Source organism: Polypterus senegalus, chromosome 10 (genome assembly GCF_016835505.1).
Source record: "Polypterus senegalus isolate Bchr_013 chromosome 10, ASM1683550v1, whole genome shotgun sequence".
Classification (NCBI taxonomy): domain Eukaryota; kingdom Metazoa; phylum Chordata; class Cladistia; order Polypteriformes; family Polypteridae; genus Polypterus; species Polypterus senegalus.
Genome location: NC_053163.1, coordinates 10,859,978 through 10,932,066, shown reverse-complemented (window position 1 = coordinate 10,932,066; position 72,089 = coordinate 10,859,978). Strand labels below are relative to the sequence as shown.

The 72,089-nt window shown below is 38.0% G+C and overlaps 2 protein-coding genes and 1 long non-coding RNA gene across 3 annotated transcripts; all 3 read left to right on the top strand.

Annotated features, from left to right (window-relative positions):
- Positions 1–13,253: 13,253 nt before the first annotated feature.
- Positions 13,254–27,016, top strand: LOC120536372. The gene is made up of 5 exons (XM_039764697.1): positions 13,254–13,521; positions 20,333–20,626; positions 22,911–23,192; positions 23,546–23,581; positions 26,450–27,016. The coding sequence occupies exons 1-5, from the start codon at positions 13,254–13,256 to the stop codon at positions 26,548–26,550; spliced, it is 981 nt and encodes a 326-aa protein (XP_039620631.1). The 3' UTR covers positions 26,551–27,016.
- Positions 27,017–44,958: 17,942 nt separating this feature from the next.
- On the top strand, positions 44,959–48,122 carry LOC120536399. The gene is made up of 3 exons (XR_005635108.1): positions 44,959–45,148; positions 45,232–45,258; positions 48,043–48,122. It is a non-coding gene; the product is annotated as an uncharacterized LOC120536399 (long non-coding RNA).
- Positions 48,123–61,877: 13,755 nt separating this feature from the next.
- Positions 61,878–65,443, top strand: LOC120536252 (Fc receptor-like A). The gene is made up of 3 exons (XM_039764573.1): positions 61,878–62,027; positions 63,425–63,712; positions 65,315–65,443. The coding sequence occupies exons 1-3, from the start codon at positions 61,904–61,906 to the stop codon at positions 65,413–65,415; spliced, it is 513 nt and encodes a 170-aa protein (XP_039620507.1). The 5' UTR covers positions 61,878–61,903; the 3' UTR covers positions 65,416–65,443.
- The last annotated feature ends 6,646 nt before the right edge of the window (positions 65,444–72,089 follow it).

The following is a 72,089-nucleotide window of genomic DNA, read 5'->3' as shown; positions in this document are numbered from 1 at the left end:
TAATAATAATGCATGCATTTGTTTTCTTTAATAACATTTGTAGGTGTCTTGTAAAAGAACAAAAACCTGTTTTGTAGTACAAGGAAACCAACTTGGAATGGTACATGAGTCCATCCCATAATAGTTGTATTAGTGACAAACTTACCATTATAATAATACCAGACAGAAGTATATGGTAGGATTGCCCAAATAAATCTTCATCAGTAGGTTATAAGCAGGCGCTAATCTCTGTATCTAGAGATTCATATCCACTAGACTTGATCAATTGAACTAAATTATATTTTCATTTTGGGACTTTTCCCAAAGACCATTCAGTGATCCCAGCCATCCCAACAAAGGCTTCTTCTCTGTGCTGCAGTCAAGCAAATGGTACCAAAACCTAAAGATCACTTCAGAGAGACGGAGTAGGAGCTTCAGTCACAGACCATCCACCGCTTGAATGAGGACATTGTCTAAAAGCACACGATACCCTGTTGTTGATTCTCTAATAACGAGTGATTTAAGATGTTATGTTTTTGTCATATGCTTTGTAATTCATAATATTACTTTCATTTAATTTAGTGATTTCTTTGATATTTGTAAAGCTATGTTATTGTTTATTATTTATTGTCCTTTATCTATTTTTCTTTGTACTTTTTTTAATGCACGGTTCACTACTTATTGCACTATATCCATAACTTTAAGTGACGAATAAAATTTGATTTGATCAGTAGAGACTTCAAAATAACTTTATAAATTAGGACTCTATTTTATTCATTACTTGTATATCTGTATTACATAAGTGCGTATATGGTTAAACTACTCTTTTTAGTATCTCATTTATTCATTCTTATTCTTATCTATTTCTATTTGCTTTTTTTTTCTGAGATCTTTTTATTGACAAGTTGTAAAACGTTTTGAGCTGAATTCTTTGTGTGAAAATGTGCTGTAGAATTAACTTATTTCTGTTTCTTTTATTCTTCAAGCATTTGTTCCAGGATTCTGCAACAATTACATTTTCCAGGATGCGTCGTTTGATATTATTACTAAATTTTATGTTTTTGCTTTTCTTTCAGAGACGTATTTTCTACCTAATGTCTTCCGACTGATTTTATCTGCAATGGTGGGTTTAGTACTTCTCTTTTTTTTGTGTGATGCCTTTGGCAACAAAAGATAAGAAGATAAAGGAGCAGAAATTGAATTGTTAAACTTCTTGATTAGTTTCAGCAATTCTACGATTACTCCTTTATTGTTACATCTTGTAATATATTTGCATGAATATTTGAAGCATCAGGATGAAAAGGACTTGAACATTACTGTAGTGTTGAACAAATAAAAAAATGTCTAAATGACACATTTTAATTCTTAGTGCAGATCAGGTACATTTCAATTTTTTACTTTATTTTTTCCCGAAAGCAAATTTTAAATGAAGTATATGAGTAATGGCCAAGAGAGGACTCTGTGGGGTACGTGTGCTCAGGAGTAAAGCAGAACGCTGAACATTGAAACAGGCGAAGGCTACAGGTTATGAAGAGCAGTTACGAGACCCGGGTTCACTTCCTGGGTCCTTCCTACGTGGAGAGCGTTTTGAGTAGTGAGAAAAGCGCTATTTTTAATGTAAAGAATCATTATTATTATTAAAAGTGAGGAAAGTGACAGTAAAGACCTTTTGGAATGGGACAACCCCAGATTTTAATGTCTTTTTGAAGTCTTTTAATGTTAATCTAATGTGATATTCCAGAAGTGTCATCTTGAGGCTGCCTAGTTTGACTGTAAACCGTTTGTTTGTAAGTAAAATCTCAATTTTTGTATTACTGCATAACTTTGAAAGGGTCCCTTAACATGTAGTGAAGCCTTAGGATGCTTTTGCTTGTAAAAAGTGCCTTAAGATAGTCATCTGTGGAAATATTCTGTATTAAATTACATTTTAATATGTGACCCACTGACATGTTTGCAAAATAAAAGCTTTCCAATATTACATTCATGTACGGGTTATTGAGCCAAATCAGCTCCTCAGAGAGTTAAAGTTGGATATGAATGTATTGCATGAAACGTGATTGCAATTTTCTAGGAAAATGCAGAAACTGCTTTTCAGTCTGAAACATGAAGAAAAAACAATAATAAAAAAACATGGTAAAACATAAGAGAACAACAAATATAAAATACAATGAAGTTAAAAGTTTTTTTTTTTTAATATTAATAAAAACATAAGGCATTAAATTAAACATTAGGAATGCAAAAGGAGTGTCTATCTAAATATCTCTTTGTGATGGTTTGGGTCAGCGCCACAATCACTTGTCACTTCCTGTAGCCTCCTAAACTGTCGATAGTCATGAGCCGGGCGAATGAAGACGCACACATTCAGCAAGGGGTTTGTTCAAAAAGGCCCAGTGGTTTTATTTAAAATCCAAACAAATAAAGGTGTTCAATAATGCAATACTCCAATCATTAATAGTCGATAAATAAATAATCCATCAAATCAAGTGCAGTCTTATTCTTCCTCTTCGTTCGGCTGCTCCTGTTAGGGGTCGCCACAGCAGATCATCTTTTTCCATATCTTCTTGTCCTTGTCATCTTGTTCTCTCACACCCAACACCTACATGTCCTCTCTCATCACTTCCATAAACCTTCTCTTAGGTCTTCCTCCTCTTCTCTTTCCTGGCAGCTCTATCATGTGACAGGTGTCTGGTCACACTTAACTGTAATCTAACTTTAGACACCGTTAAAATATTCGACTACACCACCCAGTTTTATTAAGAGACTGGGAACTCTTGAAATTTAACGATAGTAACACACAGGTTCTTTAAATTGGACGGTGAGTAAACACACAATGAAAGACACAACAGTAAATCAGGAAAAGCAACAGTAACTTATATTACACAAGACAATATAAAGTTCATTAAAAAGATAAACGAACATAAAAAAAATCTAACGATATCAGGAACAAAATTCCCTTTTTTAAATGGAAAGCACACAATCCACACTCTAAAAATCCGTTAAAAACATGAAGTAGAGGACACAACCTTCAGTGGTGCAGAGTCCAGTTTGCACACTGTGTTACCCCAACAATTAATCGTCCAACTGTCCACGGATGCACTCTGTTCACCAGACACTCGTTTCCCAACAGAAGTTTTGTCAAATCGATGAATCCCCTTCAGCGTCTCTTCGGCGTTCTTGTTGTCCACTCGGGGATACTTGTGTTGCTGTGACCTCGGCACGCCTCACTTCTCGTCCGCCAGCTTTGCTTGGTCCTTTCATGTGGCTTCCCTCTATTGCCGATCACACAACCGTCTTCTTGTGGAGCTGTCTCTTCCTCCCTGGGGGTAAGTGCTGCCATCCTCGTGCTTCACGTTGTACCAGCCACGTACCCTAGACTGCCTGCGAGTCCCTGTGTTCTGTGTGAGTGTTCTCAGTGGACCGTCTCTCACCCCTACCTTCTCCTGCCCAGTTTAAATGTCCTTTAGTCCCTGCCTACATCAACAGGATAATGGATTAAATAATGGCATATCCAAATTTCCTGGGGTTAACAAATAGTGTAAAAACAAGTTAACAAAATGTATTGTTACCAACTATCAATGAGTACACATATGCTGAATAGAAACCGATATTGTTAATATCGGTTGATATTAACTTGAATTGAATTGATATCCAACTTCATATTGAGATCTGATGTATCTAATGTGTTTCTTTAAAGTGTTCCTTTAATTTTTGTGAGCAGTGTATATAAAAAAATGACGTACACCTAAAATATAAAACATAAACTGGTGTCTACTTTGTATACATTGTTGTGTAAGGCAGGTTATCACCCTAATCTCTATGAAGAACAATTGTGTAATGTTTTTAAATGTTAAAAGCCTGAGCCTCATTTTAGGCCTGTTCAGGCCTGGCTGCCTGGGGTTAGGCCTGCTTTTGGATCCCAGGGCCAGGGTCGTAGTGTTCTCGTTTAGGGCATTTCAAGGCTTACAAACTTTTTACAGTGTTTTGTGTTGAACTTTATAACACAGTGATTTTTAAATAGTAAAAATTTTTCAATTCTGAGAGTTAACACCAAATTATGATCAGGAATGCTTCATTGGACTTCCCTCAAACCCCAAAACGTACCTTGATTGTCGGCGTGTTTTATTGCTAAATAATTATTCCATTTTCAATCTGCACCCAAGTAATTAACATCCACTTTTTGGCATATGCATATTTTCACACTCAAATCCAAGGTTTATAAAAGAGACTTCTGCTCTGGAATTTTGTACTTGTAGCGTTGTGTTGATTCTCAAAATCTTTCAGATTTTGGAGCGTTTTGGATTTGGGATTAAAGATACTCAACCTGTAAAGAGTGTAACTATAGCTGAAGTCAAATATTTAATAGCTGAGTTGCCACAGATGTCTGGTATCAGTGATGTTAGTACTTCTTTTTATAAAGAGAAGCATTGCACATTTGATTTATTGTCATTATTTATTTGGTAATGTTTTTATATGTTTTTGATTTAGAGATCATACTGGCAATGGACATAATTGACGTTGCAGAAATATTTTATTTTACCACTGCCAGTCTATGAGACACTTTATTTTCTTGAATATAATTGTTTTGCCTGCTCTTTCATTACTTCTGCAGTGTGTGCTCAGAATAGAGCTGTGAATGTTGCGTCAAGTGTGTCGGCAAGTCTCCAGGATAAATGAGCTGATTAAAATGGAAATTGTACTAGAAGTGTGATGTAATCTGTTGTTTTATGTAGAGATGGAGACTTTGATACAGAGTTGGACATAATATCCAACTTACCTGATGTGAGAGCACACTTCATATTTTATTTGTCCCTTCACCATAAACATCCAAAAAACTTCAACCTTCCATGTCCAAATACGTAAAAAATGAAGGGCTCTGAATACTTTCTGAATCCACTGTTTATTGACAAAATGATGCAACAAAATGAATGAATGTTAATATTAATAATTACTGTCTATTCAAGACAGCATATTTTAAGATTTTTTAAATATTCACCACTTATGGCTTTCAATTTTGGCTAGAAATGTATAAACTGGACACTGCTCGCACTGAATGTTACATCGATACTGAGGCTCAGATCCCCAGCTCTGACCACAGATGTGTTGTCTTCTTGGTGAAATCTGCCAACTTGTGTTAACTTTAAAGTACCCCGCGGTGGTGTTTGTGTGTGTGTGTCTGTGCCATCTAGTAGATTAGATCTCTGTAACGGGATTATCAATAATCAAAATGGCTGGATGTTGTGCTTTGAATGGTTTAACAGGCGTCAGAAATCAAGTTCCACTTTTGATGAGCAGTTTGTTCTACATTTTGTAGAGTGGATTGGTGCAACATGCTAAACGCAGGGTAAAGACCCTTTTTGCGCACACATTTAATGAGCGATTGCTACGTCTCAGCAGATAAGTGTGGTGTGTCTAAATAAAACAGACGTGTAGAGCTCACTGCTGCAGGCTTGATGTTTGTTGTGTTCTTGTAAAGATCAAACCAGAGAGCTTTTAAAGTTGAGGTTAGCTGCTCAGCTCTCGTGTACATTGCACGTTCCACCCATAGTGCTCACAGCAGCAAAAGCAAAGCCAGAGCATTTTTCTCTGGCCAGTGTATTTTCAGTAATGATATCAATACGGCTCCCTCCTTAAAGGCCACTAGATGGCAGAGCAACTTAAGACAACAGAAAGAGGACACTGGAGGAAAATCAAATCTGTGATCAAGGACTTTTTGGGTGGAGGTGTTTTAAATTTGTGGCACACAGGTGGCTCAGTTGTTTAGCAGTCAGCAGCTACAGGGACACAGATGTGAATGTGTGTCTGGAAATGCTACTCGGTGGTTACTGTTTCCTTAGGCCGATTGTTGACCCTCCTCAGTGTGACCATGTCAATGACTGTGCCCTGCACTGAACCAGAATCCTGTCTGCCCAGGGTAGACATGGTAGGCTCTGGCTCCTTGTAGGGAAAATCACTACAATTTGTTCAGGGAAAGCCTATCCATCCATCCATTATCCAATCCCACTATATCCTAACACATGGTCACAGGGGTCAGCTGGAGCCAATCCCAGCCAACACAGGGTGCAAGGCAGGAAACAAACCCTGGGCAGGGTGCCAGCCCACCATAGGGCTCTCTAGGGATTCTTTAATACCAACTTATTTAAGGTGTTATTTTTTAATTATGTTTTCTTGTCATATGCTTTGTAATTCATAACATCACTTTCATTTAATATAGTGATTTCTTTGATATTTGTAAAGTTGTGTTATTCTTTATTATCTGTTATTTTTCTTTGTAGTTTCTTTAATGCACGGTTCACTATATATTGCACTATATGCATAATTTTAGTCAGTCAGTCAGTCATTCTCCAACCCACTATACACTAACACAGGGTCACAGGGTCTGCTGGAGCCAATCCCGGCCAGCACAGGGCACAAGGCAGAAAACAAACCCCGGGTAGGACGCCAGCCCACACCAAACAATTTAGGATCGCCAATGCACCTAACCTGCATTTCTTTAGACTATGGGAGGCAACCCACGCAGGCATGGGGAGAACATGCAAACTCCACGCAGGAAAGACCTGGGAAGTGAACCCAAGTCTCCTTACTGCGAGGCAGCAGCACTACCACTGTGCCACCGTGCCACCCTGGGAAAGCATATAACTGATCCAAACCATTACAGATTCTAATTTAAAAAAAAAAAATGTCTAACACACTGATTTTCCAGGAACAAGGTCACAGGCAAACATAGCAAGTCTGCTACAAAAAACGATTCCGGCAATTTTGCCAATCAAAATTATTCATAACTTGCAAAACACCTGCATTTTTTGTTAAAATATAGTTAAATACATATTTAGTAAAGAGTAGTATATACACAGAAATTGTGTTAATGAGGAACAAAACTTTTTGAGTAGTTTGAATTTTTCTACCGGTTAAGTTACACACTCTTTTTGGTAGCATTTTGACTTGTTTTTCAGGTTTCTGTAACTAAGTTTGTATTACTTAAGGAATTGTCCATCTTTTTTTTAAATTGAGTTTCTCATATTTTATTTGTTTCAGGGAATTAATTACTTTATGTCAAATTTCAACTGACTCTTTATATTGGCAATTGCGTTTTTAGTAATCATTTTCATTTTATCCATTGATTTATTTTTCCAAAATAAATCTTTTACACGTTTTATAAATAATAAATGGAGATTACTGTGGATTTGTCTAAATAGCAATGTATCTGAAGATCGTCAGTTATAAGGCATACAAAACTAAAAAAAGGGTGGCATGCAGTCCAAAGTAGAGAAGAGAAAAGTGGTCAAAGTCACAAGGAAAAGATGATGGGAGTTGAATTTGATGAGATGATTCTTGATGCTAACGTGTATTAAGCTTCATGTTTTGATATTCTCTACTTGATTTGTGAAGGATTTTTTAAAATCTGTTTTCCTACTGTTTTCTATTTTTACTTAAACATTTTTGAGTCTGTCTTTTGGTACACACCAGAGTTGCCACTGAGCCGTGCACTGCGACTCATCTCGATGATATCCAGGGTGCCCTGCGAGATGAAACGCCTCCTTCTGGGAACACCGGTAACACCAACACAACCCTCAGCAACCTTCAGTGCTATCCGGGGTGAACTTCTCCAGGCTGGTGGTAAGGCTGTCCTCCTGGCATTGCAAGCAATCTTTGCTTCCATTTGGGAGACTGGCATCATCCCAGCTGACTGGAAAATGGGACTTGTCGCCCCGATTTGGAAAGGGAAGGGTGATTGCCTGGGCTGCAGCAACAACAGGGGGATAACACTGCTCTCGGTGTCGGGTAAGGTTCTTGCTAGGGTCCTCCTCAATAGGATCCATGATCACTTGCTCACCTACCAGTGACTGGAACTGTCTGGTTTTTTGCCTAAGAAGTCTACCATCGACCGCATCCTGGCACTGAGGGTCCTCAGGGAGTTCAAACGTGAGTATTGGCAGAGTTTCATTGCAGCCTTTGTTGATTTTCGTAAAGCGTTCGACTCGGTTGATCGAGCTGCCCTGTGGGACATTCTGAGGATTCGCGGGATCCCCTGAAGGTTGCTGGATATCATGGCTGGCCTGTATGCTGTTACTGTGAGTGCTGTGCAGAGTGGAGGCAGGACCTCTGTGTTTTTCCCACTTGATTCTGGGGTTCTTCAGGGGTCTGTTCTGCTCCTACTCTGTTCAATGCTTGCATGGACTGGATGTTGGGCAGGGTTGTGGGGTCCAGCAGGTGTTGGGCATCTGTTGGTGAAGAAAGATTCACGGATCTTGACTTTATTGACGATGCTGTGATCTTCACATAGTCAATGGAGGCTCTGATCGGGGCACTCAAGAGACTGAGTGAGGAGTCTGAGTGTCTGGGCTTGTCAATGTCCAGATAAAAACAAATATCCAGGCCTTTAATGACCTCTTGGGCACGGCCATCAGCAGTGTGTCTGTTTGTGGAGAGAGTGTTGACCTCGTCGAGAGGTTTACTTACCTTGGCAGTGACATTCATGTCCCTGGTGACTCTTCCTATGAAGTCAGTAGATGGATTAAGAGAGCATGGAGGGTCATGAGGTCGCTGGAAAGGGATGTGTGGCAGTCCTGATATCTGAAATGATGAAGGTCCAAGTCTTTAGAGTCCTGGTGCTTCCAGTCTTGCTATATGGTTGCGAGACATGGACGCTGTCCAGTGACCTGAGATGAAGACTGGACTCCTTTGGTACTGTGTCTCTCTGGAAAATCCTTGGGTACCATTGGTTTGATTTTGTGTTGCTCACGGAGTCCTGAATGAGGCACATGACCTGCATTGTGATAGGGTGTCAGTTACAGCACTACGGCCATGTGACGCGTTTCCAACTAGGATCCCAGCTGTTTCGTTGTGTAGTGGGTGCGGCAATGCGCTGTACCAGTGCAGGCTCCCCAACTTGACTTGACTTTTGGCATTTTGAACTTTAAACACCTGTTTACCATTTTGAGGCCTAGACAAGGCTTGAAGCCTCCCAATTTCCTGTGGTCAAACTCCCCTGTGGTCAGACCTATTTTGGGGCAGGCCAGTTAGGATTCTGGTCTATATTTTCCCGGTCCTTTTAAAAGATTCACTGTTTTGCTAAAACCTAAAATTGTTCAAAGGCATGTTCCTGTAAATGCCATGACTGGAAGGAAATTCTAGACAAATTGAATTTTAGGACAAATGACAGAGGTTTTTAGGCATGTTATTAAAGAGAGGTCAGACAGAGTCAGTTGAAATGCTAAAGTTCAGTCGATCGTTGATCACGTTTAAATAGAGATCATTAAATTCTGTGTCACTGACACTAAATATTCTAACCATAAGACTGTTTAAAGATAATTTCCCTTTATTTTGCAACAAAATTTAAAGGTTGTTTAATGGTGTTCAACTGTAACATTGCTATTGTTAATTCATGGGTTAGGTGATACCTGCATTACGTGTCTAATAACCATGGATCATAATGTTGACCAGATATTTGAAAGCAAAAACACATAAGAGTGGTGAATGTATAAAAAAACACAAAAATGGATGGCGCCCAATAACAGAAATTAAATCTTGCACAACTGCGGTGGGCTGGCACCCTGCCTGGGATTGGTTCCTGCCTTGTGCCCTGTGTTGGCTGGGATTGGCTCCAGCAGACCCCCGTAACCCTGTATTCGGATTCAGTGGGTTAGACAATGGATGGTTGGATGGAAATCTTGCACAATGGCAAAAAAATTACTGAGTTGAAATAATGATAACAACAGTCCACCGTAATAAAAAGATAAGTGTTTGTGTGTCTGCCTGGTTGATATTTTTCTGTCACTCAAAGAGATGGCACGTGACAAATATAAACGCTAATTTTATGAATCCCATACCAAATGCCATTTAGCAGAGACACATACAATGCACAGTGCACTGCAAATGTTAACGCTGACGTCTTAGATTTCAACCCGTCTTAGATGTGTAGCCCAGCTAGTAATCTATTATATAATAAAGCACCAAGTTCTAATTATCCTGTCACTCAGAGCAATCTTGTTGGTCAGTTTATTTGGTGTGACTCGTCAGTTTGGTATTGGTGACATGACAAAAGAGGACATGCGAGTGTGAGATGCATGAGGAGCTGTAAAAGCGTAGGAGATAAGCTGAGGAGGCAAGAAAGAAACAGACAGGAGGCAAGAAAGGCGCCTCGAAAATAAGCAGGCTTTATGGGAACGCACCTGAGAGAGGGAGCGACGTTCTGACACACACAAATATGGAGGAAAGGTGTTGAGGGTACATGTAGAAGCAAGAGATGATTTAATAAACATTTGCTACTACCTGTCTTTGACAGGTACCCTGGCTAGTCAGATAATAAGATGAAAGTATTCATGTATTCCTAACTGAAATATGCTAGAAGATGAAATAGAAATATCATCACATACTAGTAAAAGTATAAGAAACTCAAGTGAAACTTGTTGAGAATCAAAATAGTATCATATAATTACCAGAAACAGAACAAAGGGCTTGAAAGAATGCCTAAGATCACTGATGTGACTTGTCATCATTATTCTCATGAAGGTAAAAAAAAAAGCACACACAGCAAATGAAAGCAATCCATATTAAATAGAAGAAAATCTATAAAAGGAGTTGGTATAAAGCGCATGAAGCCGTCACATGCTCAGCTATGCCATTAACATCAGAAGGTTTAATTTGAGGGTTGCCAATCGCATCATCAGTGAGACCTCTTCTTGCTTCAAGATCTCGGCCATTGAGACTGCGGCTTCTGCGTCTCCTTCCCACTCTGAACATGCTATGGACAGTCAGTTTACTTTTAATGGGTAATCTGCATTTATTTTTTAGATAACAGAAAATGTGCCACTTATTACAATCTGTTTAATTAAAATGCTTTAATATTCCTTTACAGCTGGATTGGTTCATCGCGTTATGGCAGGTAAGCTGGTACTCCTGCATGCCTTACACAAAAGAAAAAAAAACAAAACTGATAGATAAACTCGTAGTAGCTAAACAAAAATTTAACGCGTGAAGACTGAATTTTGTTTAATGACTCTTTAAAGCAAATTTGAAACTTAAATCGTGTGTAAAGACATTGCACAGATTACTATTATTCAATATAATATGCTGACCTGTGGTGGGCTGGCACCCTGCCCGGGGTTTTATTCCTGCCTTGTGCCCTGTGTTGGCTGGGATTGGCTCCAGCAGACCCCCATGACGCTGTAGTTAGGATATAGCGGGCTGGATAATGGATAGATGGATGAATATAATGTGCATTTTTTAATTTCAAAATTAATAAATATTGTTGACACCCCTTACCAGAAAAAAAGTATAGATAATAGTAGGTCAATATTTAATACCTACTGTATTATTAGAATTAGTAATAATACAAACTCTTATCTAATGAAATGATACAGCAGCTTGGCTATAATTTGTTACAAGTTCTACAGCATCACAGAGGAAAGGGCTGATGCATACCAACAGTTAGACCCTTTGCTCGAGTCTGTGTGGAAGACCCCTCTATGGACCTTAACAGTTCTCAATTTACATGGACCACCTATTGGGTTTCTCATCAGAGTCTAAAGACACGCTGTATTCTAATTTGATTTTGTGGGCACGGATAAACATGAACTGCAGTGGACTGGCTCAGGTCACACCTTGTCCTTGCTTCTGTTGCTGTCAGGGTAGTTAGGGGGAAGTGAAATTAGCCACCCATCCATCTTCTTGTGTGCTCAATCCAAATTTATGGTCAAAAGTGGTCACTGCATCATGTGCAGGGTGGATCTGCTATGAAACGGATGAAGCTTAAGCTTTAGGGGACCAGAAATTACTTTAATTTTCATCTTTCCATTGCTCGAAAACTATAAGGCACAGGAAATATTTAAACACACAAGTGACTTTGACATGTAAGATAATCTAGTACAGCAATTTTAACCTGAATCTGAGATGTGGTGGTTAAATTTTTAAAAACATCTGTGATGATCTGTCATGGAACAACCCTATTGAAGAAAATAACAGAGGTTGCTTAGACCTTGTTTACTGGTTACGAAGGAGCCGCCATAATAGTTCATGCTTCAGGTCCCCAAAAAAGTAGATCCTTAGCAACACAAGGGCCACCTCTGCATGGAGCAGAAGTCCATTCCATTACACAGTCATGCATACCAAATCTGACTGAACTGAGAAGGTGGTCTTTTAGTCTTAAAATGGCACTGTATACATGGATACATGTGTTCATATTAATATTGCTTGACATTTCCTCCACTTGTGTTGCAGTACTATGTTTAATTTTTATACAGGGTGACACAGAAAAATGGAAACTGTTTGAAAAATAGAAGAAATCCAACAAAAAAATTTTATTGACAGCAATTGAACCACTACAACTTGCCTTTTAAGAGACAGTAATCCAAATTATCAATGTCTGAAAATTACGTCCTGTAGATGGTGTCCTCCTGTACGTATGCATTCTTCTAATCTGCTGTTGAGGTTCCCCATTGATCGCTGGTATACCACAAATTTCGTCTTGAATTCTTTGTTTCAATTCATTCAGTGTCCTTGGCCGAGTCGTGTAGATCCGACTCTTAAGGTAGCCCCACAAGAAAAAATCACAAACGGACAAATCCGGTGATCTTGAGGGCCAGGGAATGTCACCGAATGTTGAGATGACACGGTTACCGAACAATTCTCGCACAGCTGCCTTGCAATTGATTACTAAATTACTAAACGGCGAGACTGTTTACAGCTCAAGGTCCCTGCTCCGCAGTGCTGCCAACTGTACATGGCTGCCACTACGCATTTCAAAAGTTCCCGTTTTTCTGTGTCACCCTGTATTAATAAACATCTCATACTTTTTAAACATTTTTTTCTGTACTCCGTGGTCATCTGACCATAGTATCTTACTTTTTAATTAGAGACTTAAAAACTAATCTATAAAGAAAGACTTCACTTTTTTCTGTTACTTGTTTAAGTTATTTAAGTGCATATTGATTAACTCTTATCTGCTATTTTGCGTATGTAATTTATTCATTTTTACTTTGCTCTATTTCAAATTTTCTAACTTGTTTTGTTTTTGCCTGCTACGTTTACTTTGACATCATGTAAAGCACTTTGAGTTACATTCATTGTATGACAATGTGCCTTAGGAATAGATGTTGTTGTTGCTATAATTATGTTATTCCTAAAACTACTAACAGGGCACAAAATATTTGAACAAACTGTTACCAACATTTGAAGTTTACCTTTTTGTAAAGATTATTATCATTTACATTTCATTTATGGATCTGATGTTCCTCACAGCAAACTTTTACACGGCAAAACTGCTGGGTGATGCAGAAATGGTCAATGAAGGAGCAAAAGTGGCATTCAAATGCCTCGCATCCTCAGAAAATGTGGTTGAAACACCAGGAGGTTCTTTTTATTTATTTCAAGACAAGAAGATAGTCCAGGTTCAACCGAATGTGGAAAACCTGAGACTTGGAGTCTTCAAACTCAAACACATCGTAGTGGAGCAGGCAGGCAGGTACTCTTGTGCATATGGGCTGGAGAGCCAGGAGAGACTGGGAGACGTTACGAATGAGAATTCGGTAAACTTGACCATCAAAGGTATGAGACGTTCATGTAATTTTCTGTTGTATATTAACTAATCAAAGTTGTACAATGAAATACGTAGCAGTTCTATTTAAATAATGGCAGGCAATGAGATTATTCATGTCAGTGATCACTTTAGGTGTGGAGTTGGCACATGGGATATTTCTACCTAACAGCTACACTGCATTCATGCTGCCTCCTAATCTGAGGAAGCTTTGTAGATGTCCTCAGAATGTGGAGTCACACATAATGAAGATTAGATTGCTGTTCCAAGATCATTATCAACCCACCATTCATTTAAGAATATTAGACTATGAAAAGATGGATGAATGATTGTTTGTGGCCTATGAAACACACACATTGCAAAAAACCAAACAAACAAAATAAACACATAATGTATTAGGTTCATAAAAAAATGAACATTAATTAGAACATTGAAACAACTGTGGTAAATACAGTCCATTCAGGCCAACCAGCACACCCATTAGAGGATCTACTATGAAACTAATGAAGCTTAAGCTTCAGGGACCTTAATCCTGGAGAAGTCTACATTGCTTAAACATTTTGAGTGTCTACTTACTGTATGAGACTGTATGAGCTTTACAAAATATTATTAAACTAGCAAAATACCCGCACTTCGCAGCGAAGAAGTAGTGTGTTAAAGAAGTTATGAAAAAGAAAAGGAAACATTTTGAAAATAACGTAACATGATTGTCAATGTAATTGTTCTGTCACTGTTATGAGTGTTGCTGTCATCAAGGATTCGATTATCATTATTTCTTTTAATCAGGTTCATATTTGGATGATGTGTTGTGTTCAAGTTACATTCCGTGTTTGTCAACCGTTGTAAAGATAACAGGTTTCATTCATCGAAGTGTTCACTACGCAAATCAGTACTCGTGAATCTAAGATGTTTAACAGGCATTCCCAGTATTAAGTTGTGGATTTGCCTGCGAATATTTAGCGGCAGTGTGTCTATGAACGTAACTTAAACTTAAGCTTTACACCTTGCTTTCCTATTGATACGTCTACAAAGGCTTGTTCAGCGTCAGAGGGTTGTTCCTTTCCTACTGCATCAATAAACAGCTCGTCTTCGTCTTTATCTGAGACATCGCACACTGCATGCACGGGTTTACCTTTCCCAGTCCTGCAAAGTCAGTTCACGTGAGCCGCTCGGAGTACATGCATCGAAGGTTCTCAGCTGTGCTTGTGCTATCTCTTGTGGTGCCCACGGCTTTATTTAATGTTAGCTCACACCCACCACTTAAAAGTTTCTCTCGCACTTTTGCTGAGTTTGTGCCAAACACTATTCTATTCCTGACTATCTCATCTTCATTTGCATAAGCACAGTCCTTCATCAGCAATTTTAACTCCGTTACAGGAATTTTAACTCCGTTAAAAAGTGATCAAAAATCTCATTTATACCCTTCATCTTCTCATTAAACTTGTATCTCGCGAATATCGTATTCGTTGTAGGCATGACAAACGCCAGCGGCAGCGTGTCTATGAACTTAATTTAAACTTAAGGTTTACACTGTGCTTTGTTTCCGCAGTAGCTGCACTTATGAATATGCTTGTATGCGTCACTCGCTTCATATTCTTTTGCTGCCTTCTCAATTGTGTAATGTGTTTTTTGTTCAGCGCTCTTTGGAGCTCTTGCTTGTTCTCTGTGTACTGCGTTCACAGTCAGTTCACGTGAGCCGCTCGGAGTACATGCATCGAAGGTTCTCAGCTGTACCTGTGCTATCCTGTGCGATCTTGCGATGTCCACGACTTTATTTAATGTTAGCTAAGACCCGGCACTTAAAAGTTTCTCTCGCACTTTCGCTGAGTTTATGCCAAACACTAGTCTATCCCTGACCATTTCATCTTCGTTTGCATAAGCACAGTCCTTCATCCGCGAATATTTAGTGGCAGCGTGTCTATTGGATTGCTGCTGACGGATGGCCTTATATGGGCAGGCACCCAATTACACGGGAGACGTGACGATGAGGGACGCAACTCCGGCCTCACACGGCGACCGAGCTGCAAGCTATGGCCGTATATATGTACGTAAGTAGGTTCCAGTTATGACCGTTACGCGTAGAATTTCAAAATGAAACCTGCCTGACTTTTGTAAGTATGCTGTAAGGAATAAGCCTGGCAAATTTCAGCCTTCCAGCTACACGGAAAGTTGGAGAATTAGTGATGAGTCAGTCAGTCAGTCAGTCAGTGAGGGCTTTGCCTTTTATTAGTATAGATATAGTAATTGAGATCAAAATCGGAGATATAGTGGTTACATTTTTTAAATGTTTGTGATGATCTGTCATGGAACAACCCCATTGAAGATGATAGCAGATGTTACTCAGACCATGTTGCTGGTTGCAAAGGAGCCCCCATAACAGTTCAAGCTTTAGGGTCCCAAAAATGTAGGTCCATCACTGAGCTCATCCATCTTATTCACCAAGATAAAATTACATGAAATTCTCTGTACAATACATCCCATAAATGAATAGTCCCATTTTTTTCTTTCTTTTATTAACATCACTTTCTTTCTTTCAAACCACTCTATATGCAATCTTTCATTCATTGAATATTTCAGTTAAGTTATCAATATGACATCTGCCCTTGTTATCCCTGCTCTCTTTCTGTCTGTTGTCTCAGAAACTCATAATGAGGGTGTAACTTTATATTCTTTTTAAGATGAATTAACAGGTGTGTTTCTGTGGCAACCATAAGCAACCATTTAGCATTAAGGGACTAATTAAAGGTAAATGGAACCATTGGCAACCTCAGTGTGCTCAGTGTAAAGCAACTGTTTTAATAAAATATGATAATTAAAGAAAGAACAAATATTAGGGATTGAGGGAGTCAAATCAACTCCATTTCACAAATTATTTCACTGTTTTCTCAAGAAAAGTGAAATCCGGACATACAGTAAATGATTTAGAACAGGAGACAGCAACACGGTATGTTGCTGGCGTGTTCAAATAAATTTAACAATCATGGGTGCCCTCAAGAAATTTACTGATTTGAGCAAAATTATAAGTGAACCAAAGCCAGCAATACTAGAATTAAAACCAAAACAATATAACTTGTTATTTTTTATTCTTTTTCTGGGGATCAGGTGCACCACCATGGCCCTATCATGAAAACCCATACTAACAATATGCGTTGTGAAGGACAGCCAGGTCCCATGCCCGGCAGGGACGCTCCTGCTGCTTATGTTCTGGGGGAGCCGACATGGGCAGTCCAATACCTCCCCCAGGACGCTTGGTGGTAGCCTCTCTGGCCGACGGTGATTCCCCAACCGCCCGCAGGGCTCCATGGGAGATGGAGTCCTCCACAACTGGGTTGGGGCCCGGGGTGGCCGCTAGGGGGGGCTATCTGCTTCCCACAGGCCGGCTGGACGAGTCTTCAGCCCCACCCGGAAGTGCAATTAGGACCAGGTGGTTAATCACCTGGAACACTTCCGGGTGGGCTATAAAAGGGCCCAGCCACCATCACTCGGGGAGCTGAGCTGGGAGGTAGAGCAGCAAGTGTCTGGGCGAGGAGGAGAGAGATTACTGTGTTTATTGTGATAATTTATGAGTAGTGTGGAAGGTGCTTGGTGCACTGAGGAACAGATAAATAAAAAGTCTGGGACTTTTATCCAGTGTCTTGCGTGGTACCTAAGGGTTCAAGGGAGCACTAGTGCCCCCTACTGCCACAGCGTCTATTTAAGAAACGGGTTGGGATGAATCAGCCGTCTGCCAGTATTAGGGCTGTAGATTAGATAAAGACTACATTATCTGAATGAGTCCTTCAACTGCACCCATCATGAAACGCAAAAGTGAGTAGACAAAGAAACAAAACACAAACTGAAATTGTGGTGGCTTCTCTTCTGGTTACGGTTCTGGTTCTGGCCACGTTACATTACATGATGTTTCATTACATTACATTACATGATGTTTCCAGTGATTTTTAATTGTAGCCCTTTTTTTTGCTTACATAATCTTATGAATTCAGTTGTGTACTGTAACATGCCCAGCAACTCACTAATCTGCGACTCGCTGTGACAAGATCAAATAGGTTTGATTTAGTTTTTAGTGGTTGGGAAGGGCTTGGTGTTCATGAGAGCTGACAATCAGTAAATCCTCTTTTGGAAGTTCACTGTGTATAAGACAGCAATGAGGAATAAGGAGTGCAGGTGTTTTGGGTCTCGCAAACACAAAAGAATCTCCTTTGTCTGAAATCTACTCGACAGGGCAACACTAATAACTTTCTAGGAGGGAGTTAATTTCAATTAAGACATGACCCCAATATTAATAAAAAAAAAGAAATATTTGAATTAACAGGACTAGCCTAAAACTATAAATGAATAAAAAAAATATAACTAAAAATCAGCAACACTGTGCCTAAACTTACACCCAAATTAATATTTGTGCTTCTAATATGTAAAGGCTGCGATCGAATAGAGAAAGCAGGAGAGTGCACTTACCGTGGAGTGTTTGTCAGCTGCTCTCCATGCTGTGCCACAGGCTCAGTGAGATTTGGGGCTTAACACAGCCTTTTATTTTTTAAATAATCTTGTGAAACCAGTTGCATAATGGTATATACCCAGAAACTCACTCAAAATAGTCAGCAACTCACTTTGACAAAATCAGACAGGTTTGATTTTGTTTTCTTATTTGTAAAGGAGGGCTTTATGTTCATAAGAGCTGACAACCAATGAATGCTCATCCAGAAGTACACCATATGTAAGGCAGCGACGAGGAATAAGGAACGCATGTTTTAGACCTCATAAACAGTACAAAAACTCATCTATCAGTTTTCTCGTGTTTTTGTACCACAGCAGAATGGAAAGAAGAAATAAAAAGGCCAGGGTTGTGGCTGGATTCGCTGTAGCTGTTAATACAGGCATTACACCATTGGCTGTCACAAAAAGGGGCCATCATGACTGAGCTGAAAAGACTTTGTGCCAGCAAAGCAGCGGGTCCAGACGGTGTATCGCCACAATTGCTGAAGGCCTGTGCGTTGGAACTGGGGAGTCCTCTACAGCGCATCTTCAACCTGAGCCTGGAACAGGGGAGAGTCCTGAGGCTTTGGAAAACATCTTGTATCACTCCTGTCCCAAAGGTATCACGTCCTAGTGAGCTGAATGACTTCCGGCCTGTTGCTCTGACGTCACATCTGATGAAGACCATGGAGCGGCTGCTGCTTCACCACCTGAGGCCACAGGTCCGTCACGCCCTCGACCCTCTGCAGTTCGCATACCAGGAGAAGGTGGGAGCGGAAGATGCCCTCATCTATATGCTTCATCGATCCCTCTCCCACCTGGACAGAGGCAGTGGTGCTGTAAGAATTATGTTTTTGGACTTCTCTAGCGCCTTCAACACCATCCAACCTCTGCTCCTTAGGGATAAGCTGACTGAGATGGGAGTTGAGATGGGAGTAGATTCACACCTTGTGGCATGGATTGTGGACTATCTTACAGACAGACCTCAATATGTACGTCTTGGGAACTGCAGGTCTGACATTGTGTGCAGCAATACAGGGGCGCCTCAGGGGACTGTACTTTCTCCGGTCCTGTTCAATCTATATACATCAGACTTCCAATATGACTCGGAGTCCTGCCACGTGCAAAAGTTCGCTGATGACACTGCTATTGTGGGCTGCATCAGGAGTGGGCAGGAGGAGGAGTACAGAAAGTTAATCAAAAACTTTGTTAAATGGTGCGACTCAAACCACTTACACCTGAACACCAGCAAGACCAAGGAGCTGGTGGTGGATTTTAGGAGGCCTAGGCCCCTCATGGACCCCGTGATCATCAGAGGTGACTGTGCAGAGGGTGCAGATCTTTAAATATCTGGGAGTGCAGCTGGATGACAAATTGGACTGGACTGCCAATACTGATGCTCTATGTAAGAAAGGTCAGAGCAGACTATACTTTCTGAGAAGGTTGGCATCCTTCAACATCTGCAGTAAGATGCTGCAGATGTTCTACCAGACGGTTGTGGCGAGTGCCCTCTTCTACGCGGTGGTGTGCTGGGGTGGCAGCATAAAGATGAAAGACGCCTCACGCCTGGACAAACTTGTTAAGAAGGCAGGCTCCATTGTAGGATTAAAGTTGGACAGTTTAACATCTGTGGCAGAGCGACGGGCATTAAGCAAACTCCTGTCAATCATGAAGAATCCACTGCATCCACTGAACAGGATCATCTCCAGGCAGAGGAGTAGCTTCAGTGACAGACTTTTGTCACTGTCCTGCTCCACTGACAGACTGAGGAGATCGTTCCTCCCCCACACTTTGCAACTCTTCAATTCCACCCGGGGGAGTAAATGCGAACATTAATTTTATTTTAATTTTTTTCATTTTTATTACTATTTAATTTAATATTGTTTCTTTGTATAAGTATACTGCTGCTGGACTATGTGAATTTCCCCTTGGGATTAATAAAGTATCTATCTATCTATCTATCTATCTATCTATCTATCTATCTATCTATCTATCTATCTATCTATCTATCTATCTATCTATCTATCTATCTATCTATCTATCTATCTATCTATCTATCTATCTACTTTGAAGGTTTGCACACAGTCAGTAAGTAAGACATGCTTTGCAATTTTCAGTCATTTGAATTGACATGGTCTGGGGACAAGATCACCAACTATGGTCGGAAAGTCTGATAAGCCCTACGTCTAAAAGTCACATAATGTGGTTAGACAGATAGATCTTTATTTGTCCCCAAGGGGATTTGCAGTCTAATTCTCCACTCTGACAGATTTCATTATCAGTTGATCAATTTGATATATGTCAAAGATTTGTTTGTGATCTGACTCCAGTTATTTTCTTTATTTCTAGAATCACAAGTTTTACTTGACTTAAAGCTAGTAAAGAAGAATTCAGCTGAGGGAATCGACGTGGAGTTCATATGCTCATTTCCTGAAGACAGTGGGATCAGGAACATCCAAAAAGGCTTATTTGAACTTCGCTGGGATGGGGAGCTGCTGAGCTCACAGTATTTAACAAACTCATCAGAAGTCACGTTCAGCATTGTCAATGTGAATGAAAACAATGATGGGAATTATGTTTGTGTGTTCAGGTTGGGAGAGATTTACGCCGTTAAAAGTCCACCAGTCAAACTTCAGTACTCTGGTGAGCTTACTGGATACCCCAACTCAAAATGCTCTCACTAATAAAAAAAAATAAAATAAAACAAAACAAAAAAAAACAAAACTCTGTCAGGCTAGGATGTAATTTGTGGATGAAATGGAATGGGGCAACACTAAAATGAAATCTGGTATTATAAATCACTTTTTAGATGAAAGAGGAAATCCACATGGACTTCGTGAGAGCACATAAACTCTTCCTAAACAGTGATTGGGCCAGTATTTGAATGCAGTCTGCTGGAACCTTGAGTTAACAGCACAACCCATTGCACCACCATGCTACACCTACTTTGAAAAGGGCATAAATAGTCAGTTGAAGCAATAGAAACATTAAGGCCACAGCAATGAAATTCAGAATTGTGTATATACTAGAATTATGTATGCATAACGGTGCAGTGGTTAAAACTGCTGCATATTTTATACTCAATTCTTTTCCTTGCTCATCCACTGAGGAGATCTATTACTTCTTCTTCTTTCGGTTGCTCCTGTTAGGGGTTGCCACAGTGGATCATCTTCTTCCATATCTTCCTGTCCTCGTCATACTCAACACTTTCATGTCCTCTCTCACCACATCCATAACCTTCTCTTAGGCCTTCCTCTTCTCCTCTTATCTGGCAGCTCTATCCTTAGCATCCTTCTCCCAATATACTCAGCATCTCTCCTCTGCACATGTCCAAACTAGCGCAATCTCGCCTCTCTGACTTTGTCTCCCAACCGTCCAACTTGAGCTGACCCTCTAATGTCCTCATTTCTAAACCTGTCCATCCTCGTCACACCCAATGCAAATCTTAGCATCTTTAACTCTGCCACCTCCAGCTGTGTCTCCTGCTTTCTGGCCAGTGCCACCATCTCCAACACATATAACATAGCTGGTCTCACTATCGTCCTGTAGGCCTTCTCTTTCACTTTTGCTGATACCCATCTGTAACAAATCACTCCTGATACTCTTCTCCACCCATTCCACCCTTCCTGCACTCTCTACTTCACTTCTCTTTAACAATCCCCATTCCTCTGTACTGTTGATCCCAAGTATTTAAACTCATCCAACTTCACCAACTCTACTCCTTGCATCCTCATCATTCCACTGACCTTCTCATTTACACACATGTATTCTGTCTTGGTGGTCCTACTGACCTTCATTCCTCTCTTCTCTACAGCATATCTCCACCTCTCCATGGTCTCCTCAACCTGCTCCCTACTATCGCAGATTACAATGTCATCAGCAAACATCATAATCCATGGGGACTCCTGTCTAATCTTGTCTGTCAGCCTGTCCATCACACTATAAATTAGAAAGGGCTCAGAGTCGATCCCTGATGTAATCCCACCTCCACCTTGAATGCATCTGTTACTCCTACCGCAGACCTCACCACAGTCACACTTCCCTCGTACATATCCTGTACAACTCTTACGTACTTCTCTGCCACTGCTGGGTCTAATTTATACCACCTAAATGATCTTATATTTAAAGATGTACTGTATACTGTATCTTTAATTCCGCATCTCCACTACAGTAAACTCTCTAAATATAGATTATTAAAATGTATTTTCCTAAAACTTTTTCCATCTTTTGATAATTATATGCAGCATTTTTTTGTATTACACAAACTATGAAATTAATTTTAATATTGCACCCAGTGACTTACAATATAGTTAGTCAACAACGATCCAAAACAAAATTTCTAAAGGCTTTAATTCTCTTAAGGTATCACGCAGACTATAATCTAATAAATGACGTTACTGTTTCATTGGTCTAGAATAAAAAGTACAAAAATAAAAATTTTGCAAGATGTACTGGAAAGAAAAAGTGCAAGGGTCTGAGTACCGTCATGTCAGAAAAGGGGCTGAAAATGTTCATGAGTTTACAGTTCACTCTTTATTTGAGATAAATTTCAGTGAAACAATGAAGTGCAGAAAAACTTTTCGGCCTTTTTGACTTCCTTCAGCTTCGTAATTTTGTTTGTTGCCTATCATTTGGCTTTCTGAACTAACAAATCCTGTATGAGATTCTCACCATGGAATGTTCTGGCACATTCATATTTGTCACCTTAGTCATCTTTGATCCCACAACAGTGGATGACCTTTTTTTTAAGCAGGTCATCATTCAAGTGTTTTGCATATTTAATCTTCTAAAGCAGGATAATTGGAGATTTAAATGAAGGGGCATCATGGGCATCATTGAGATGTTCCAAAATTTCCAGAATTTCAATTAAGAGAAGTTGACAGTCGCTTTATGTTTGTTAACTGAGAGGTGTTCATTTTATTTGCAGCACTTCAATTTTCACTTCTTCTTGAAGTTGAACAATCACCTAAAGGAAAGGATGTGACCTTTGCGTGCCTGTTCCCTGGAGAGAACAGAATTAGCCACAGGGCGATTGGCACATTTGAGCTTCACAGGGATGGAGTCCTCCTCGCCTCACAGCCTATGAAGGGCTTGACAGCAGCCTTATTTAAAATGAAGAACATCAACAAGACTGGGACCTATGTTTGTGTGTTCAGGCTGGGCACAATGTACACCTTTAAGAGTGAGCCTGTCATCCTGCAATTTACAGGTGAGTCAGCATTAAAAGAAAATAAGTGAGCGCTAATTTACAGAGAAATAATTAGTGCATTTACTCACTAGTTTTAGAAGGATATGTTAGCATAGTACTGTTGGCCTGTCTCACTTACTGTAGGCCACATGTGCTTCTATAACACAAAGAGATTTGTCCTTGTAAATTATGATGGAAATATACCTTGGAATGATCTTCTGAATTACAAAACGTTTTTTACAAATAAAGATTGATTCCATGTAGTTGTGTTTCTAGTACAACGGTTTACTTTAAACAAAAAATAAAACTTTTCTTACAAAATTAAAAATACATTAAGAAACGGCGTTTAAAACTTGTTTTGGTTTGTCTTACAGGGATAAACAATACAAAGGAAACACAAGGCAGAACAGGTAAATCCAATTCAATCCCATTTAATTTTATTAATCAGCAGCCACAGTGCCTGTCATAAATGGGAAAGTGAATAATTTAAAAATATTTGCTACAGTATCTCTTGCCCCTACATGAATTTTCAGATCCTTTCCTCATAATCTGTGTGTGTCTGAACTTTTTCTCATGGCACTTGAGCGAGTTCCCGTAAAGCCTGCTTCTCAGATTCTGTCGTTATTTATGAAGTGCCTTTTTCATATTCTGTCTGGTGGAAGTGCGAGTGTGAGACGATTAAGGAGGAGTAAAGTCGTATGAGGTGGGCTGAAAGAGTCACCATCAATGATGGCAAGTATAAAGCCGGACAGGAGGTGAGAAAAGGTGCCTTGAAAATAACGACAGAGTCTGAGAAGGAGGCTTAACGGGAACTCGTTTGAGAGTCAGTGAAATGAGGTTCGGACACACACAGATACAGAGGAAAGGCGCCAAAGGTACACGTAGGGCAAGAGACAGCAAATATTTTTTAAATATTCTGTTACCTGTCTTTGAAAAGTACCATGGCTAGTTACTTATAAAATTTTTAGTATGTTCTACTGGGTATGGGACTGGTTACCATTACCTGATTATGTACAACAACAACAACAACATTTATTTCTATAGCACATTTTCATACAAACAGTAGCTCAAAGTGCTTTACATAATAAAGAATAGAAAAATAAAAGACACAATAAGAAAACAAAATAAATCAACATTAATTAACATCGAATAAGAGTAAAGTTCAATGACCAGGGGGGACAAAAAAAACAAAAAAAAAAAACTCCAGACGGCTGGAGAAAAAAATAAAATCTGTAGGGATTCCAGACCATGAGACCGCCCAGTCCCCTCTGGGCATTCTACCTAACATAAATGAAACAGTCCTCTTTGGATTTAGGGTTCTCACGGAAGGACTTGATGATGATGATGGTCACGTAGACTTCTTCCTTTTAATCCGTCCATCATTGTTGGAGCATCATGAAGCTTTGAGTAGGTGGAGGGGGTGCAGGCCACCACCACAAAGAAACCGAAAAAGAAACAGAAAAGAGAGTAGGGGTCAGTACGGATTTTAGAGCCACCATGAATAGTTATTATGAGGAAATTGAACATACAGATTATCAGGATTAAGTTAAATTAAGATTAAAATGAAGTTATAAAAAGGGCATGTTAAAGTAATGTGTTTTCAGCAGTTTATTAAAGTGCTCTACTGTATTAGCCTGGCGAATTCCTATCGGCAGGCTATTCCAGATTTTAGGTGCATAACAGCAGAAGGCCGCCTCACCACTTCTTTTAAGTTTTGTTCTTGGAATTCTAAGGAGACACTCATTTGAGGATCTGAGGTTACGATTTGGAATATAAGGTGTCAGACATTCCGATATATACGAAGGGGCGAGATTATTTAAGGCTTTATAAACCATAAGCAGAATTTTAAAGTCAATCCTGAATGACACAGGTAACCAGTGTAGTGACATCAAAACTGGAGAAATGTGTTCGGATTTTCTTTTCCTAGTTAGGATTCTAGCAGCTGCATTCTGCACTCGTTGCAAACGATTTATGTCTTTCTTGGGTAGACCTGAGAGGAGTGCGTTACAGTAATCTAGTCGACTGAAAACAAACGCGTGAACTAATTTCTCAGCATCTTTCAGTGATATAAGCGGTCTAACTTTACTTATGTTTCTTAAGTGAAAAAATGCTGTCCTAATGATCTGATTAATATGTGATTTAAAATTCAGATTACAGTCAACAATCACCCCTAAGCTTTTTACCTCCGTCTTGACTTTTAATCCTAATGTATCCAGTTTATTTCTAATAGCCTCATTGTATCCATTATTGCAGGGTCGCAGTGCTCTGGTTTAGGGCATTTTGAGGCTTACAACCTTTTTACAGTGTTTTATGTTGAACTTCATAACAAACTGATTGTATTAATAGTAAAACTATTTAAATTCTGAGAGTAAACACTAATACTTTCTCGCTCTTGTCTTTATAAATTGTCCACAGACGCAGCAAAATGCATCTGCTGGGTGCAAACAACCTCTTGATACCATTTAAATCAAATCAAAAAAATAACATAAACCGAAATGTTGGTTCGAGTCACCTGTGCTTTTATACTTGTATGACTACTATTGGACAGTCCAAGAACATTCTAGAAAGTTCTAGATAATTCTGGACAATTCTAGAAACTTCTGGACAATTCTAACAGTTCAAGAATATTCTTGAAGACTACTCAGTATTGAATGCGAATCGAGAATTTTCTTGAAAACAGACAAATTTCAAAATATAATTGTCCTGATCACAAAAGCAAAGTTTTTGTGGAACAACAGCTATTTTTTATTTTTTTTAGGCATAACGGGTTAGGAAAACACACTTTGTACCCAGGAACAAAATAAAAATAAAAATTTGTTACATAGTGTTATTTATTGTCCTTTATCTATTTTTCTTTGTAGTTCTTTTAATGCACAGTTCACTATATATTGCATTATATACATAATTTTAAGTGACAAAAAATATTTGATTTGATCAGTAGAGACTTCAAAATAACTTTATAAATTAGGACTGCTTTATTTATTACTTGTATGTCTGTTATGTAAGTGTGTATTGGTTAATCTACTTTTTTTAGTATCTAATTTATTCATTCTTATTCTTATCTATTTCTATTTGTTTTTCTTTTCTGGGATCTTTTTATTGACAAGTTGTAAAACATTTTGAGTTGGATTGTTTGTGTGAAAATGTGCTGTCAAATTAACTTATTACTGTTTCTTGTATTCTGCAAGCATTCTTTCCAGGATTCTGCAACAATTACATTTTCCAGGATGCATCATTTGATATTATTATTAAATTTTATGTTTTTGCTTTACTTTCAGAGACGTATTTTCTACCTAATGTCATCCGACTGATTTTATCTGCAGTGGTGGGTTTAGTACTTCTCTTTTTTTTGTGCAATGCTTGTGGCAACAAAAGATGAGAAGAAAAAGGAGCAGAAATTGAATTGTTAAACTTCTTGATTAGTTTCAGCAATTCTACAATCACTCCAACTCAGTGCACCATCTTGTGACATATTTGTATGAATACTTGAAGCATCAGGATGAAAAGGACTTGAACATTACTGCAGTGTAAAAAATGTCTAAATGACATATTTCAAATCTTAGTGCAGATCAGGTACATTTCAATTTTTGACTTGCGCTCCGGCATAAAGCAGAATGCTAAACATTGAGACAGGTGAAGACTACAGATTATGAAAAGTGAAGAAAGTGGCAGTAAAGACCTTTTGGAATGGGACGACCTTAGATGTCAATGTCTTTTTGAAGTCTTTTAATGTTAATCTAATGTGATATTCCAGAAGTGTCATCTTGAGTCTGTCTAGTTTGACTGTAAACCACTTGTCTGTAAGTAAAATCTCAATATTTGAATTGCTGCATAACTTTGAAAGGGTCCCTTAACATGTAGGGAAGCCTTAGTATGCTTCTGCTTGTGGAAAGTGCCTTAAGATAGTCATCTGTGGAAACATTCTGTATTAAATTACATTTTAATATGTGACCCACTGACATGTTTGCAAAATAAAAGCTTTCCAATATTAAATTCATGTACGTGTTGTTGAGCCAAATCAGCTCCTCAGAGAGTTAAAGTGGGATATGAGTTAATTGCATTAAAAATGATTGCAACTCTCTAGGACAGGGGTCCTCAATCACAGTCCTGGAGGGCTGCAGTGGCTGCAGATTTTTGTTCTAACCCAGTTGCTTAATTAGAAGTCAATTCTTTCCAATAATTTAATTTCAAGACTTGTTAGTGCTTTAACTCTGCCATGTCAGGTAATTCTCATATCCTAGATATTTTTCCCCTTTTGATGATACATATCTATATATACATACATACATATATATATATATATATATATACATACCTATCTACATCATATATACACACACACAAAGTATATATATGTGTGTGTGTGTGTATATGTATATATATATATAAACTTATGGGATATTAATCTGGTCAGTTAAGTAGCAGAGGGGTTGTTAATCAGTTTCAGCTGCTGTGGTGTTAATGAAATTAACAACAGATGCACTAGAGGGGCAACAATGAGATGACCCCCAAAACAGGAATGGTTTAACAGGAGGAGGCCACTGACATTTTTCCCTCCTCATCTTTTCTGACTGTTTCTTCACTAGTTTTGCATTTGGCTACAGTCAGTGTCACTACTGGTAGCATGAGGTGATACCTGGACCCTACAGAGGTTGCACAGGTAGTCCAACTTCTCCAGGATGGCAAATCAATACGTGTCATTGCCAGAAGGTTTGCTGTGTCTCCCTGCACAGTCTCAAGGGCTTGGAGGAGATTCTAGGAGACAAGCAGTTACTCTAGGAGAGCTGGAGAGGGCCATAGAATCCCATAACCCATCAGCAGGACCAGTATCTGCTCCTTTGGGCAAGAAGGAACAGGATGAGCACTGCCAGAGCCCTACAAAATGACCTCCAGCAGGCCACTGGTGTGAATGTCTCTGACCAAACAATCAGAAAGACTTCATGAGGGTGACCCAAGGGCCCCATGTCCTCTAATGGGCCCTGAGCTCACTGCCCAGCAGCATGCAGCTCGATTGGCATTCGCCATAGAATACCAGAACTGGCAGATGCACCACTGGTGCCCTGTGCTTTTTACAGATGAGAGCAGGTTCACCCTGAGCACATGACAGAAGTGAAAGGGTCTGGAGAAGCCATGGAGAACATTATGCTGCCTGTAACATCATTTAGCATGAGCAGTTTGGTGGTGGGTTAATGATTGTCTGGGGAGGCATATCCATGGAGGGTCACACAGACCGCTACAGGCTTGACAAAGGCACCTTGGCTGCCATTAGGTATCAGGATGAAATCCTTGGATCCATTGTCAGACTCTATGCTGGTACAGTGGCTCCTGGTGCACGACAATTCCTGGCCTCATGTGGTGAGAGTATGCAGGCAGTTCCTGGAGGATGAAGGAATTGATACCATTGACTGGCCACCACACTTTCCTGACCTAAATCCAATAGAACACCTCTGGGACATTATGTTTTGGTCCATCCAATGCCACCAGGTTGCACCTCAGACTGTCCAGGAGCTCAGTGATGCCCTGGTCCAGATCTGGGAGGAGATCCCCCACAACACCATCTGTCATCTCATTAGAAGCATGCACCGATGTTGTCAGGCATGTATACAAGAACACAGGGGCCATACAAAGTGCTGCGTACAATTTGGAGTTGCTGCAATTAAATTTGGGCAAAATGGACTAGCCTGCCACATAATTTTTTCACTCTGATTTTTGGGGCGTCTTTGAATTCACAGCTCTGTAGGTTGATCATTTTCATTTCCATCAAACGATGTGGCATCCTTTCGTTCCTAACACATTACCCAGTCTATATCGGTTTAGATATCCAGGAGGATTTCTTTTTCCCATTGAGATCTGATGTGTTTTCAAAGTGTTCCTTTAGTTTTTTTGAGCAGTTTACATACATACATACATACAAACATACACACAGGTATATATATATGTGTATATATATGTATGTGTCTATATGTGTGTGTATAGCTTTGGTCACTGAGTGCAAGGGAAAAATAATAAAATATAGTCTATAAGTTATTAAACAGTAAAACATTAACGTTTTAAGAAGTACAGGTACATTGAGCACTACTGGAGTGGTTGCGGGTAAACTACATTTTAAAGACTGTGTAACACAACAGGTAAGTAACTAACAGCAGCTAAAATGTATATGGATCATCTCTCGGTAGTTAATCCCTTTTGAAAGGCGCTACACGACAGCTGTGGTATAGAAATTACATTTTCTATGTGAACGTCCAAATTTCTGCCTCTGGTAATGTGCCTTACCGGCATTACCAGCAATTAAATAAAATTAGTTTTGTGTCCTCTGCAGTGTTAAGAGAAAGGCTTTGGTTTGGGATAAAAGGAAAAAAGGTGTAAAGAAAGGAAAGTTGCCTTTTTCTTTTATATAGTATAGAGAGATGTGTTCGCTGACGATATGATCGCCTTTTGGGGACAGTCGCGGTGGGTCTTGTGTAGACTGGTGAGACGTCCCTGCTATTAATCAGCTGTGATGGCACTGTCAGTCCTCCACTCCTGTGCGTGTCTTCATAATCTGACCTGACGACCTCATAATTGTATACGTGTAAAAGAAAGTGCGAAGCGCCTTAATATTAGTTTGCCGCGGTCTAGAAATGGGATCCTGTGCTTACAGTTGTCTGGGCTATAGCTCATGGGAAGGGGGAAAAAATGTAAAAGTTTTTACTTTCACTTAAGGCAGAAGCGCAGTCAGCGTCTCAAAGGCCAGCACAGCTATGCACTCGCGCACACGCGCCGGCTGCCCAACTTTTGTAGTATTTTTGCAGTGCAGGAAACGCCACTTTTTGCAGACACCTTCACGTGAGCAAAACACTCTTGCTTTCTCTGCGAACTGCTTTTATAGTCAGTTCACGTGAGCCACTCGGAGAACATGCATCAAAGCTTCTGAGCTGTGCCTGTGCTATCTCATGTGATCTCGCTATCTCCATGGCATTATTTAATGTTAGCTAAGACCCGGCACTTAAAAGTTTCTCGCTACAGCAATTTTAACTCCGTTACAAAGTGATCCAAAGTCTCGTTTATACCTCGTGTCTTTTCATTAAACTTGTATCTCGCGAATAAAGTATTCGGCATTTTTCTTCTGCGCTCTTTGGGGGCTCTTTTTTCTTTTCTACGTACTGCGGTCATCGTCAGTTCACGTGATTACGTGGAAGGCGTGATGATGTCACACGCAGCTCCGCCCCCCACGGCCATTGGGCTAACGTCCATTACAGTATATGGAGAAAAATAGGTTCCAGTTATGACCATTATGAGTAGAATTTCAAAATGAAACCTACCCAACTTTTGTAAGTGAACTTTAAGGAATGAGCCTGCCAAATTTCAGCCTTCTACCTACACGGGAAGTTGGAGAATTAGTGATGAGTGAGTGAGTGAGTGAGTGAGTGAGTGACGGCTTTGCCATTTATTAGTATAGATAAGAATAACACCAAGAGACCTAGTAACTCAAAAGGGCCAAGATATTAAAAATGCAATAATGAAACTAAAGAGGTATAGCAATGTATAACATCCGAGGTTTAAGATCAAAGAACGGCAATCTGCACTAAATTTTACTAACTCAGGTGGCTGGTCTGTTAGCGGCACACCTGCATATTTGGGGGTCCCACCTCCTTGGGCTTAACATAAAGAGGAATGAGTTTCAAATGAATTAAAACAAAACAAACATGATGTTCTAGGTAAATCAATACAAAATTGTCAACAACTATAATAACTAATGAAATTTGATTAAACACCAAAAGAACAGAAACACAAAAACAATTTATTAGGAAAAAGAAAATAAATAATCAATGATAAAAAAGCCTGAAATTGAGCCCCAGCAAAATAATCACTCAAGGATGTCTTTACAATGCATTAAATGGAAACAATTCATTTGGCAGGCCTGTGACGACTTAGAGTATAAACAAAAATAACTAATAAGGAAGAGTCACAAAATCACCAAAGGACATAAAAACTGAAACATGGCTTGTTAAAAAATGCAATCACATGGCCTAACAAAAATAATACAAGCATATTTATAACTGTAGAATAGAGGAGATCACAAACAGAATTTGTACTTTATCTGGAGGCACACTTGACAGTTGCGGCTAATGTCTTATCAGCAAAGCCAAAACCAAATTATGAGCGACACAGAGAGCATGCAGAGCATATATTGATGTCACGATACAGAATGTATGCAGAGCAACTTCAGGCAGTCGTGTGCTCGTCTTCTATTAGCAACTCTCAAGGGTAGACATTCGGAGACACACGCGCCTCACTTCTCTGTTCAGAATCTCAGTCGACATCACGCTGACTTTTATATCTCTACAGCCAACTTTTCAGCCTGACACCGAATTGAAGACAAACATGCCATGGACAATCTGCATGACTCTGATTGGTAATCCTTTTATTCTACTTGATGATAAAAAACACATTTGTCATTGTAGTGATTATAGATTTAATGTCATTTTCTTTTACAGTGGCAACAATTCATCTGGTTCCAGCAGGTAAGCATTTTCATCCCCCCAGAAAACCAATAATGTGGTGTATATACATTGAAAAAAACAGTTCTTTGTAAAGATGAAATAATTAATAAAGTATGTGGAGGAGAATTCAATCTTTAAAAATGAATAAATGAATACTGAATTTTTAAGCTTAGACAAACGGAGAATAATATTTGAAAATATGCTTAAATATTTTTTCTCCCTACAAATATTAGGGAGTAATAGTAATAGTCAGTAAATGCAGAAACCCAATTTAATTTATAAAGCACTTTATATTTGGACACATAATATATTAAGCTCATTTTAGATTTTAATTTACATTATGGGTACATAAAATTATGTATACACATTTTGGAAATATTCAAACTTTTGTTGTTCAAAATTAATTTCAATTTATTTTGAGTAAGTGCACATCCACTTGTAAGTTTAGTGCACTGTACAGTAATTATAAATATAACTTTAAAAATTTACAAATAAAAAACTTAATGTCGAGAAACATTGTGTAATAAATATATAAAGATCCACACAGTGTAAAAGTAGAGTTTGTACATTTTTGTTTCTTTTATATTGGGAAAGGATTTGGAACAAAATTGTTATCAAGCAATACATTCACTGTATACAGTATATATACAGTATATATATATATATATATATATATATATATATATATATATATATATATATATAATAATTAAAGATCGTCTTAATAAGTTCAATTTCACTCCAATTTCCACTAAACTTACACACACACACAGACACACACACATAAGTAATTCAAGGTTGCAGGGGAGTCCATTTGCAACTGTCAGTTAACTTCACAGTCTAGAAATGGAGGAAAATTAATGAAATATCATGAGGAGAAACCGTGCAGGCACAGTTATTTTTTTCTATGGTAGTCTAATAAATTGAACATCTTTACATACTTATGTGTATTTCAGAAAAATAAATATAATATAAGCTTATTCTGTTTACAGGACGTCTCCCTGGGTCCTTTTAAACTCTAATTTATATACAAAATTTAACACCATATGTTTAGCTTCGGGCAGCACGGTGGTGCAGCGGGTAGCGCTGCTGCCTTGCAGTTAGGAGACCCGTCTGGGTTTGCTTCCCAGGTGCTCCCTGCGTGGAGTTTGCATGTTCTCCCCGTGTCTGCGTGGGTTTCCTCCCACAGTCCAAAGACATGCAGGTTAGGTGCATTGGTGATCCTAAATTGTCCCTGGTGTGTGCTTGATGTATGGGTGGGTATGTGTGTCCTGCCATGGGGTGGTGCTCTGCCCAGGGTTTGTTCCTGCCTTGTGCCCTGTGCTGGCTGTGATTGGCTTCAGCAGACCCTCGTGACCCTGTGTTAGGATATAGCAGGTTGGAGACTGACTGTTCAGCTTTATATAAATGCACTCCATCTACAACATATTTGATTATGTATAAAACTTGACTTGTATAAAAATAGAATGTGACAAATATTTCCTCATAAAATTTAAATATCAAATGTAAAAATATCACAAACTCTTTAGCAGAACAGCTTGCTTTATTAACTATAGTAACAAATGCTAGAGATGGATAGTTAAATAGACAAGAAATGCAATACACAAATGTAAAAGAGAAAAATAGGAATGCACTGTATGATAAGATTGGTAGATAGGAAAGGAAATATATGATAGGTACTGTAGATAGACACATAAGGCACTATATAATAGATAGATAGATAGATAGATAGATAGATAGATAGATAGATAGATAGATAGATAGATAGATAGATAGATAGATAGATAGATAGATAGATAGATAGATACTGTAGCCTGTAATGTCTATGGCTTCACCCCGGGCTGGTTGCCCTTCCTTTAGTCCGAAGCTGATGAGATCTGACCTGGATCAACTAGCACCTTGACCTCCATTAAGCAGATTACAACATTAATGTCGTAGTTTTGAAGTTCCTCATCTGTTAATAGTTTTTGTAACTCTACACTGTTTGTCATATAAAGTTTCCCATTCATTTCTATTGTACAGCAGGTGAAAAAGTTACATCAAATGTGATCTCATCATCAAATCCTTCCGTGAGAACCCTAACTACAAAGAGGACTGTTTCATTTATGTTAGGTAGATTGTCCTGTGGTCTGGAATCCCTGCAGATTTTATTTTTTTTCTCCAGCCGTCTGGAGATTTTTTTTTTTTGTTTTTACTGTCCACCCTGGCCATCGGACCTTACTCTTATTTTATGTTCAATAATGTTGACTTATTTTCTTTTCTTACTGTATCTTTTATTTTTCTATTTTTCATTTAGTAAAGCACTTTGAGCTACATTTTTTTGTATGAAAATGTGCAATATAAATAAATGTTGTTATCTTGACATAAATCAAGATGTGAGAGAGAAAACCACATGTATTATACTATATTGCTCCTAGAAGATATTGTGCAAAGCAACATGAAACCTAACTAATTTTATTTGCTGATTTCTCATAAACACAAAAATTCAACAGACACTGATGAAGCTTTAGTATATAATGGTAAGGTGTTTGCAGATGCACTTAGCATAAAAATCTGCAGTGTTTCGAATCTAATCAGTAATATTTTAAAATAAGCTCTTAAAGCACAGAGGAAGCAATTATTTCTGTATTTCTTTGTTTTCTGCATTCATCTCTATTGGCTTATCAAACTTATTAATTTAGGTATGTTTACAAGCCTTAAATTTTACGCCGTTTGCCTAGCTCTCTCTCTGAAGAGTGGGGGTCGACTTGTTCTTAACTCAGTTTTACTTTTTGTAAAAATTGATTGATTTGTATGGAATGATTGCAATAAAATTAATAAAACTTAAAAAAAAAATCTGCAGTGTTTGCTATAATAATGTTTATTTCACAACTGGAAATGATATAATATCCAGAAATATTTTAAGTTTTTTTTTCACTGAACACTTTGTCCACATCTGTCCATTTTTCACGTTTTGACAGAACAGCTCTTTCCAGCAAAAGTCCTGACTGACCAGGAAACGGTAGATGAAGGGTCTAAGTTAACTTTGAGATGTATGGTGGCCTCAAATCACTGGGAACAGACTCAAGATGGCTTTTTCTTTTTATTTCATAATGGGAAGAAAATTAAGAGTGAGACCATTTTAAGTGGTAAAAGAACTGCTATCTTTACGCTGGAGTCCATCGTAGTAGAACAAGCTGGGAGATACGAGTGTGCTTATGGGACGAAGAGCCCAGACAGACTGGGAGACTTTCAGACTAATAATTCAGTCAGCATCAGAGTAGTCAAAGGTAAGGAAAGTTTATATGAAGACATTAATCACACATTACTTGGTACCTCTGCATGATGCCAGTTAAATGATGGTGCAAAATTCTTATTTGGTCGCATTAAATTTTACAGGCTGCTGGTTGGGTCAAAACACTGTATGAGTGCCATATATTAGCTCATAACTTTATAGTAAAGGTACACTGCATGAATCATAAGGAAGGTTATCAAGTTCTGCCTCCATATGTCATATCCTCTCAATAGTTTATAAGTAAGCAGTATACGTTATATTGGAGTAAGGCTCTGCATTGTCTTCATGGACAGACTGATGATGTGTGGTTGAGTATATTAGGATTAAACAACGTTTACATAGGAATTGGACAAAGCAGATACAGAAAACAAATGAACAAAGAAGATGAATTAATGAGGAGCACCCAAAATTTATTAAATTTGAAGTAGTCATTTAAATCTGAAACTCTTTTTTCACTCATATTCATTTTTTTAATCTACTTATTTAGTTTTGGTATTTGGACACCAAAGTCTATGCCCACAGAAACCCACTCTGGGTGTGGTGCCAGATATTAAAGCCCATTGAGTAATGGTGTGAGCTTGTAAATCCCACAAGATTGTAAATCAGTCTCTCCTTGAGCTGTGAGGTAGTCTAGCATGTTGTTCTTAGAGTTCCTCTGGTATTGTAATGATGTTCTGGTAAAACATGGAGACCAAAACTGCACACTTTATTGCAAATGTGGTCTTATATATCCAGGCTGGGTTTGTTAATAATATTTATAGAGCTTCTGTAAAGTCTCAGTTTCCCCTTGGGAACGGAAAACTATTCATCTATGTAAACTTGTGATCCTGCCTACTATACTAACATATCTATCTATCTATCTATCTGTTCCTTATACAACTTAAGCAGATACTTCTCTAACCTGCACTTTGCACAATGGAGGTATGATATAATAAAACATCATATTGTATTTTTTAAGTAATCACTTTCATTAAATCCCAACTGAATGACTGTCTGTGTGGTAGGTTGGTTATATTCTCCATGTCTGTGTGAGCCTCTCTATGGCGTCTGGTTTTCCTCTAAACAACAGGTGGTTTATGTTAATTGGTGACTCTAAAGTTAATGCCAGTGTGTTTTTGAGCTTCCACTTAAATGGACTGGTGTCATCCCCCAGACTTCATTGTCCCCACTGGTGCTGTCTTGATAATGTCTGGTGTAATTTATCTCTAACACTGAATGATGGATGAATGGAATTCATGTTGTGTCCTACCTGACACTTTATCAGATCTTGACCAGTTCTGATTGTAAACAGGTTATCCGCTCGGTGGGATCTGGTACTTTAAACACTTTATAAACAGAGTGAATGGGAATAAATCAGGTGTAAATTAACTCTTGCATAATCTCTGGAATATAGCATTACATACAGATGTGTCAATGGAACTCCTTTAGCATTTTGTATTTTTTTTCTTTTCTTGTAGAATCCAAAGTTTTGCTTATTCTTCAAGTACAGAATTTAACTGAGGGAGTGGAGGTGACCTTTACCTGCTCGTTTCCTGAAAACTCCAAGATAAAGAGCACCTCAGGAGGTTCTTTTGAACTTCATAGGGATGGAGAGTTGCTGTCCTTACAGTCCGCTGACACCTCACCAGAGATCACATTCAGGACTCCGCACACCAGTGAGAACAACAATGGGAGTTACGTGTGTGTGTTCAGGAAGGGAGATGTTTATACAGTTAAGAGTCAAACGGTGAGACTCCAAGACAAAGGTGAGGCCGCTGCATATTTGTCATCTTATAATTCAAATGTCTGGTCCTTCACAATTGACTCTGCTGTACAGAGTGCTTCAATAGAGGGAGTCACATAATCGTTAAAAAGGAATTATAATCAAAAGATGTTTCATTAATATTTTATCAGATACACGCCAAAGAAATTTATGCCACATTAATTTTGAGAGACTGAGTAAAAAGCCCCAATAGACTTGGCTTGATTTGTATCCTGCTCACCATCAGTATGAAGTATGCACGATCCTCTGCTGGCTCTTTTCCATTTCCTAAAGTTTTCTTCCCACATCTACAAGATGTGCAGGTTTGGTAGGCTGGTGGTTCTAAACTGACCAGTCATGTGATGTGATGGTTTTGTGTCCAGTGCTCTGTGTAACATACAGAACGACAGATCGAGATTAAAAGAAAGCCCTGAGACTATTTCCGACACCAAGAGAATTCTGCTAATGATCAGCCTAAATGGAGAAAAAAACAAAACAGTTTTGATAGTCAGTAATTTAAATAATAATAATAATAATAATAAAAATAATAAAATCAATAATAATAATTAAAGAATAACAGCAAGAGACCTAGTAACGCAAAAGGGCCAAGATATTAAAAATACAATAAAGAAACAAAAGAGGCACAGCAATGCAAAACATCCGTGGTTTAAGATCAAAGAATGGCAATCTGCACTAAACTTTACTAACTCAGGTGGCTGGTCTGTTAGCGGCCCACCTGCATATTTGGGGGTCCCACCTCCTTGGGCTAAACATAAAGAGGAATGAGTTTGAAATGAATTAAAACAAAACTGCTGATGGACACGGGTTCAGACTGGATTTCATATCGAGATGATTGTGCACACATACACCAAAAATACATACAGTATATAAGGCATCACTGTTCTTTCTAAAGATAAAATCATTTGTAAAGCATGAGAAGGAGTTTTTAATCTTTAAAAATGAATTGATAAATACTGAATTTTTAAGTTCAGACAAAAGGTGAATAATACTTGAAAATATGCTTAAATGTTTTTTTCTCACTACAAATATCAAATAAAAAATTAATGAAACCAAATACACTATTCAGTATATGCTGAAACCCAATTTAATTTATAAAGTACTTTAGATTTGGACACATTATACTATAAGCTCATATTTTAATTTACATTATAGGTACTTAAAAGTATGTGTCCAAATTTGGGTAGCATTAAAAAAATTTAATTGAAAGTTTATTTCAGTTTATTGTGAGTAAGTGCACCCCACTTGTGAATTTAGTGCACTGTACAATAATTACAAATCCATCCTTCCATTATCCAACCCACTATATCCTAACTACAGGGTCATGGGGGTCTGCTGGAGCCAATCCCAGCCAACACAGGGTGTAAGGTAGGAAACAAACCCCGGGCAGGATGCCAGCCCACCGCAGGGCACACACACACACACACAGCACATACTAGGGACATTTTAGAATCGCCAATGCACCTAACCTGCATGTCTTTAGAGTGAGGGAGGAAACCTTGCAGACACCAGGAAAACATGCAAACTCCACACGGGGAGGACCCAGGAAGTGAACCAAGGTCTCCTTTCTGCAAGGCAGCAGCGTTACCAGTGTACCACCATGGCACCCTGCTCCAATCATTAAATAGTTAATAAATAAATAATCATATCAAGTGCACTTGTATTCTTCTTCTCTTTTCGGCAGCTCCCGTTAGAGGTTGCCACAGCAGAACATCTTCTTCCATATGTTTCTGTCCTCGTCATCTTGCTCTGTCATACCCATCACCTGCATGTCCCCTCTCACCACTTCCATAAACTTTCTCTTAGGCCTTCCTCTTCTCCTCTATCCTGGCAGCTCTATCTTTCTTTCTGGCACATGCTGGCATTTCCCAATCCTGCCATCTTTATCATCTTTAACCTCTGCCTTTGATTTTCAGTTTTTCTGTTCTGCTCCCCCTCTCTGCCATGCAGGCTCCTTTTTATTCTGCCTGATTGGGCACCAGTGTGGTGCTTTGCCCACTCTAAGGTGTGAATAAGGCACCTGACTGGTCTGCCTACATTTGCATGTGAGTGAGTGATCATCCAAGTACCACAAACAACCCCAGAGTGGCACCGTCATGCACAGACCTGCACCCGTTCTGAGAATGGACACTTTGGGACCGGATTATTTATTTTAAAACTGCACTGCACCACAGACCTCTTATCAGACTCTTAAGATGATTTTTTAAGAACATGAACCGACTTAGATGATCTGGTATTTAAAACCAATGCCATTCCATTGTTTAGTGGGGTAAAAATGAAAAATTCAATCACCCTTAAATATTAATTTGGATCTAGAAACATCCATCAAAGCCATACCTGAAGATTTAAGTGATCTATGGAATTTAGAAAGACATAATAACTCTGCCATTAAATTATGGAAAGACTTGCATGTAATTAATAAAATCTTTACAAAAATCTAAATCTTACAGGCAGCCAGTGAGGGAAGACGAACACAGAGGTAATATGGGCAGGAAGTTTTCTCTTTGAAACTGCAGTATAACTGAGCATAGCATAGTATAGGGTGGTCCAGATCTGATTATGCAATTTTTATTACACTATAACTAGTTAAGTTTATTACACAGAAAATCACCCAAAAAATTCCGGACCATTAAGAAGTGTGCGAACTGGCGACATGAAGAATCGTGTTTGCACCAAACTAGAATCGTCCCAAAGTAATCCAGACGATCTGGATCTGCATAATTAGATCTGGACCACCCTGTATAGTGAAAATATATTAAAAAATGACATACACCTAAAATGTAAAACATAAGCTGCAGTCTACTTTGTATACATTGTTGTGTAAGGCAGGTTACCACCTCATCCTCCATGAAGAGCAATTGTATGATGTTTTTGAATTTTAAATGCCTGAGCCTCATTTAGGCCTTTTCAGGACAAAACCTGCCATCTGATTTTGGAGTCTGGCTGCCTGGGGTTAGGCCTGCTTTTGGACCCCAGGCCAGGGTCGTAGTGCTCTGGTTTAGGGCATTTCGAGGCTTACAACCTTTTTACAGTGTTTTATGTTGAACTTCATAACAAACTGATTTTATTAATTGTAAAGATATTTCAATTCTGAGAACTAACACTAAATTATGATGAGGAATGCTTCATTGGACTTCTCCCAACACCCAAAACTTATCTTGATGGTCAGAGTGTTTTATTGCTGAAGAATAATTCCATTTTCAATCTGCACTCATGTAATTAATATACACTTTTTGGCATATTTTCATGCTCAAATCCAAGATTTGTAAAAGAGACTCCTGCTGTGGAATTTTGTACTTGTAGCGTTGTGTTGATTCTCAAAGTGTTTCAGATTTTGGAGCATTTTGGATATTGGATTAAAGATACTCAACCTGTAAACAGGTAGCTGAAGTCAAATATCTAATAGCTGAGTTGTCACAGATGTCTGGTATCAGTGATGTCAGAGCGTCATTGCTCATTTGATTTATTGTCATTATTTATTTAGTATTGTTTTTATATGTTTTTGAATTAGGGATCATATTGTTGAGTTTGTTACTGGCCATGGACACAATTGTTGTTGCAGAAATGCTTTACTTTACCACTGCCAGTCCATAAGACACTTTATTTTCTTGAATATAATTATTTTGTCTGCTCTTTCATTACTTCTGCAGTGTGTGCTCAGAATAGAGCTGTGAATGTTGCGTCAAGTGTGTCGGCAAGTCTCCAGGATAAATGTGCTGATTAAAATGGAAATTGTACTAGAAGTGTGATGTAATCTGTTGTTTTATGTAGAGATTGAGACTTTGATACAGAGTTGGACATAATATCCAACTTATCTGATGTGAGAGCTCATTTCATATTTTATTTGTCCCTCCACCATAAACATCTAAAAAACTTCAGCCCTCCATGTCCAGAAAGTTGGACAGCACTGATCTAAATCATCTGTTTTTACAGTATCTAAAATGGCTACTATCACATTGACAGAGAAATCACAAAGCAATTCATAATGCCAGGAAAGCAGTACTAAGATACCTGGCATATTTAGAATGTTTGAAATATGACAAATCATGCATCTATACACTATGAAGAGTCTCTCTTTTACAAATGTATGGCATTGTTTAGATTTCTATGAATCTTTATTTATGAATTCCTTGATCTCTCATTACTTTTGCATTATTATTTATATTACAATTAGTAGTAGTATTAGTAACCAAGCCACAGGGGATGCACAAATCAGTGTGTTTCTTTGTGCTGGTCCCAAGCCGGGATAAATCACGGTTACGTCAGGAAGGGTATCCGGTGTAAAATCAACATGCGGACAACAATACAAATTTCCATACCGGATCAGTTAAGTCCCAGGTTAACAACAACTGCCACCAGTACTGTTAGCCAAAATGGTGCTGGCGGAAATTGGGCTACTGTTGGCCGAAGAAAGAGAAGAAGAGGGGGGAGATGTGGACAGAGAAAAGAGGAGAGGAAAAAGATAAAGAGAGTAGAACTGATGGTAGAAACTTTGAATGTTGGCAGTATGACTGGTAAGGGGAGAGAGTTAGCGAATATGATGGAGAGAAGGAAGGTTGATATGGAAGAGACTAAATGGAAGGGGAGTAAGGCCAGGTGGATCGGAGGAGGATTCAAATTGTTCTCTCATGTTGTGGATGGGAGGAGAAATGGGGTAGGAGTTATTCTGAAGGAACAGTATGTCAAGAGTGCTTTGGAAAAGAAAAGATAGTCAGATAGAGTAATGATTATGAAGCAGCTGGAAATTAGAAGTGTGATGATGAATGTTCTTAGTGCATATGCTCCACAGGTTGGGTGTGTTATGGATGAGAAAGAAGATTTCTGGAATGAGTTGGGTGAAGTGATGGACGGTGTACCCAAGGGACAGAGATTGGTGATTGGAGTGAATTTCAATGGACATGTTGGTGAAGGGAACAGAGGAGACGAGGAGTTGATGGGTAGGTATGGTGTCAAGGAGAGGAATGAAGAAGGTCAGAGGATAGTGGATTTTGCCAAAAGGATGGACATGACTGTGGTGAATACATATTTTAAGAAGAGGGAGGAACATAGGGTGACGTATAAGAGTGAAGGAAAATGCACAAGGGTAGATTACATCCTATGCAGAAGAGTCAATCTGAAGGAGATTGAAGACTGTAAAGTAGTGGCAGGGGGAAAGCGTAGTTAGACAGCATAGGATGGTGGTCTCTAGGATGATGTTGGAGATCAAGAAGAGGAGGAGAGTGAGGGCAGAGCCAAGGATCAAATAGTGGAAGTTGAAAAAGAAAGACTGCAAGGTTGAGTTTAGGGAGGAGGTGAGACCGACACTGCGTGGCAATGAAAAGTTACCAGATAGCTGGTCAAGCTGCTGTAGCAGAAGTGGTAAGCAAGACAGCAAGAAGAGTGCATGGCGTGACATTTGGACACAGGAAGGAGGAAAAGGAAACCTGGTGGTGGAATGTGGAAGTGTACTGTTGCCAATATTTATGAATAAGTGAGATGTGCAGAACTATAGTAAGTACTGGGGGATAAAATTGATGAGCCACAGCATGAAGTTGTGGGAAAGAGTAGTAGAAGCTAGGTTAAGAGGTGAGGTGATGATTAGTGAGCAGCGGTATGGTTTCATGCCAAGAAAGAGCACCACAGATGCAATGTTTGCTCTGAGGGTGTTGAGGGAGAAGAATAGAGAAGGCCAGAAGGAGTTGCATTGTGTCTTTGTGGACCTGAAGAAAGCATATGACAGGGTGCCTCGAGAAGAGTTGTGGTATTGTATGAGGAAGTCAGGAGTGACAGAGAAGTATGTAAGAGTTGTGCAGGATATGTATGAAGGAAGTGTGACAGTGGTGAGGTCTGCTTTAGGAGTGACAGATCCATTTAACATAGAAGTGGGATTACATCAGGGATCAGCTCTGAACCCTTTCTTATTTGCAATGGTGATGGACAGGTTGACAGACGAGATTAGACAGGAGTCCCTGTGGATTATGATGTTTGCTGAAGACATTGTGATCTGCAGCGATAGTAGGGAGCAGGTTGAGGAGACCCTGGATAGGTGGAGATATGCTCTAGTAGAGGAGAGGAATGAAGGTCAGTAGGAACAAGACAGAATACATGTGAATGAGAGGAAGGTCAGTGGAATGGTGAGGATGCTGGGAGTAGAGTTGGCGAAGGTGGATGAGTTTAAATACTTGTGATCAACAATACAGAGTAACTGGGATCATGGAAGAGAAGTGAAAATGAGAGTGCAGGCAGGAGGAGTGGGTGGAGAAGAGTGTCAGGAGTGATTTGTGACAGACGGGTATCAGCAAGAGTTAAAGGGAAGGTCTACAGGATGGTAGTGAGACCAGCTATGTTATATGGGCTGGAGACGGTGGCACTGACCAGAAAGCAGGAGACAGAGCTGGAGGTGGCAGAGTTAAAGAAGCTAAGATTTGCATTGGACGTGACGAGGATGGAAACGATTAGAAATGAGGACATTAGAGGGTCAACTCAAGTTGGATGGTTGGGAGACAAAGTCAGAGAGGCGAAGGGTCTAAGTTAACTTTGGGATGTATGGTGGCCTTAAATCACTGGGAACAGACTCAAGAAGGCTCCTTCTTTTATTTCATAATGGGAAGAAAATTAAGAATGAGACCATTTTTGGTGGCAAAAGAACTGCTATCTTTACGCTGGAGTCCATCGTAGTAGAACAAGCTGGTAGATACGAGTGTGCTTATGGGACAAAAAGTCCATACAGACTGGGAGACTTTCAGACTCATAATTCAGTCAGCATCAGAGTCAAAGGTAAGACAAGTTTATATAAAGACATTAATCAAACCTTACTTGGTACCTTTGTAGAACAACAGATGAATGGTGGTGCAAAATTCTTATTTCATCACATGAAATTTTATAGACTGCTTTTCATATATTAGCTCATAAGTTAATAGTAAAGGTGCCCTGCATGAATCATAAGGAAGGTCATCAGGTTGTGCCTCCACATGTCATATCCTCTCAATATTTTATAAGTATGCAGTATACGATATATTGGAGTAAGGCTCTGCAATGTCTTCATGGACAGACTGATGATGTGTGGTTGAGATTGTGTTGGTTTGAACATGTGCAGAGGAGAGATGCTGGTTATATTAGGAGAAGGATGCTAAGGATAGAGCTGCCAGATAAGAGGAGAAGAGGAAGGCCTAAAAGAAGGTTTATGGATGTAGTAAGAGAGGACATGAAGGTGATGGGTGTGACATTGCAAGATGACGAGGACAGGAAGATATGGAAGAAGATGATCCACTGTGGCAACCCCTAATGGGAGCAGCCGAAGAAGAAGAAGAATAAGTAATAGATCTCCTCAGTGGATGAGCAAGGAAAAGAACTGAGTAGCATTATTAATAGTAATAGTAATAGTAATATTTTCTCTTAATTAAGGTTGCCTGACATGAGAGGTGCTTCAAAATAACTAATTAAAGAGTCAATAAAAAAAAATTACTATTAAGACAATGTCAAAAAAATGTAAAATACTATACAATAGCTGAGATTTACAAAGGCCACAACTTTATTAAGAATAAGAATAACATCAAGAGACCTAGTAATGCAAAAGGACCAAGATATTACAGTAAAAATACAATAAAGAAACAAAAGAGGCACAGCAATGCAAAACATCCGAGGTTTAAGATCAAAGAATGGCAATCTGCACTAAACTTTACTAACTCAGGTGGCTGGTCTGTTAGCGGCATACCTGCATATTTGGGGTCCCACCTCCTTGGGTTTAACATAAAGAGGAATGAGTTGTAAATGAATTAAAACAAAACAATTATGATACTCTAGGTAAATCAATACAAAATTATTAACAATAATGATAGCTAATGAAATTTAATTAAATACAGAAAGAATAGCAACACAAAAACATTTTATTAGGAAAAAGAAAATAAATAATTAACAATAAAAAAAGCCTGAAATTGAGCCCCAGCAAAATAATCATTTAAGGATGTCTTTACAATGCATTAAATGGAAACAATTCATTTTGCAGGCCTGTAACTACTTAGATTATAAAAAAAAAAACTAATATGAAAGAATCACAAAACCACCAAAGGAAAAAAATGAAATATGGCTTGTTAAAAATGCAATCACATAGCAAAACAAAAATAATACAAACATTTTTAAAACTGTAGAATAGAGGTTTGCACTTTATCTGGAGGCACACTTGACAGTTGTGGCTAATGTCTTATCATCAGAGCCAAAACCAAATTATGAGTGACACAGAGATCATGCACAGCATATACAGACATCATGAAACAGAATGTACGCGGAGCTACTTCAGGCGGTCGTGTGCTCGTCTTCTATTAGCAACTCTCAAGCGTAGACATTCGGAGACACACGCGCCTAACTTCTCTGTTCAGAATCTCAGTCGACATCACGCTGACTTTTACATCTCTACAGCCAACTTTTCAGCCTAACACCTAATTGAAGATGAACATGCCATGGACAATCTGTATGACTGTGATTGGTAATTGTTTAATTCTATTTCATGACAAAAAACACATTTGTCATTGTAGTAATTATAGATTTAATCTCATTTTTCTTTTACAGTGGCAACAATTCATCTGGTTCCAGCAGGTAAGCATTTTCACCTCACCAGAAAACCAATAATGATTGATATATACACTTGAACAAAACTGTTCTTTCTAAAGATAAAATAATTAGTAAAGTAGGTGGAGGAGATTTTAATCTTTAAAAATGAATATTGAATTTTTAAGTTCAGACGAGTAGTGAATGATATTTGAAAATATTCTTACATTTTTTTTCTCCTTACAAATATAAAATAAAAAAATAATCAAACTAAATGCACTATACGGTATATGAAGAAGTATATTTGGACACATTATACTATAAGCTCATTTTATATTTACATTATAGGTACATAAAATTATGTGTAAACATTTTGGTAACATTAAAAAAAATGCAAATTTAATTTCTGTTTATTCTGAATAAGAGCACCCTCACTTGTGAGTTTAGTGCAATATAACTTTAAAAAGTTACACACAATGTAACATTAGGGTTTGTACATCTTTTTATTTTTATATATATATATATATATATATATATATATATATATATATATATATATATATATATATATATATATACACACACAATTAAAGTTCTTCTTAATAAGTTCAATTTTCACTCCAATTTCACTAAACCTATACACACACACACACACACACACATACGTAAATAATTCAGGGTTGCAGGGGACAAGACCACCCTGGCAGTATTTTGTGCAAACCAACATTCAAACACTGGACTGAACACAAGGCCATCACAGGGCAGGCATCCACATTCCCACTTTTAGAGTCCAACTGTCAGCTAACTTCATAGTCTAGAGATGGAGGGGAAGAACTAAAATATCGTGAGGAGAAACCATGCAGGCACAGGGAGAACATGCAGACTGGAGACAGTCAAAGGGTTCAGGCTGGGCTTCATATCAGGATGACTGTGTACACATACACCAAATACATATACGGCATATAAAGCATCACTGATATGTATGAAAAGCTACAAATGAATTTCATGATTTCATGCATGTTTTCAAAAAAATAACCACTGATTTTTTTTAGAGTAAACATACTGATTTTCAAATCAGAAATGACATTTTGAGATTTTATATATATATATATATATATATATATATATATATATATATATATATATATATAATTAAAATATTATATAAAAATATATATGCTATTTCTGATTTCAAAATATAACTTATATTTAAACAAAAAAAATCAGTGGTCACTTTTATTATATGTACAATATTACAAAATTGAGCTCTAACTCTTTAAACATAAGTGATACTTTGTTTCTGCTACGAAAAAATAAAGCACATATCTACATCTAAAATACTGACATGGTGTAAATGGTTAAAGTAAATAGTTTTTACAGCTTTTCACAAAACAGCAGTGCTATTAGATTATGAATTCCTAAGGTCCAAGAATTTTAGCTGTTCAAATTCACCAATCTGAAAACTTCTAACTAATAAATAATGGACATTTGCGGACTTTTCTTACACCGCTTATCATTAATGTGTCCTACCACAGCAGCACCAGGGAAAGATTAATCCAGCATGTTGTGGTTTTAAACACATAAATTAAATTTATCAATTTAGTGTACAGTTATTGTTTTTTCTATGCTAGTCTAATAAAGCAAACCTTTTTAAATACTTATATTTCCGAAAAATAAATATATTTTAAGCTTATTGTGTTTACAGGACGTCTCCCTGGGTCTTTTTAAACTCTAATTTATATACAAAATTTAACACCATATGTTCAGCTTTATAAATGCACTCCGTCTACAACATATTTGATTATGTATAAAACTTTACTTGTATAAAAACAGAATGCGACAAATATTCCCTCGTAAATTTAAAAACCAAATGTAAAAAAAATCACAAACTGTTTAGCAGACAAACATTGAATTTTATAAATAATAGTACAAAATGCCGTAGATAGATATTTAGATAGACAAGAAATGCACTAAATAACAAAAGTAAAACAGAAAAATAGGAAAGCACTGTATGATAAGATGGGTAGATAGGAAAGGCAATATATGATGGGTACAGTAGATAGACACTTGAGGCACAATATAATAGACAGATAGATAGATAGATAGATAGATAGATAGATAGATAGATAGATAGATAGATAGATAGATAGATAGATAGATACTTTAGCATGTAATGTTCTCCTCCTTCACCTGGTGCTGGTTGCCCTTCATTTAGTGAGATGTTGCTGACGTCTGTCCTGGACCAAATGTGACCGTGACCTCCATTAAGCAGATTTGATAACACAACAGATCGACATTAATGCTGTAGTTTTGAAGTTCCTCATTTGTTAATAGTTTCTGTAACTCTACACTGTTTGCATATGAAGTTTCCCATAGAAAGTGAACTTTCAGGTTCTGCACTGGTTTTACTTTTACGTTTTAATTTTTTTCATCCCAATGCTTTTCTAGTGTATTGCAGGTAAAAAACGTTACATCAAATGTGATCTTGACATAAAGCAAGATGTGAGAGAAAACTAAATGCATTATACTATATTGCTCCTAAAAGATATTGTGCAAAGCAACATGAAACCTAACTAATTTTATTTGTTAATTTCTCATAAACACAAAAATTCAACAGACACTGATGAAGCTTTAGTATATAATGGTAAGCTGTTTGCAGATGCACTTAGCATACAAATCTGCAGTGTTGGCTGTAATAATGTTCGGAGGTAATTGCTTGAATTTTTGTTAAAACAAATACAACAGAAACTGATATAATATTCATAAATATTTTAAGGTTTTTTTTTCACTGAACACTTTGTCCACATCTGTCCATTTTTCACATTTTGACAGAACAGCTCTTTCCAGCAAAAGTCCTGATTGACCAGGAAACGGTAGATGAAGGGTCTAAGTTAACTTTGAGATGTATGGTGGCCTCAAATCACTGGGAACAGAGTCAAGTAGGCTCCTTCTTTTATTTCATAATGGGAAGAAAGTTAAGAGTGAGACCGTTTTTGGTGGCAAAAGAACTGCTATGTTTACACTGGAGTCCATCGTAGCAGAACAAGCTGGGAGATACGAGTGTGCTTATGGGACGAAGAGTCCAGACAGACTGGGAGACTTTCAGACTAATAATTCAGTCAGCATCAGAGTCAAAGGTAAGACAAGTTTATATAAAGACATTAATCAAACCTTACTTGGTAACTTTGTAGTACAACAGATGAATGGTGGTGCAAAATTCTTATTTCATCACATGAAATTTTACAGACTGCTTCTCATATATTAGCTCATAAGTTAATAGTAAATGTGCGCTGCATGAATCATAAGAAAGGTTATCAGGTTCTGCCTCCACATGTCATGAACTCTCAATATTTTATAAGTATGCAGTATACGATATATTGGAGTAAGGCTCTGCAATGTCTTCATGGACACACTGATGATGTGTGGTTGAGTATATTAGGATTAAACAACTTTTACATAGGAATTGGACAAAGCAGATACAGATAATAAATGAACAAAGAAGATTAATTGATGAGGAGCACCCAAAATTTATTGAGTTTGAGGTAGTCATTTAAATCTGAACCTCTGTTTTCACTGATATTCATTTTACAAATCTACTAATTCAGTTCTGGTATTTGGGTACCAAAGTCTATGCCCACAGAAACCCCCTCTGGGTGTGGTGTCAGACATAAAAGCCCATTCAGTAATGGTGTGAGTTTGTAAATCCCACGAGATTGTAAGTCAGTCTCTCCTGGAGCTGTGAGGTAGTCTAGCATGTTGTTCTTAGAGTCCCTCTGGTATTGTAATGATGTTCTGGTAACGTGGAGACCAAAACTGCACACTTTATTGCAAATGTGGTCTTATATATCCTGGTTGGGTTTGTTATAATATTTATATTTTTTGAGCTTCTGTAAAATCTCAGTTTCCCCTTAGGGACGGTAAACTATTTTTCTATGCAAACTCTCTTTGTAAACCGTATCAGTGCCTTATACAACTTAAGCAGAATCTTCTGTAACCTGTACTCTGAAACAATGGAGGTACGATATAATAAAACATCATACTGTAGTTTTTATTTAAACACTTTCATTAAATCCCAGCTGAATTACTGTCTGAATGGTAGGTTGGTTATACTCGCCATTTCTGCGTGAGCTTCTCTATGGTTTTCCTCTAAAAGACAGGTGGTTTATGTTAATTGGTGACTCTAAAGTGAATGCCAGTGTGTCCTTGAGCTTCCACTTAAATGGACTGGTGTCATCCCCCAGACTTCATTCTCCCCACTGGTGCTGTCTGGATAACGTCTGGTCTACTTTACCTTTAACACTGAATGATGTAAGGGCACTAAATTGATAGATGAAAGGAATTCATTTTGTGTCCTACCTGACACTTTATCAAATCTTGACCAGTTCTGATTGTAAACAGGGTATCAGCTCGGTGGGATCCAGTACTTTAAACACTTTATAAACAGAGTGGGAATAAATCAGGTGTAAATTAACTCTTGCATAGTCTCTGGAGTATAGCATTACATACAGATGTGTCAATGGAACTCCTTTAGCATTTTGTTTTCTTTTCTTTTCTTGTAGAATGCCAAGTTTTGCTTATTCTTCAAGTACAGAGTTTAACTGAGGGAGTGGAGGTGACCTTTACCTGCTCGTTTCCTAAAGACTCCAAGATAAAGAGCAGCTCAGGAGGTTCTTTTCAACTTCGCAGGGATGGAGAGCTGCTGTCCAAACAATCCGCTGACACCTCACCAGAGGTCACATTCAGGATTCAGCACACCAGTGAGAACAAAAATGGGATTTATGTGTGTGTGTTCAGGAAGGGAGATGCTTATACAGTTAAGAGTCAACCGGTGAGACTCCAAGACAAAGGTAAGGCCGCTGCATATATGTCATCTTATAATCAAAATGTCTGGTCCTTTAGGGGGAGTAACATAATTGTTAAAAAGGAATTATAATCTAAAGATGTTTCATTAATATTTTATCAGATACACGCCAAAGAAAGTTATGCCACATTAATTTTATGAGACTGACTAAAAAGCCCCAATAGACTTGGCTTGAATTGTATCCTGCTCACCATCAGTATGAAGTATGCACGATCCTCTGCTGGCTCTTCTCCATTTCCTAAAGTTTTCTTCCCACATCTACAAGACGTGCAGGTTTGGTAGGCTGGTGGTTCTAAACTGACCAGTCATGTGATGTGATGGTTTTGTGTCCAGTGCTCTGTGTAACATACAGAACGACAGATCAAGATTAAAAGACAGCCCTGAGACTATTAACGACACCAAGAGAATTCTGCTAATGATCAGCCTAAATGGAGAAAAAAACAAAACAGTTTTGATAGTCAGTAATTTAAATAATAATAATAATAATAATAAAAATAATAAAATCAATAATAATAATAATTAAAGAATAACAGCAAGAGACCTAGTAACGCAAAAGGGCCAAGATATTAAAAATACAATAAAGAAACAAAAGAGGCACAGCAATGCAAAACATCCGAGGTTTAAGATCAAAGAATGGCAATCTGCACTAAACTTTACTAACTCAGGTGGCTGGTCTGTTAGCGGCCCACCTGCATATTTGGGGGTCCCACCTCCTTGGGCTAAACATAAAGAGGAATGAGTTTGAAATGAATTAAAACAAAACTGCTGATGGACACGGGTTCAGACTGGATTTCATATCGAGATGATTGTGCACACATACACCAAAAATACATACAGTATATAAGGCATCACTGTTCTTTCTAAAGATAAAATCATTTGTAAAGCATGAGAAGGAGTTTTTAATCTTTAAAAATGAATTGATAAATACTGAATTTTTAAGTTCAGACAAAAGGTGAATAATACTTGAAAATATGCTTAAATGTTTTTTTTCTCACTACAAATATCAAATAAAAAATTAATGAAACCAAATACACTATTCAGTATATGCTGAAACCCAATTTAATTTATAAAGTACTTTAGATTTGGACACATTATACTATAAGCTCATATTTTAATTTACATTATAGGTACTTAAAAGTATGTGTCCAAATTTGGGTAGCATTAAAAAAATTTAATTGAAAGTTTATTTCAGTTTATTGTGAGTAAGTGCACCCCACTTGTGAATTTAGTGCACTGTACAATAATTACAAATCCATCCTTCCATTATCCAACCCACTATATCCTAACTACAGGGTCATGGGGGTCTGCTGGAGCCAATCCCAGCCAACACAGGGTGCAAGGTAGGAAACAAACCCCGGGCAGGATGCCAGCCCACCGCAGGGCACACACACACACACACAGCACATACTAGGGACATTTTAGAATCGCCAATGCACCTAACCTGCATGTCTTTAGAGTGAGGGAGGAAACCTTGCAGACACCAGGAAAACATGCAAACTCCACACGGGGAGGACCCAGGAAGTGAACCAAGGTCTCCTTTCTGCAAGGCAGCAGCGTTACCAGTGTACCACCATGGCACCCTGCTCCAATCATTAAATAGTTAATAAATAAATAAATAATCATATCAAGTGCACTTGTATTCTTCTTCTCTTTTCGGCAGCTCCCGTTAGAGGTTGCCACAGCAGAACATCTTCTTCCATATGTTTCTGTCCTCGTCATCTTGCTCTGTCATACCCATCACCTGCATGTCCCCTCTCACCACTTCCATAAACTTTCTCTTAGGCCTTCCTCTTCTCCTCTATCCTGGCAGCTCTATCTTTCTTTCTGGCACATGCTGGCATTTCCCAATCCTGCCATCTTTATCATCTTTAACCTCTGCCTTTGATTTTCAGTTTTTCTGTTCTGCTCCCCCTCTCTGCCATGCAGGCTCCTTTTTATTCTGCCTGATTGGGCACCAGTGTGGTGCTTTGCCCACTCTAAGGTGTGAATAAGGCACCTGACTGGTCTGCCTACATTTGCATGTGAGTGAGTGATCATCCAAGTACCACAAACAACCCCAGAGTGGCACCGTCATGCACAGACCTGCACCCGTTCTGAGAATGGACACTTTGGGACCGGATTATTTATTTTAAAACTGCACTGCACCACAGACCTCTTATCAGACTCTTAAGATGATTTTTTAAGAACATGAACCGACTTAGATGATCTGGTATTTAAAACCAATGCCATTCCATTGTTTAGTGGGGTAAAAATGAAAAATTCAATCACCCTTAAATATTAATTTGGATCTAGAAACATCCATCAAAGCCATACCTGAAGATTTAAGTGATCTATGGAATTTAGAAAGACATAATAACTCTGCCATTAAATTATGGAAAGACTTGCATGTAATTAATAAAATCTTTACAAAAATCTAAATCTTACAGGCAGCCAGTGAGGGAAGACGAACACAGAGGTAATATGGGCAGGAAGTTTTCTCTTTGAAACTGCAGTATAACTGAGCATAGCATAGTATAGGGTGGTCCAGATCTGATTATGCAATTTTTATTACACTATAACTAGTTAAGTTTATTACACAGAAAATCACCCAAAAAATCCCAGACCATTAAGAAGTGTGCGAACTGGCGACATGAAGAATCGTGTTTGCACCGAACTGGAATCGTCCCAAAGTAATCCAGACGATCTGGATCTGCATAATTAGATCTGGACCACCCTGTATAGTGAAAATATATTAAAAAATGACATACACCTAAAATGTAAAACATAAGCTGCAGTCTACTTTGTATACATTGTTGTGTAAGGCAGGTTACCACGTCATCCTCCATGAAGAGCAATTGTATAATGTTTTTGAATTTTAAATGCCTGAGCCTCATTTAGGCCTTTTCAGGACAAAACCTGCCATCTGATTTTGGAGTCTGGCTGCCTGGGGTTAGGCCGGCTTTTGGACCCCAGGCCAGGGTCGTAGTGCTCTGGTTTAGGGCATTTCGAGGCTTACAACCTTTTTACAGTGTTTTATGTTGAACTTCATAACAAACTGATTTTATTAATTGTAAAGATATTTCAATTCTGAGAACTAACACTAAATTATGATGAGGAATGCTTCATTGGACTTCTCCCAACACCCAAAACTTATCTTGATGGTCAGAGTGTTTTATTGCTGAAGAATAATTCCATTTTCAATCTGCACTCATGTAATTAATATACACTTTTTGGCATATTTTCATGCTCAAATCCAAGATTTGTAAAAGAGACTCCTGCTGTGGAATTTTGTACTTGTAGCGTTGTGTTGATTCTCAAAATGTTTCAGATTCTGGAGCATTTTGGATTCTGGATTAAAGATACTCAACCTGTGAACAGTGTAACTATAGCTGAAGTCAAATATCTAATAGCTGAGTTGTCACAGATGTCTAGTATCAGTGATTTCAGAGCGTCATTGCACATTTGATTTATTGTCATTATTTATTTTGTAATTTTTTATATGTTTTTGATTTAGAGATCATATTGTTGAGTTTGTTACTGGCCATGGACACAATCGTTGTTGCAGAAATGTTTTGCTTTACCACTGCCAGTCTATGAGACAGTTTATTTTCTTGAATATAATTATTTTGCCTGCTCTTTCATTACTTCTGCAGAGTGGGCTCAGAGTAGAGCTGTGAATGTTGTGTCAAGTGTGTCAGCAAGTCTCCAGGATAAATCTGCTGATTAAAATGGAAATTGTACTAGAAGTGTGATGTAATCTGTTGTTTTATGTAGAGATTGAGACTTTGATACAGAGTTGGACATAATATCCAACTTACCTGATGTGAGAGCTCAATTCATATTTTATTTGTCCCTCCACCATAAACATCCAAACAACTTCAACCCTCCATGTCCACAAAGTTGGACAGCACTGATCTAAATCATCTGTTTTTACAGTATCTAATATGGCTACTATCACATTGACAGAGAAATCACAAAGCAATTTATGATGCCAGGAAAGCAATACTAGGTTATGTCAGGAAGTGTATCCGGTTTAAAATTTTGCCTGATCAACATGCGGACAACAATAAAAATTTCCATACCGGATCAATTAAGTCCCAGGTTAACAACAACTGCCACCTGTACTGTTAGCCAAAATGGTGCTGGCAGAAATTGGGCTACTGTTGGCCGAAGAAAGAGAAGAAGAGGGGGGAGATGTGTCCAGAGGAAAGAGGAGAGGAAGAAGATAAAGAGAGTAGAACTGATGGTGGGAACTTTGAATGTTGGCAGTATGACTGGTAAGTGGAAAGGGTTAACCGATATGATGGAGAGCAGAAAGGTTGATATATTGTGCATTCAAGAGACTAACTGGAAGGTGAGTAAGGCCAGGTGGATCGGAGGAGGATTCAAATTGTTCTCTCATGTTGTGGATGGGAGGAGAAATGTGGTAGGAGTTATTCTGAAGGAACAGTATATCAAGAGTGCTTTGGAAGAGAAAAGAGTGTCAGACAGAGTAATGATTATGAAGCAGCTGAAAATTGGAAGTGTGATGATGAAGGTTGTTAGTGCATATGCCCCACAGGTTGGATATGTTATGGATGAGAAAGAAGATTTCTGGAATGAGTTGGATGAAGTGATGAACGGTGTACCCAAGGGGCAGAGAGTGGTGATTGGAGCGAATTTCAATAGACATGTTGGTGAAGGGAACAGAGGAGACAAGGAGGTGATGGGTAGGTACGGTGTCAAGGAGAGGAATGAAGAAGGTCAGAGGATAGTGGATTTTGCCAAAAGGATGGACATGGCTGTGGTGAATACATATTTTAAGAAGAGGGAGGAACATAGGGTGACGTACAAGTGTGGAGGAAAATGCACAAAGGTAGATTACATCCTATACAGAAGAGTCAATCTGAAGGAGACTGAAGACTGTAAAGTAGTGGCAGGGGAAAGCGTAGTTAGACAGTATAGGATGGTGGTCTGTAGGATGACGTTGGACAGCAAGAAGAGGAGGAGAGTGAGGGCAGAGCCAAGGATCAAATAGTGGAAGTTGAAAAAGAAAGACTGCAAGGTTGAGTTTAGGGAGAAGGTGAGACAGGCACTGGGTGACAATGAAAAGTTACCAGATAGTTGGTCAAGCTGCTGTAGCAGAAGTGGTAAGCAAGACAGCAAGAAGAGTGCTTGGCGTGACATTTGGACAGAGGAAGGAGGAAAAGGAAAACTGGTGGTGGAATGGGGAAGTGTACTGTTGCCAATATTTATGAATAAGGGAGATGTACAGAACTGTAGTAAGTACTGGGGGATAAAATTGATGAGCCACAGCATGAAGTTGTGGGAAAGAGTAGTAGAAGCTAGGTTAAGATGTGAGGTGATGATTAGTGAGCAGCAGTATGGTTTCCTGCCAAGAAAGAGCACTACAGATGCAATGTTTGCTCTGAGGGTGTTGAGGGAGAAGCATAGAGAAGGCCAGAAGGAGTTGCATTGTGTCTTTCTGAACCTGGAGAAAGAATATGACAGGGTGCCTCGAGAGGAGTTGTGGTATTGTATGAGGAAGTCGGGAGTGGCAGAGAAGTATGTAAGAGTTGTACAGGATATGTACAAGGGAAGTATAAACGTGGTGAGGTCTGCGGTAGGAGTGACAGATACATTTAACATGGAAGTGGGATTGCATCAGGGATCAGCTCTGAGCCCTTTCTTATTTCCATTGGTGATGGACAGGTTGACAGACGAGATTAGACAGGAGTCCCCGTGGACTATGATGTTTGCTGACTTTGTGATCTCTAGCGAGAGTAGGGAGTAGATTGAGGAGACCCTGGAGAGGTGGAGATATGCTATAAAGAGGAGAGGAATGAAGGTCAGTAGGAACAAACAGAATACATGTGTGTGAATGAGAGGAAGGTCAGTGGAATGGTGAGGATGCAGGGAGTAGAGTTGGCGAAGGTGGATGAGTTTAAATACTTGTGATCAACAATACAGAGTAGCTGGGATCATGGAAGAGAGGTGAAAATGAGAGTGCAGGCAGGGTGGAGAAGAGTGTCAGGAGTGATTTGTGACAGACGGGTATCAGCAAGAGTGAAAGGGAAGGTTTACAGGACGGTAGTGACAACAGCTATGTTATATGGGTTGGAGACGGTGACACTGACCAGAACAGAGCTGGAGGTGGCAGAGTTAAAAATGCTAAGATTTGCACTGGGTGTGATGAGGATGGAAACGATTAGAAATGAGGACAATAGAGGGTCAGCTCAAGTTGGACGGTTGGGAGACAAAGTCAGAGCAGGCCCACCGCCAGGGGGGGAACAAACGGGAATGTGGTCCGGGGCCCTAACAGAAGGGGGCCCCTTCACACTTGATTTTTTTTATGCTGATGTTGTGCGTGTAGATATATATTTGGACAATTATTCAAGTTACTGTACATGTAATAGAAAAGTTAAATCATTTAGCTTACAACAATACAAGTGAGTGTTTTAATAGCTGCACGCTCCACGCTAGTAGATATCGTGCTGGTGTCATGTGAAGGACGCTTGTCAAAGGGGTCTGGCAGCAGCACGCTTCTCAAAGACAAATGAGAGCCGACGCTGACGTCCTTGAGCTTGACGTTGAGTCATATGTTTGTTGTACAGGGTACGTGGCCGCTGTAATTGAATACTCCCGTTTCACACACACAGGCACTGTTCTGTCTCAGACAACAGCAATATTGATGTGCACTATCGTGAATGTTGACATGTATGGTGTAGCAAAAGTCTGTCTCCGTAGTTTGATAATTCACTTGCTTGGGTGTTTATTGTTGCTTTTAAAGCAGTGAAGAGTGTGCGTTGGTTTTGTGTGTATCACAAGATTCTGGATCACCCGGATTTTTTGAAAACTTTGACGTTTGATACAGCAAGTTACCATACTGACTGTACACCATGTAGATAACCCTAAACATTAGTATATATTAAAATGTTCAGATGTTACTCCTATTCATTGCATTGGTATAATTTTACCATTACACGTTAGATAATACATAGGCCTATCTCATTAATGTATTGTTTCAATTCCGCTACAAGCTTCTGTTAGCACTGGCTTTCCTTCTCACAGTCAAACTTTGATGTGCGAGAGGGCTTAACTCATCAAGTATGGTATTCAAAATGCAGCATTGTCGCTGTTGGATAAACTACATTTCAATCATTTTGCATACGTATTTGAAGGTTTTGGCATGTGGCGACCCGGGGGAAGGCAGAGGGGCCCATATGTACCCAGTTGTCTGGGGCCCAAATATTTCTGGCGGCGGGCCTGGTCAGAGAGGTGAGATTATGTTGGTTTGGACATGTGCTGAGGAGAGATGCTGGGTATATTAGGAGAAGGATGCTAAGGATATAGATGCCAGGGAAGAGGAAAAGAGGAAGGCCTAAGAGAAGGTTTATGGACGTGGTGAGAGAGGACATGCAGATGATGGGTGTAACAGAACAAGATGTAGAGGACAGGAAGATATGGAAGAAGATGGTCTGCTGTGGCAACCCCTAATGGGAGCAGCCAAAAGAAGAAGAAGAATAAGTAATAGATCTCCTCAGTGGATGAGCAAGGAAAAGAACTGAGTAGCAGTATTAGTAGTAATAGTAATAGTAATATTTTCTCTTAATTAAGTTTGCCTGACATAAGAAGTGCTTCAAAATAACTAAGTAAAGAGTCAATGAAAAAAAAAAATACTATTAAGACAAAAGTAAAAAAAATGTAAAATACTATACAATAGCAGAGAATTACAAAGGCCACAACTTTATTAAGAATAACAAAAACACCAATAGACCTAGTAACACAAAAGGGCCAAGATATTAAAAATACAATAAAGAAACAAAAGAGGCATAGCAATGCAAAACATCCGAGGTTTAAGATCAAAGAATGGCAATCTGCACTAAACTTTACTAACTCAGGTGGCTGATCTGTTAGCGGCACACCTGCATATTTGGGGGTCCCACCTCCTTGTGCTTAAAATAAATAGGAATGAGTTTGAAATGAATTAAAACAAAACAATTATGATATTCTAGGTAAATCAATACAAAATTATTAACAATAATTTAATTAAATACTGAAAGAACAGAAACACAAAACCGTTTTATTAGGAAAAAGAAAATAAATAATAAACAATAAAAAAAAGCCTGAAATTGAGCCCCAGCAAAATAATCACTCAAGGATGTCTTTACAATGCATTAAATGGAAACAATTAAGTTGGCAGGCCTGTAACTACTTAGATTATAAAAAATAAAATAAAAAAACTAATAAGGAAGAATCACAAAACCACCAAAGGAAAAAAATGAAATATGGCTTGTTAAAAAATGCAATCACATGGCCTAACAAAAATAATACAAACATTTTTAAAACTGTAGAATAGAGGTTTGCACTTTATGTGTAGGCACACTTGACAGTTGTGGCTAATGTCTTATCATCAGAGACAAAACCAAATTATGAGCGACACAGAGAGCATGCAGAGCATATATTGATGTCACGAAACAGAAAGTACGCAGAGCTACTTCAGGCGGTCGTGTGCTCGTCTTCTATTAGCAACTCTTAAGCGTAGACATTCGGAGACACACGCGCCTCACTTCTCTGTTCAGAATCTCAGTCGACATCACGCTGACTTTTACATCTCTACAGCCAACTTTTCAGCCTAACAGCTAATTGAAGATGAACATGCCATGGACAATCTGTATGACTGTGATTGGTAATCCTTTTATTCTTTTTCATGACAAAAAACACATTTGTCATTGTAGTAATTATAGATTTAATCTCATTTTCCTTTTACAGTGGCAACAATTCATCTGGTTCCAGCGGGTAAGCATTTTCACCTCACCAGAAAACCAATAATGAGTGATATATACACTTGAACAAAACTGTTCTTTCTAAAGATAAAATAATTAGTAAAGTAGGTGGAGGAGATTTTAATCTTTAAAAATAAATATTGAATTTTTAAGTTCAGACGAATGGTGAATGATATTTGAAAATATGAAGAAGCATATTTGGACACATTATACTATAAGCTCATTTTATATTTACATTATAGATACATAAAATTATGTGCAAACATTTTGGTAAAATTAAAAAACATTATTCAAATTTAATTTCTGTTTATTCTGAGTAAGCGCACCCTTCACTTTTTGAGTTTAGTGCAATATAACTTTAAAAAGTTACAAACAAAAAACTTAATGTTGAGAAACATTGTTTAATAAATATACAAAGATTCATACAATGTAACATTAGGGTTTGTACATCTTTGTTTATTTTATATTTGGAAAGGATTTGGAACATATATATATATATACAAATTAAAGTTCTTCTTAATAAGTTCAATTTCATTCCAATTTTCACTTAACCTATAAACACACACAGACACACCGACACATGTAGATAATTCAGGGATGTAGGGGACAAGCAACATGCAAACACTGGACTGAACACAAGGCCATCACAGGACAAGCATCCACACTCTCACTTCTAGAGTCCATTTGCAACTGTCAGTTAACTTCACAGTCTAGCGATGGAGGAGAAGAACTGAAATATTGTGAGGAGAAACCATGCAGGCACAGAGAGGACGTGCAGACTGCTGACGGACAAAGGGTTCAGGCTGGGCTTCATATCAGGATGACTGTGTACACATACGGTATTTTTTAGAGTAAACATTCTCATTTTCAAATCAGAAATGACATTTTGAGATATATATATATATATATATATATATATATATATATATATATAATTAATTAAAAAAAATATAAAAATATATACACTCTACTGTATATACATTGTGTTATACATGTTATAACATATGCTATTTCTGATTTCAAAGTATAAATTATATTTAAACAAAAAAATCAATGGTCACTTTTATTATATGTACAATATTACAAAATTGAGCTCTAACTCTTTAACCATACAAGTGATACTTTGTTTCTGCTATGAAAAAATAAAGTACATATCTGTACATCTAAAATACTGACATGATGCAAATGGTTAAAGTAAATAGTTTTTACAGTTTTTCACAAAACAGCAGCTATTAGATTATGAATTCCTAAGGTCCAAGAATTTTAGCTGTTCAAATTCACCAATCTGAAAACTTCTAACTAATAAATAATGGAGAATTGTGGACTTATCTTACACCGCCTATCATTAATGTGTCCTACCACAGCAGCACTAGGAAAAGATGAATCCAGTATGTTGTGTTTTTAAACACATACATTAAATTTATCAATTTAGTGTACAGTTATTGTTTTTCTATGCTAGTCTAATAAACCAAACCTGTTTAAATACTTATATTTCAGAAAAATAAATATATTTTAAACTTATTGTGTTTACAGGACGTCTCCCTGGGTCTTTTTAAACTCTACTATATATACAAAATTTAACACCATATGTTCAGCTTTATAAATGCACTCCATCTACAACATATCTGATTATGTATAAAAGTTGACTTGTATAAAAACAGAATGTGACAAATATTCCCTCGTAAATTTAAAAACCAAATGTAAAAAAATTACAAACTGTTTAGCAGACCAACATTGAATTTTATAAATAATAGTACAAAATGCCGTAGATAGATATTTAGATAGACAAGAAATGCACTAAATAACAAAAGTAAAACAGAAAAATAGGAAAGCACTGTATGATAAGATGGGTAGATAGGAAAGGCAATATATGATGGGTACAGTAGATAGACACACAAGACACTATATAATAGACTGAAAGATAGATAGATAGATAGATAGATAGATAGATAGATAGATAGATAGATAGATAGATAGATAGATAGGTACTTTAGCTTGTAATGTTCTCCTCCTTCACCCGGTGCTGGTTGTCCTGCACTGACTGAGATGTTGCTGACGTCTGTCCTGGACCAACTGTGACCGTGACCTCCATTAAGCAGATTTGATAACACAACGGATCGACATTAATGTCGTAGTTTTGAAGTTCCTCGTCTGTTAATAGTTCCTGTAACTCTACACTTTTTGTCATATGAAGTTTCCCATAGAAAGCGCACTTTCAGGTTCTGCACTAGTTTTACTTTTAAGTTTTAATTTTAAATACCATCTCAATGCTTTTCTAGTATATAGCAGGTGAAAAACGTTACATCAAATGTGATCTTGACATAAATCAAGATGTGAGAGAGAAAACCACATGTATTATACTATATTGTTCCTAAAAGATATTGTGCAAAGCAACATGAAACCTAACTAATTTTATTTGCTGATTTCTCATAAACACAATAATTCAACAGACACTGATGAAGCTTTAGTATATAATGGTAAGGTGTTTGCAGATGCACTTAGCATAAAAATCTGCAGTGTTTCGAATCTAATCAGTAATATTTTAAAATAAGCTCTTAAAGCACAGAGGAAGCAATTATTTCTGTATTTCTTTGTTTTCTGCATTCATCTCTATTGGCTTATCAAACTTATTAATTTAGGTATGTTTACAAGCCTTAAATTTTACGCCGTTTGCCTAGCTCTCTCTCTCAAGAGTGGGGGTCGACTTGTTCTTAACTCAATTTTACTTTTTGTAAAAATTGATTGATTTGTATGGAATGATTGCAATAAAATTAATAAAACTTAAAAAAAAAATCTGCAGTGTTTGCTATAATAATGTTTATTTCACAACTGGAAATGATATAATATCCAGAAATATTTTAAGTTTTTTTTTCACTGAACACTGTCCATTTTTCACATTTTGACAGAACAGCTCTTTCCAGCAAAAGTCCTGACTGACCAGGAAACGGTAGATGAATGGTCTAAGTTAACTTTGAGATGTATGGTGGCCTCAAATCACTGGGAACAGACTCAAGTAGGCTCCTTCTTTTTATTTCATAATGGGAAGAAAGTTAAGAGTGAGACCGTTTTTGGTGGCAAAAGAACTGCTATGTTTGCGCTGGAGTCCATCGTAGTAGAACAAGCTGGCAGATACGAGTGTGCTTATGGGACAAAGAGTCCAGACAGACTGGGAGACTTTCAGACTAATAATTCAGTCAGCATCAGAGTCAAAGGTAAGACAAGTTTATATAAAGACATTAATTACACATTACTTGGTACCTTTGTAGTATGACAGATGAATGGTGGTGCAAAATTCTTATTTCATCACATGAAATTTTATAGGCTCTATATAAGTTAATAGTAAATGTGCGCTGCATGAATCATAAGGAAGGTTATCAGGTTCTGCCTCCACATGTCATATCCTCTCAATATTTTATAAGTAAGCAGTATACGATATATTGGAGTAAGGCTCTTCATTGTCTTCATGGACAGACTGATGATGTGTGGTTGAGTATATTAGGATTAAACAACTTTTACATAGGAATTGGACAAAGCAGATACAGATAATAAATGAACAAAGAAGATGAATTGAAGAGGAGCACACAAAATTTATTTAGTTTAAAGTAGTCATTTAAATCAGAACCTCTGTTTTTACTGATATTCATTTTACGAATCTACTAATTCAGTTCTGGTATTTGGTTGCCAAAGTCTATGCCAACAGAAACCCACTGTGGGTGTGCTGCCAGAAATAAAAGCCCATTCAGTAATGGTGTGAGTTTGTAAATCCCACGAGATTGTAAGTCAGTCTCTCCTTGAGCTGTGAGGTTGTCTAGCATGTTGTTCTTAGAGTTCCTCTGGTATTGTAATGATGTTCTGGTAACGTGGAGACCAAAACTGCACACTTTATTGCAAATGTGGTCTTATATATCCTGGTTTAGTTTGTTATAATATTTATATTTTTTGAGCTTCTGTAAAATCTCAGTTTCCCCTTAGGGACGGTAAACTATTTTTCTATGCAAACTCTCTTTGTAAACCGTATCAGTGCCTTATACAACTTAAGCAGAATCTTCTCTAACCTGTACTCTGCCCAATGGAGGTACGATATAATGAAACGTCATATTGTAGTTTTTAAGTAATCATTTTCATTAAATTCCAACTGAATGACTGTCTGTGTGGTAGGTGGTTATACTCTCCATGTCTGTGTGAGCCTCTCTATGGTGTCTGGTTTTCCTCTAAAAGACAGGTGGTTTATGTTAATTGGTGACTCTAAAGTGAATGCCAGTGTGTCCTTGAGCTTCCACTTAAATGGACTGGTGTCATCCCCCAGACTTCATTCTTCCTGCTGGTGCTGTCTGGATAACGTCTGGTCTACTTTACCTCTAAAACTGAATGATGTAAGAATGGAATTCATGTTTTGTCCTTCCTGACACTTTATCAAATCTTGACCAGTTATGATTGTAAACAGGGTATCAGCTCGGTGGGATCCAGTACTTTAAACACTTTATAAACAGAGTGAATGGGAATAAATCAGGTGTAAATTAACTCTTGCATGGTCTCTGGAATATAGCATTACATACAGATGTGTCAATGGAACTCCTTTAGCATTTTGTTTTCTTTTCTTTTCTTGTAGAATCCCAAATTTTGCTTATTCTTCAAGTACAGAATCTAACTGAGGGAGTGGAGGTGACCTTTATCTGCTCACTTCCTAAAGACTCCAAGATAAAGAGCAGCTCAGGAGGTTCTTTTGAACTTCATAGGGATGGAGAGTTGCTGTCCTTACAGTCCGCTGATACCTCACCAGAGGTCACATTCAGGATTCCGCACACCAGTGAGAACAACAATGGGAGTTACGTGTGTGTGTTCAGGATGGGAGATGTTTACAGAGTTAAGAGTCCACCGGTGAGACTCCAGCACAAAGGTGAGGCCGCTGCATATATGTCATCTTATAATTCAAATGTCTGGTCCTTCACAATTGACTCTGCTGTACAGAGTGCTTCAATAGAGGGAGTCACATAATTTTTAAAAAAGGAATTATAATCAAAAGATGTTTCATTAATATTTTATTAGATACACGCCAAAGAAAGTTATGCCACGTTAATTTTATGAGACTGAATAAAAAGCCCCAATAGACTTGGCTTGATTTGTATCCTGCTCACCATCAGTATGGAGTATGCACGATCCTCTGCTGGCTCTTCTCCATTTCCTAAAGTTTTCTTCCCACATCTAAAAGACGTGCAGGTTTGGTAGGCTGGTGGTTCTAAACTGACCTGGTATGTGATGTGATGGTTTTGTGTCCAGTGCTCTGTGTAACATACAGAACGACAGATCGAGATTAAAAGACAGCCCTGAGACTATTTACGAGACCAAGAGAATTCTGCAGATGATCTGCTTAAAATAGAGAAAAAAAACACTTTTGATAGTTAGTGATTCAAATAATAATAATAATAATAAAATAATAATAATAATAATGCATGCATTTGTTTTATTTAATAACTTTTTTAGGTCTATTGTAAATAACAAAAACCTGTTTTGAAGTGCAAGGAAACCAACTTGGAATGGCACATGTGTCCATCCCATAATAATTGTATAAATGAAGTACTTACCATTATAATAATACCAGACAGAAGTATATGATAGGATTGCTCAAATAAATCTTCATCAGTAGGTTATAAGCAGGCGCTAATCTCTGTATCTAGAGATTCATATCCACTAGACTTGATCAATTGAGCTAAAATTATATTTTCATTTTGGGACTTTTCCCAAAGACCATTCAGTGATCCCAGCCATCCCAACAAAGGCTTCTTCTCCGTGCTGCAGTCAAGCAAATGGTACCAAAACCTAAAGATCACTTCAGAGAGACGGAGTAGGAGCTTCAGTCACAGACCATCCACCGCTTGAATGACGACATTGTCTAAAAGCACACGATACCCTGTTGTTGATTCTCTAATAACGAGTGATTTAAGATGTTATGTTTTTTGTCATATGCTTTGTAATTCATAATATTAATTTCATTTAATTTAGTGATTTCTTTGATATTTGTAAAGCTGTGTTATTCTTTATTATTTATTGTCCTTTATCTATTTTTCTTTATACTTTTTTTAATGCACGGTTCACTATACTGTATGTTGTACTATATCCATAATTTTAAGTGATGAATAAAATTTGTTTTGATCAGTAGAGACTTCAAAATAACTTTATAAATTAGGACTCTTACTTTATTCATTACTTGTATATCCTGTTATGTAACTGCGTATTGGTTAATCTACTTTTTTTAGTATCTAATTTATTCATTCTTATTCTTATCTATTTCTAATTTGTTTTTCTTTTCTGGGATCTTTTTATTGACAAGTTGTAAAACATTTTGAGTTGGATTGTTTGTGTGAAAATGTGCTATAGAATTAACTTATTACTGTTTCTTGTATTCTTTAAGCATTCTTTCCAGGATTCTGCAACAATTACATTTTCCAGGATGCGTTATTTGATATTATTACTAAATTTTATGTTTTTTCTTTTCTTTCAGAGACGTATTTTCTACCTAATGTCATCCGACTGATTTTATCTGCAATGGTGGGTTTAGTACTTCTCTTTTTGTTGTGCGATGCCTGTGGCAACAAAAGATAAGAAGACAAAGGAGCAGAAATTGAACTGTTTAACTTCTTGATTAGTTTCAGCAATTCTACAATCACTCCAACTCAGTGCACCATCTTGTGACATGTTTGTATATTTGAAGGATGAAAAGGACTTACTATTTACTTACTTACTAATATTACTGTAGTGTTGAACAAATGAAATTGTCTAAATGATGCATTTCAAATCTTAGTGCTATGGAAGCGTATTAGGGCCACGGTAAAAAAAAGAAATACGGACACAGTGAAGAAAAAAAATCTAAATGTCAAGATTAAAGTCGACATGACTTTATTCTCGACATTTCCACTTTATTCTCATAGTTTATTTAGTGAGTAGAATGTCGCAAACTAAACTTCATCATAAAATGAATGCTAGATTTTCTCAAACCCCATCATACATTATGTAGCACATCAAATACTTTGTGTTAAGTGTTTACGACTCATGTTAATCACAACGCGCTTTTTAAACTGATTTCCTCTTGCACTAAGAGGAGGCGCAGGCAATGATCGCCGCACAGAATACATTCACTTCATGATATTCCTGCTCTCTGAACATTTACAATGCTAAGATAAATTCTTGATATCATTTTCATAATGAATTGTATTAAAGCATGTGGGGGCACGATGGCGTGGTGGTTGCACTGCTGAAGCAAGGGGGTCCCGAGTGTTCCCAGCCTTGAGTTTGCATGTTTTTTGGAGCCTCGCCACACCTGCCATAAAGTTCTCTGCACTGAACAAAGACCTGAGGACCCCTTAATGCGAGGGAGCAGTACTACAGCCACGCCACCGTCCCCCCCCGCCACCCATGTTTAATGCATCCTTTAATGCATTTCATTATGAAAAAGATATAAAGTATTTATCTTAGTATTCTGAATGTTCATACAGCAGGAACATCATGAAGTCAATGTCCGGTGATCGCTGTCTGTTTGTCAGTTTAAGAAGCGCATAGAGATTAACAACTGGGTCGGGGAAAACTTAACACAAAGCATTTAATGTGCTACATTAACTTATGATGGGGTTTGAGAAAATCTAGGAAATTAAACATTCATTTTAAGATGAAGTTTAGTTTGCGACATTCTACTGACAAAATAAAATATGACAATAAAGTGGAAATGTTGACATAAATGTCGAGAATAAAGTGGAAATGTCGGCTTTAATCTTGACGTGAATAGCGAGAATAAAGTGGAAATGTCAACAACAACAACAACATTTATTTATATAGCACATTTTCATACCAAAAAATGTAGCTCAAAGTGCTTTACATAATGAAGAATAGAAGAATAAAAGACACAGTAAGAAAATAAAATAAGTCAACATTAATTAACATAGCATAAGAGTAAGGTCCGATGGCCAGGGTGGACAGAAGAAACAAAAAAAAACTCCAGACGGCTGGAGAAAAAATAATAATCTGCAGGGATTCCAAACCAAGAGACCACCCAGTCCCCTCTGGGCATTCTATCTAACATAAATGAAACAGTCCTCTTTGGATTTAAGGTTCTCACGGAAGGGCTTGATGATGATGGTCATGCAGGCTTCTGGCTTTTAGTCCATCATTGTTGGAGCATCATGAAGCTTTGAGTAGGTGGTGGTGGCACAGGCCGCCACCACAAAGAAACTGGAAAAAGAAACAGAAGAGAGAGTCGGGGTCAGTACGGATTTTAGAGCCACTATGAATAGTTATTATGATGAATTGAACATGCAGAGTATCAGGATTAAGTTAAAGTGAAGTTATGAGAAGGCCATCTTAAAGTAATGTGTTTTCAGCAGTGTTTTAAAGTGCTCTACTGTATCAGCCTGGTGAATTCCTATTGGCAGGCTATTCCAGATTTTAAGTGCAGAACAGCAGAAGGCCGCCTCACCACTTCTTTTAAGTTTTGTTCTTCAAATTCTAAGGAGACACTCATTTGATGATCTGAGGTTACGATTTGGAATATAAGATGTCAGACATTCCGATATATAAGATGGGCCGAGATTATTTAAGGCTTTATAAACCATAAGCAGAATTTTAAAGTCAATCCTGAATGACACAGGTAACCAGTGTAGCGACATCAAAACAGGAGAAATGTGCTCAGATTTTCTTTTCCTAGTTCAGATTCTAGCAGCTGCATTCTGCACTCGTTACAAATGATTTATGTCTTTTCTGGGTAGTCCTGAGAGGAGTGCGTTACAGTAATCTAGTCGACTGAAAACAAACGCGTGAATTAATTTCTCAGCATCTTTCAATGATATAAGAGGTCTAACTTTTGCTGTGTTTCTTAAGTGAAAAAATGTTGTCCTAGTGGTCTGATGAATATGCGATTTCATATTCAGGTTTTAGTCAACAGTTACCCCAAAGTTTTTTACTTCCGTCTTAACTTTTATTCCTAATGCATCAAGTTTATTTCTGATAACCTCATTGAATCCATTATTGCCAATCACTAAAATTTCAGTTTTCTCTTTATTTAGCTTGAGAAAGTTACTATTCATCCATTTAGAAATACCAGTAAGACATTGTGTTAGTGAATCGAGAGAGTCGAGACTTTAATGTCGACGTAAATGGCGAGAATAAAGTCAACATGTCGACTTTAATCTCAAATTTTAGTTTTTTTTTTTCTTCACTGTGTCCGTATTTTTTAGTTCACCGTGGCCCTCCTACGCTTCTGTATAGTGCGGATCAGGTACATATCAAGTTTTGACTTTATTTTTTTCTGCAAACCAAATTTTAAATGGAGTATATCAGTAATGGCCAAAACATACGTACGGGATACGTGTGCTCAGGAGTAAAGCAGAACGCTGAACATTTAAACAGGCCAAGACTACAGGCTATGAAACGTGAAGAAAGCGACAGTAAAGACCTTTTGGAGTGGGACGACCCCAGATGTTAACATCTTTTTGAAGTCTTTTAATGTTAATCTAATGTGATATTCCAGAAGTGTCATCTTGAGTCTGTATAGTTGGACTGTAAACCACTTGTTTGTAAGGAAAATCTTAATATATGAATTGCTGCATAGCCTTGAAAGGGTCCCTTAACATTTATGGAAGCCTTAGTATGCTTCTGCTTGTGCAAAGTGCCTTAAAATAGTAATCTGTGGAAACATTCTGTATTAAATTACATTTTCATATGTGACCCACTGACATGTTTGCAAAATAAAAGCTTTCCAATATTAAATTCATGTACGGGTTATTGAGCCAAATAGGATATGAATGAATTGCATTAAAAATGATTGCAACTTTCTATGAAAATGCAGAAACTGCTTCTCAGTCTGAAACATGAAGAAAAACCAATAAACAATAATAAAAAAGTGTGCCCCAAATATAAAATACAATGAAGTTAAATTAAAAAAAAAAACTAAAAAAACATAAGGTATAGAATTAAACATTGGGAATGCAAAAGGAGTGTCTATCTAAATATCCTTTTGTGATGGTTTGGGTTGGCTTCACTCTTACTTGTCACTTCCTGCAGCCTCCGAAACTGTGACAGTCATAAACTGGACAAATGAAGACACACACATTCAGGATGAAGTTGGTTCAAAAAGGCCCAGTGGTTTTATTTAAAATCCAAACAAACAAAGGTGTTCAACAATGCAATGCTCCAATCATCCTTCCATCCATTAACCAACCCACTATATCCTAACTACAGGGTCACAGGGGTCTGCTGGAGCCAATCCCAGCAAACACAGGACGCAAGGGAGGAAACAAACCCTGGGCAGGGTGCCAGCCCACCACAGGGCACACACACACACCAAGCACACATTAGGGACAATTTAGAATCACCAATGCACCTAACCTGCATGTCTTTAGAGTGAGGGAAGAAACCTTGCTGACACCAGGAGAACATGCAAACTCCACACGGGGAGGACCCAGAAAGCGAACCCAGGTCTCCTTACTGCAAGGCAGCAGCGCTACCAGTGTACCACCATGGCACCCTGCTCCAGTCATTAAATAGTTAAAAAATAAATAAATAAATAATTAATATCAAGTGCACTTGTATTCTTCTTCTCTTTTCGGCAGCTCCCGTTAGAGGTTGCCACAGCAGAACATCTTCTTCCATATGTTTCTGTCCTCGTCATCTTGCTCTGTCATACCCATCACCTGCATGTCCCCTCTCACCACTTGCATAAACTTTCTCTTAGGCCTTCCTCTTCTCCTCTTGCCTGGCAGCTCTATCTTTCTTTCTGGCACATGCTGGCATTTCCCAATCCTGCCATCTTCATCATCTTTAACCTCTGCCTTTGATTTTCAGTTTTTCTGTTCTGCTCCCCCTCTCTGCCATGCAGGCTCCTTTTTATTCTGCCTGATTGGGCACCAGTGTGGTGCTTTGCCCACTCTAAGGTGTGAATAAGGCACCTGACTGGTCTGTCTACATTTGCATGTGAGTGAGTGATCATCCAAGTACCACAAACAACCCCAGAGTGGCACCGTCATGCCCAGACCTGCATCCGTTCTGAGAATGGACACTTTGGGACCGGATTATTTATTTTAAAAGTGCACTGCACCACAGACCTCTTATCTGATTCTTAAGATGATTTTTTAAATCATGATCCAACTTAGATGATCTACTGTAGTATTTAAAACCAATGCCATTCCATTGTTTAGTGGGGTAAAAATGAAAAATTCAATCACCCTTAAATATTAATTTGGATCTAGAAACATCCATCAAAGCCATACCTGAAGATTTAAGTGATCTATGAAATTTAGAAAGACATAATTACTCTGCCATTAAATCATGGAAAGACTTGCATGTAATTAATAAAATCTTTACAAAAATCTAAATCTTACAGGCAGCCAGTGAGGGAAGACGAACACAGGGGTAATATGGGCAGAAAATTTTCTCTTTGAAACTGCAGTATAACTGAGCATAGCATAGTATAGGGTGGTCCAGATCTGATTATGCAATTTTTATTACACTATAACTAGTTAAGTTTATTACACAGAAAATCACCCAAAAAATCCCGGACCATCAAGAAGTGTGCGAACTGACAACATGAAGAATCGTGTTTGCACCAAACTAGAATCGTCCCAAAGTAATCCAGACGATCTGGATCTGCATAATTAGATCTGGACCACCCTGTATAGTGAAGATATATTAAAAAATGACATACACCTAAAATGTAAAACATAAACTGCAGTCTACTTTGTATACATTGTTGTGTAAGGCAGGTTACCACCTCATCCTCCATGAAGAGCAATTGTATAATGTTTTTGAATTTTAAAAGCCTGAGCCTCATTTAGGCCTTTTCAGGACAAAACTTGCCTTTTGATTTTGGAGCCTGGCTGCCTGGGGTTAGGCCTGCTTTTGGACCCCAGGCCAGGGTCGTAGTGCTCTGGTTTAGGGCATTTCAAGGCCTACAACCTTTTAACAATGTTTTGTGTTGAACTTCATAACAAACTGATTTTATTAATTGTAAAGATATTACAATTCTGAGAACTAACACTAAATTATGATGAGGAATGCTTCATTGGACTTCTCCCAACACCCAAAACTTATCTTGATGGTCAGAGTATTTTATTGCTGAAGAATAATTCCATTTTCAATCTGCACCCATGTAATTAATATCCACTTTTTGGCATATTTTCATGCTCAAATCCAAGATTTGTAAAAGAGACTCCTGCTGTGGAATTTTGTACTTGTAGCGTTGTGTTGATTCTCAAAGTGTTTCAGATTTTGGAGCATTTTGGATATTGGATTAAAGATACTCAACCTGTAAACAGGTAGCTGAAGTCAAATATCTAATAGCTGAGTTGTCACAGATGTCTGGTATCAGTGATGTCAGAGCGTCATTGCTCATTTGATTTATTGTCATTATTTATTTAGTATTGTTTTTATATGTTTTTGAATTAGGGATCATATTGTTGAGTTTGTTACTGGCCATGGACACAATTGTTGTTGCAGAAATGCTTTACTTTACCACTGCCAGTCCATAAGACACTTTATTTTCTTGAATATAATTATTTTGTCTGCTCTTTCATTACTTCTGCAGTGTGTGCTCAGAATAGAGCTGTGAATGTTGCGTCAAGTGTGTCGGCAAGTCTCCAGGATAAATGTGCTGATTAAAATGGAAATTGTACTAGAAGTGTGATGTAATCTGTTGTTTTATGTAGAGATTGAGACTTTGATACAGAGTTGGACATAATATCCAACTTACCTGATGTGAGAGCTCATTTCATATTTTATTTGTCCCTCCACCATAAACATCTAAAAAACTTCAGCCCTCCATGTCCAGAAAGTTGGACAGCACTGATCTAAATCATCTGTTTTTACAGTATCTAAAATGGCTACTATCACATTGACAGAGAAATCACAAAGCAATTCATAATGCCAGGAAAGCAGTACTAAGATACCTGGCATATTTAGAATGTTTGAAATATGACAAATCATGCATCTATACACTATGAAGAGTGTCTCTTTTACAAATGTATGGCATTGTTTAGATTTCTATGAATCTTTATTTATGAATTCCTTGATCTCTCATTACTTTTGCATTATTATTTATATTACAATTAGTAGTAGTATTAGTAACCAAGCCACAGGGGATGCACAAATCAGTGTGTTTCTTTGTGCTGGTCCCAAGCCGGGATAAATGCGACGGTTACGTCAGGAAGGGTATCTGGTGTAAAATCAACATGCGGACAACAATACAAATTTCCATACCGGATCAGTTAAGTCCCAGGTTAACAACAACTGCCACC

Excerpts from the sequence above, each read along its gene's own strand:
- LOC120536372 (XM_039764697.1), top strand. The coding sequence starts at position 13,254 with ATGGTCAATGAAGGAGCAAAAGTGGCATTCAAATGCCTCGCATCCTCA. Across the intron at positions 13,522-20,332 it reads GGTAAACTTGACCATCAAAG|AATCACAAGTTTTACTTGAC; the intron begins GTATGAGACGTT and ends CTTTATTTCTAG. Across the intron at positions 20,627-22,910 it reads AGTCAAACTTCAGTACTCTG|CACTTCAATTTTCACTTCTT; the intron begins GTGAGCTTACTG and ends TTTTATTTGCAG.
- LOC120536252 (XM_039764573.1), top strand. The coding sequence starts at position 61,904 with ATGTTTGCGCTGGAGTCCATCGTAGTAGAACAAGCTGGCAGATACGAG. Across the intron at positions 62,028-63,424 it reads AGTCAGCATCAGAGTCAAAG|AATCCCAAATTTTGCTTATT; the intron begins GTAAGACAAGTT and ends CTTTTCTTGTAG. Across the intron at positions 63,713-65,314 it reads GGTGAGACTCCAGCACAAAG|AGACGTATTTTCTACCTAAT; the intron begins GTGAGGCCGCTG and ends CTTTTCTTTCAG.